The 72,089-nt window shown below is 40.6% G+C and overlaps 2 protein-coding genes across 3 annotated transcripts; both read left to right on the plus strand.

Annotated features, from left to right (window-relative positions):
- The first annotated feature begins 28,115 nt into the window (after nt 1-28,115).
- LOC145005759 (heavy metal-associated isoprenylated plant protein 12-like) lies at nt 28,116-31,083 on the plus strand. Of its 2 annotated transcripts, XM_078964868.1 has the most exons (5): nt 28,116-28,270; nt 28,358-28,436; nt 28,659-30,271; nt 30,362-30,440; nt 30,672-31,083. In XM_078964868.1, exons 1-3 carry the CDS (start codon nt 28,127-28,129, stop codon nt 28,898-28,900), a joined length of 465 nt encoding a protein of 154 aa, XP_078820994.1. In that variant the 5' UTR covers nt 28,116-28,126; the 3' UTR covers nt 28,901-30,271; nt 30,362-30,440; nt 30,672-31,083. The 2 variants fall into 2 exon arrangements, with proteins under 2 accessions (XP_078820994.1, XP_078820993.1); XM_078964867.1 differs by having other exon boundaries at nt 30,362-31,083.
- LOC145007402 (heavy metal-associated isoprenylated plant protein 46-like) lies at nt 30,263-30,898 on the plus strand. The gene is made up of 3 exons (XM_078966343.1): nt 30,263-30,271; nt 30,362-30,440; nt 30,672-30,898. Exons 1-3 carry the CDS (start codon nt 30,263-30,265, stop codon nt 30,896-30,898), a joined length of 315 nt encoding a protein of 104 aa, XP_078822469.1.
- Nucleotides 31,084-72,089: the final 41,006 nt, after the last annotated feature.

The following is a 72,089-nucleotide window of genomic DNA, read 5'->3' on the forward strand; positions in this document are numbered from 1 at the left end:
TGTTGCATGGCATGGACTCACCGAGTCCTAAGAACAGACTCGGCGAGTAGCATGAAGATTGCCCAGCACCACTCAGCGAGTGGTCTTGCCGAGTTAAGGGATTAACTCGGTGAGTCAGGGAGAGTCAGAGTGGGTTGACAGGTGGACTGAGTCAAGCTGGGACTCGCCGAGTTGTTCTTGAGACTCGACGAGTTGAGTAGTGGAGGCCCCACAACTCATGCTAGGTGGAACTCATCGAGTTAGGAGAATACTCGTCGTGTCAAGTGAGGATCCCAGGGAAATCAGTGTATGCGCATAGACTCGCCGAGTCCGGTCAAAGTTGACCATTGACGATTGACGAGTGTTGACCTATGTTGACTTGTTAAGGGATAGTCAACCTTAGTTGTGAAGTGTTTATTTAGAGATGTATTGTGTTATAGGAGGACTATAGATCAGGAGATCGAGCACGATTGATTTCAGGGACTTGCGAGTTACCGAGATACGCGAGGTGAGTCTTCTCACTATACATACCTTGAGTAGGTAACTAGAGTTATGTGATACAGTGCTTGTACGCTATATTTGTGTTATATGTTGCGCTGCATTATTCTTTGTGATTTATGTTGTGCATGTTTACAGAGTTAGAACCTGAGGGTTCACAGAGTTTGGGTGCACGGACCCACAGAGTTATAGCCTCGAGTGGCTAATATGTTTTATATGTGGTATTTTGAGGAACTCACTAAGCTTTGTGCTTACAGTGTTTGGTGTTATTGTTTCAGGTACTAGTGACGACCACGGGAAGGCGCCGACTTGATGAGTACACACGCATGGGATTTATGATTTTGAGATCTCTGGATTTTTGTATTACTTGGATTGAATTTCAAACATGGTTGTTTTATGAATATTAAGTGAATTAGGTTTTTATAAAATTCGAAAAAAAAAATTGTTTTGAAATTTACGGTGTTACAAATCACATGTTTGATCAGTGTAGTCAGTGACAAGTATGCTTTGAATTAAATTTGAAAATGACTTAGAAATCAAATGAAACTCACATGTAAATCATATTCATGAACAAATTTGTGTTGGATCCTGTTGTGTAACAAATATCGTGGGTTTCGATAATTTGATGAAGATCACTCATACGAAATGAATACGATTTGGAGTTTCGAATCTAGGTACAGAAACAAAAGTTTCGTTAAAAACTGAAACAAAGTTCCCCATCAATTCCTTAAAGTCTTGAGAATTGTGTTTCACTTTCATCACGGTCACATGATGTCAGATCATGAACACAGATTTTTGATATGTATAAGTCTCTATGGGTTTTATCAAAGACCTGTTAGACATATGTCTTTGTGTTTGATATGAAAGAAAGTTTAGATGAAAAGGATTGGTTTAAGAATTCATGTGTACCTCTATTATTATGGACATAACAGTAAACTCTTAACTCATGTGAGAAGAGTCGGGTAGCTCATGTGACTAATGTGAATATAAGCCTGTCTTGGGAAGAAATTTTCATATGAAATATTTCATTAAGGCTTTAGGTAAACACACATAGAGTGAGTCGAGGAATTGGTCAACATGCGTCTAGGGACATCTTAACTAGTACAAAAGTTTCGAAAGATTTACCTGACCCTAGAACTGCAAGCATTAACCATTGAGATTCATCTTTGTTACCTGAAACAAAATATGAAGACAAAAAAATACAAAACAAAATATTTTTGTGATTTTTTATTTTTCGAAAATAAAATAGAAAACAAATAAAATCTTTTTTTGCTTCTGTGTTTTTCGATAAGAAATGATAAAACAAACGAAAAATCTTTTTTTTGTTGTTTTTTTTTAATTTTTTTCGAAAATAAAATTCAAAAACAACAAAAATCTTTTTGTTGTTTTTGAATTTTTCTAAAAAAAATACTTAACAAAAATATTTGAAATGTACCGGACACACAAATTTTTCAAGTCCAATTTACGAAGATGAAGGGTACCGAAGCATTAACTATGAACAGTAACTTTTGAATCTGACAGTTGTCCAGTTATCGCTATTCTTTCGAAATAGAACTCCCTTCGACCATTCCAAGTCCACCTAAAATTCTCATAAATGATTTTTCATTTAAAGGTTTTGTGAAAATATCATCTAACTAATTGATAGTTTTCAAGAAATGCACTTCAATATTACCATCCTCTACATGATCTTTTATGAAATGGTAACAAAGAGCAATATGCTTAGTCTTCAAATGCTGCATAGGATTATGACAAATACGAATTGCACTTTGAGAATCAAAATATAAAGGAATCCTCTTCATGTTTATTACATAATCACGCAATTGACTTTGAATCCAAATTATTTGTGATGTGCAAGCAGCAGAAGCAACATATTCTGCTTCAGCAGTCGAAATTGAAACACATGTTTGCTTCATCGATTGCCAGCTCACCAATTTTCCATCAAGTAATTGACATCCTCCACTCGTGCTTCTTCGATCAAGATTACAACCTCCCAACTCAGCATCTCAGAAAGCTTGAATAAAGAACCCAGTTTTCGAAGGATACCACAATCCTAACGAAATTGAGCCTTTGAGATAAAGAAAAATATTCTTGACTGCAGTAAGATGTGGTTCTCGTGGATTTGACTAGTACTAGCACAATTACACACACAAAACATGATATCATGTCCACTTGTTGTAAGATAAAGCAATGAACCTATCATGATTCGATAAAGAGTTAAGTTAATTACTGGTTTATCTAACAAAGGTGTCAGCCTTGTTCCAGTTGGCATCGGTACTTGTAATTTTGTGCTATTTGTCAATCCAAAATTTTCAAGAAAATTCTTCGTATAATTTTCTTGGTTGATAAAAATTCCTTCTCTGCTGTGACGAATATTTAGACAAAGAAAATTATTAATTTTTCCCATCATGCTCATTTCAAATTTGTTTTTCATCAGATTTTCAAATTAATTAGATAAAACAAGGTCAGTAGAGCCAAAAATAATATCATTGACATAAATTTGAACAAGCATAAGATGATTCTCAACTTTCTTTCAAAATAATGTGGGGTCAACAGATCCTTGTTTTAAATTTCGATTGTTTTAAGAAAGAGGTAAAAGTTGCATACCAGGCTCTTGGTGCTTGTTTTAGCCCATCAACTTCCTTATCTAAAATATAACAATAATCAAGATGATCTTTATTGAAAAAACCTGGATGTTGTTCCACATATATTGTTTCCTCAAGTTCTCCATTTAAAAATGCACACTTCACATCCATTTGACAAACATTGAAATCTTTGTGAGCTGCATAAGCCAGAAATATACGAACAGCTTCGAGTCTTACGACAGCGGCGAAAGTTTCTTCATTGTCTATTCCCTATTGTTGTGAGTAACCTTTTACGACAAGTATGGCTTTGTTTCGAATAATGTTTCCATCTTTGTCGGTTTTATTTTTGAAAATCCATTTTTAACCGACAATCAAAATATTTTCCGGTTTACGAATTAATCTCCAAACCTTATATCGTTCAAACTCAGCCAATTCAGATTGCATGGCAACAACCCAATCATAGTTTTCCATTGCATCCTTAACTGTCTTTGGTTCGATTTTCGAAATGAAAACATTGAACATGCAAAATTCTTGATGAGTATTTAATACCTCATTCTTTGCACGAGCTTGAGCTCTCGTTAAAACTCCATCTTGTGGATTCCCAAGTACTTGTTCTTTCGGATGATCTTTTGTCCATTTTTTGAGTGGTGGATATGCTGGATCAAAATCTAAATGTGCATCTTCGTATAAATCTTCGTTTTCTGATCCTGCAACAAAAAGATTATCATTAATTTCGTTAAATTCATCATTTAAATCAAGACTTATTGTATCACTATTATTTTGATTCTGTTGCTCCCCCTCAACATCTTCATTCATTCTCCCATTCTCCCCCTCGAAAGAATGATCCTGCTCAATTTGATTATTCGTATCCAAGTGCTACTCCTCCACTGGATTATTTAGCATATTTTCGCTAATTCTTGGAAAATTCGATGTTGAAATATTGTCATCAGGAATTTTAGTTAGATTCGATCCCTCAATGTGCTTCGGATATTCTAAGTGATTATTATCATTCGCATGAACTTTAGCATCTACAGCACTATCAGGAAAACCAAAAATTAAATCATAATCAAAATCAGATTAAGTTATAATTTCAGTTTTATCATTTGATTCATTAATAATCAGCTTTTGTTCTAAGAGTATGTCAACTTGTTTAACATAATAGTCATCAAAAGTAAGATTGAATGTTTATTCGACTTTTTGTGTTTGTTTATTTAACACTCTATATGCAACCGAATTCAACGAATATCCCAAAAATACTCCTTCGTCAGCCTTAGCTTGAAACTTCGAAAGATTATCTTTGAGATTCATGATAAAGCACCTACAACCAAACACATGGAAAATTTTAACATTTGGTTTTCGATTATTGATTATTTCATATGGAGTGATATTGAAACGTCGGTGAATAAAAGAACGATTTTGAGTAAAACAAGTCGTGGATACTGCTTCAGTCCAAAAATATTGAGGAAGATTCGCATATGTCAACATTGTTCTGGCTGCTTCGCAAGGTGACCTATTCCTTCATTCAACAACACCATTTTTTCATGGTATGTATGGTGATGAAAAATTATGTGAAATCCCTTTTTCTAATTAAAAACAAATCTAGCACTTTGTTCTTAAACTCAGACCCATTATCACTTTTGATCTTTCGAACACTCTTCTTCAGACTTTTCTCAATTTGCTTGATAAATTCGATCATCATCTGAGCGACTTCAGATTTTAACCTGAGAAATTACACCCACGTAACTCGTAAAAAATCATCAACAATAACCAAAATGTATCATTTCTTGTTGAGAGTTTCAACAGTTGATGGTCCACAAAGGTCAATATGAAGAAGTTCCAATGGTTCCACGATTTTCGAATGTATCACAACTGGATGCCCTTTTGACGTTTTTCCCTTGTTCACAAGCTGCACATAAAGTATCATTATCAAATTTTAAAACTGGTAAGCCTCGAACAAGATCTTCAATTACCAACTTATTTAAATTTCGAAAATTCAAATGAGATAACCGACAATGCCATAACCAGCTAACATCAAATTTAGCTTTCGAAAGTAAACAAATTGAAGGTTTCCCAACAATCGGTTTGATATCAAGAGTAAATATATCGCCATGTCATTTTGATTTCAGCAACACTTCATTTGTTTCAATCTTTGAAATAATATTGCCTTCTTCGTTAAATACAACTTGATTTCTAGAGCCCACAACTAGTTGTGAAGCACTTATCAAATTATATTTAAGGACTTTGACATATGCAACTCGATTCATAGTAAATTAACCATTCGTTACTTTTCCATAGCCTTTGACTTGACGTTTATGATTGTTGCCAAACTTCAGAACTCCCGCATTATCCAGGCTTCGATAATCTCGTAAATTCTCCTTTCGTCCAGTCATGTGATGTGAGAAACCACTATCAATATACCATTTCTCATCATATTGCTCGTCACATAATACCTGCGATCATCGAAACAATTTAGGTAGCTAAGGTTGTTTGGGTCCTTGGAAATTAGTTTAAGAATAGAATGAAATGAAGTGCTCTTAACCCAATCACAAATTTTAGTTTTGAAACTATCGATTAAGTCCACATCAATAGGTAAAGGACTCAAAACATAAGTTTTCGATAGTTTGGGATTGTTACTGACATCAGCCCTCGTCCTCTTAGATTGTGATTCGACATTCATCGCTTTCACAACTACTCTCCACTTCTTTACTGAGACATTCGAATATTTTGACGATGAACTTCCAGCTGACAAAGTATTCACATACTTCTCATAAGCATCTTTGATTTGTTGTTGAGACTAATTCCTTGACTGATACACGCGACCTTTTCCTTCAAGCCAATGATCAATATTTCTCGCTTGAGATAACCCTTTTGTGTACGAAACTTTTGAAGGTTGTTTTACCGAAGGATTTGGAGAATTCGGTTTTTGTGGAACAAAATCAACATTTGAATTAGGACGAAATTTTTGAGCATATTTACCATCAACTTTGTTTGTAGAAATTGTTTTCGGAATATATCTCTGTTGAAAAGTTTTCTTTTTGTTTGAAAAACAACTTTCAACATTTTGATTTTGAAATTTCTTTGAAAGATGTTGAGCCTTCGAAGAAAATGATGTTTTCGGATCTTTTGAAACATTGTTATGAGCGGGATTTTTCTTTATTTCTAAATAAGATGAAAACTTTGTCTTATTTTTAACAAATTGAGCTTTTGGAATTTTAGATGTTTTCATTTTCAAATCATTTTGTGTCTTTCGTGACACAATGGTTTGCCAAAAAATCTTCTTTCGTTCTTTCCTTTTTAAGATTTTATTATCTTTCGAAAATTTGACAAATTTTTCTTTGACTTCTTTTGAATTTGTTAGGGTGCAAAGTCATGCTTGGATGTAATGTTTTAGGCTTTCCTCTTTGTATGTCTAATTGGGTTGAGTCTTTTCCTATAAATAGGAAGTGAGTGACTCCCATTATGTAAGAGTCCATTTGGAGTGTTAGACTAGAGAGAGAAATTGTATACAAACTCATTTGTATAATCTTTCTAGATCTATTAAGAGCTTACAAAGATTTATTTACTCCTTGTGTTCTTGAATTGGTATGATGAATCACTAGATCTTTCTAATTCCGCACATGCCATCATAATCAAATCTCATCAATTGGTATCAGAGCGGGTGTTCTTGAATCTCATCAAGAATTGATCCTTGATGGCTATTTTGATTTGGTGATTTTTCATGTTCTCATTGATCTTCGTATTTTGAGAGTGTTTTGTGTTCTAGAAATTGAATTTTTCCTTGATTTGATCCATAATTCGATTTTCTCTCTCTAGAATACTTGTTTGTTTCACTTTCTCTCTCTAGAGATCTCCTTGATTTACATTTTCTCTCTCTAGAAAACCCAAGTTCATATCATTTGATTCGAAAGAAAAGAAGCAATTATGGAGAAATGGATGATACATAGTAAAGATGTTCAAAGTGAATGCTCGTTTAAATATCTTCTTTATAGCTTAACTGTTGGATTGAAAAGTGAATGTGATATTGTTGTAAATGAAGAAAAGAATGAAGTTGGAGAATTAATTAGTTGTCAAATTTTTCGAACCAAACATTTGTTTGATCGTTTGGTTACAACCTATCAAAAGAGATGAAGAAATAGAAGAGATGGAGAAGTCATAAAAGGAATTTCTCGTGCTGAATGCAAATATGGAAGCAATAAACTTGAATATTATGCAAATTGTCGTGAAGCTCGGGATGGTGTTCTTGATGATGATGATGATGTTCAAGAAAAAGGAGTTCAAGTTGATTTTCAAGATGAAAAAGTTTTTTGCTCAATTGGAGTTCAAACCGATGATATTTTGTGTTCTTGTGAATCGTTTGAAGGAATGATTCCTTATCGGAAGCCGGTGGTTCAAGAAATTCACAAATATCAAACTCCAAAAGATTTGATTCAAACTCAAAATGTTCATGTTGTTGAAAGTGGGTTTGTTCATGAAGTCAAGTCTTCAAGATGTAAAAAGATGAAAAAGAAAAAGAAGAAGAAGATGAATCGGAAGAATATGCGGGTTTACTCACGAAAATCGTCATATGTTGTGAAGCCAAAATCCGTGAAGCAAATTTGGGTTCCAAAGCAACAATCTCCAAAGGTTGCATTGAATTTGAAGTCAAAACTGTAAAATCCCGGAATAGCAAGAGTATAGTTGAGGGCTAAAAGTGTAAATTTTAAAGGGCAACTCGGCGAGTCCATGGATAGACTCGGCGAGTAGGGTCGCGACTTTGGTCGCGAGTCCAAAGATGGACTCGGCGAGTAGGTGCTGAGTGGAGAAAACCCTAAATCTGGGGAATGAGCCCTATTTAAAGAACATTATATCCTCTCCCAGCCTCTTTAATCCTCCTTGAAGTCCAGAAAACCTAGAAAGCGTGATTGAAGAAGATTAGAGTGCATTTGGAGCTTGGGGAGGTGTTTGTTAAAGAAATCTTGAAGGAGAAGAGGCTTGGATCAAAGGGCTTTGCTTGGATTCGAGTTTCATTGCAGTTGGGGCATTGTTTTGAGGTAACATCTCGTTCTTGGGCTATCACTCATGTGGATTCATCATTTTGGGGTTTGTGGGGAGTTTATTTTGGTATGTTTTGGAGTTTGGAGGTTAGATTTGAGGTTGCTACCTCAGATCTAGAATATTGAAGGCCTAGAGTGCATTAAAGTTCTTGTGTTTGAGTCCTTAGTGAAGCCATCATGTCCCAAACCCTAGCTCTAAAGTGAATAAGGCCTAGATCTCTTTGGATTCACGTAAAGTTTGCCACTTTACATGATGAATGGATTGTAGGAGGCTAGATCTATGTTTTGGATCAATTGCATGGCCTGGAACGCTTCTGTATGGATTCAGACCGGTGGTACTCGGCGAGTCACATGGGTAGACTCGACGAGTTGCTTGAAGATGAACTGGAACTCGACGAGTTGGATGAACAACTCGGCGAGTACGTTGAAGATAGCCTTAGACTCGGCGAGTCTGTTCTTGGACTCGGTGAGTCTTGTCGAAGAGTCCCAATATTTTCTGGTTGAGTAGAGAATCGGTGAGTTAAGGGATGACTCGGTGAGTTGGATGCGAGTGGACTCAGAGTTGTTGGACTCGGCGAGTCTCGGGGTAACTCGGCGAGTTAGGTCGCGGATTGAGGGAAGTTCTGAGCATAGGGACTCAGCAAGTCATCGGGTTGACTCGGCGAGTAGAGTCAGTCAGGGGTTGACTTTGACTTTGTCCAAGGTTGACCAGTTGTCGTCCAGGGGTATTCTGGTAATTAAGGGTATTTATTGAGTTGAGTGTTTTCGTGTTCAGTGGAGGAGTTCGTGTCGGAGTTTGGAGCAGCGGGATGTTATCCTTTCAGCCGGCAGTTCGAGGTGAGTTGTCCTCACTATATCAACAGGGTCTAAGGCACCAAGGCTGGCCCTTTATTGGATTTTGGTTCGGATATGGTTGTTATGTTATTTCTTGACATGTCTGCATCCTGGTAGTTAGGATGATATATGCTAGAGACCTGATTAAGGTCAGTTTCCCGATATGTAGAGTGATGATGCTCGTGACCGGTTAGGTCGGTAACCTGGTTAGGGAAATGATATGTTATGTGATATGCTTGATCGGTTTGTTGACTATGACTGTTATATGATTGTATGTTATGTGCACATGGACTAGAGATGGGTTGAGGCGGGTCCTGCTTTATACTGTAGGCCAAGATACCCAGGGCGGACCGATTGTCCCGAAGGACCAGCGAGCGGTCCGGATAGGCTGTAGGCCCCATGAGGGCGGACCAGACGTGCCGAGGCTCGGAGAGTGGACCAGGCCGATTGAAGGCCCGATGTGGGCGGACCAGTCATATTGTAGACTTAGAGAGTGGACCAGGTGGCTTGAAGGCCCGGTGCGGGCGGACCAACCACACTGTAGACTCGAAGGACATGACTAGACTTGGAGGGTGGATCCGGTGGACTGAAGGCCCGATACGGCGGACCAGTCACACAATAAACCCGATTTGCATGGCTGTTCTATTAACTGTTATGTTATGTATGTTTTTTTATGCTATGCGCCGGAGGGCAATATGTTATGAGCCGGAAGGCAATATGTTTTGGACTGGAAGGTCGTAGCCTGGAAGGGCGTATATGTGGTTGGTATTTTGGGGGTATCTCACTAAGCTTTCAGGCTTACAGTTGTGGTTTAATGTTTTTCAGGTTCTTCAGGAGACTGTGGCAAGGCAAAGGCGTGATCGAACCGTTCCTCGCATTTATGTTTTATGAAATGGACCTGGGAATATTCTGATAAATAATGTATTGAAAATCTTTTGTAATAATTTAATGAAATCGGATTGTTTTTGAAAAATTGAAATTGGTTGGATTTTTCGGTCGTTACAAGTTGGTATCAGAGCCTTGCTTTGAGTGAATTGGAGGGACACTTGTGTGACTCCAGTCTCAAATCGAGGAGGGTTTTCAAAAGAGAATTTAAAATGGTTTTCAAAATAAGTAAAGGAGGATGCGGAGGTACGATCAGCCGGAGCCAGTAAGTAACCCCAAATTACCATTCATGACATTTGTTTATTTGAGCTTTAATAGAACAGTATGCTAGTGATAGGCTAGGGATCTTCAGGATTTCATGATAATGTTGCCTGTTATGTGATGCCTGCTAGCCTAGGGTTCCTCTATGAGAGTTCCAGTGTTCCTCTAGGAGTGAGGATCGAGCGCTTGCTATGTATATTTGTCACTAGCGTGTTGTGGTAGTACTTCATACAAATATGGGTAGGTGTGGAAGGTAGTATGGGCCCGTACTACTGAAAGCATAGGACACATACGCGTATCAGGGAAACCATGACCTCTAGGGTTGGGTTGAGAGTTGGTTCCCAGGATAGTGGGAGGTGTCTGAGATTTTGGTGTTTTATTTTCAGGATGGAGATTTCAGGGCATGCTGGGAGTGGATCCGGGTCAGGATCAGGAGCAAGAGATGGAGTTCCAGGTGGGTCCGTATTGCCCGAGGTTGTCGGTCAGATGAGTATGCGTGAGTTGGATGCGAGGATTCGTGAGATCCTGCACGATGAGGTTGTTGCATTGTTCCGGGCCGAGCTGTCGGAACTGTTTGGGTCGATCAAGACCGCCATGGTGGAGTATTTTGATGAGCGCTATGCGGCTCTCACGGAGACGGCTGCCGCGGCGGCTACAGCGACTGTAGCAGCGGCAGGGGGAGGAGCAGTATAGGTTTTCAGTATCGGGACTTCGATAATACGAAGCCTCCCACCTTCGATGGAGTTAAGGATCCGATCGTTGCTATGAGATGGTTATCAGATGTGGAGGGGTGTTTCTTCACATGTTCATGCCCTGCTGATCAGAGGGTGAGGTGTTCTCTGAACCTGTTAAGGCTCGAGGCAAAGGATTGGTGGAGATTGACCACGAGGTCATACTCGAATGCGCAGAGGGCTGCGATTTCATGGGATCAGTTCAGAGAGATGTTCAACACTCTCTATGTTCCACAGGTCGAGAGGGAGAGGTTGGCTCAGGAGTTCCTTGAGTTGAAGCAGGATACGGAGTCGGTGACAGAAATCAGCAGGATGTTTACTGAGAGGGAGATGTTTTGCCCTGAGTTCGCTTCGAAGCAGGCTCAGATGTCCCGATATCTGAGTATGCTAAAGAGGGACATCAGGCAATTTGTATCCGCACAGAGGTGTGAGACCTTGTTGGAGTTGCAGGAGGTCGCCAGACGGCGTGAGTTAGAGATTGAGTTGCAGATGCGTGAGCTGAGGCAAGCTCCGGTTCAGTCGCAGCCGGCGACGAAACGGTCTAAGACCGTTGATTCCAGGATGGGAGATCAGGGCAGCCACGTTTGTGGAAAGTGTGGGAGGGGTCACACCGGAGTTTGTCGGTCCGGTGGTACATGCCGCAAGTGCGGAAAGGAGGGACACTATGTGCGGGATTGTCGGCAGTCAGTGCCGGTTCAGGATTTGAGGATATGTTATCATTGTCATCAGGTTGGACACTTGAGGGTCAACTGTCCACAGCTTGCTGCAGGACCGGTGCAGGCTCCAGCACCGGCCACATTGAGGATCACAGGTGGAGGTCAGGGTGGAGCGGAGCCCCCAAGGGCTCAGCGTCGTGCTTTTCAGCTTGCAGCGGAGGAGGTTCGAGCAGTGCCGGATGCAGCTGTGGGTATGTTTCTTTCTTGTTATCTTGTTTTTTTCTATGATTATCGTGGAGTATCGTTTATCTGCTAGTCTCGTTGGGTGGTTTTTGTTTTGGTATCCGTTCTTCCTTGAGGGTTTGGCATGGGTATGGGTTAGTATTTCGGGTTTTCGCTGATTATCTTTTGTGAGGATCATTGGTGGACACGGCGTTGGTTTGAATGTCGGGTAGCATCTACAGACTAAGGAATGGATATTTGAAGATTGGGTTCCTTTCGAGCGGGATGATCGGTGTGGAAATGTGTTTTTGCGAAGGTTGCTGGTGCTAGTGGGAATCAGTCTGAGTGTAAATGTGGGTTTTGTGCAAGGTTATCTTAGGAGGTCGGTGATAGCGACCGGGGGTTGGTAGTCAGTGCCTTAAGTGGGGTAGAATTGGAGAGTTCTCCAAAGGATCGACAAGTATGAAAGTTTGTTTACCTACATGGAATTCAGTAGTGTCTCGGTCAGCCGAGGGAATTGGTTGGTTTGAGTAAATGGCAGGCGTGCGGGGCGGGATACAAACCAAGAGCTTGATTGTGCAGGGCCTGGGATCAGGTTGGGATCGAGTATGTATGATGGAGATAGAGTTCGGAACCCCTAGGGGGCTAGAACAGTATGCATGGGAGGTTTTCCCGGAGAGGTGACTCGGAATGTTGATTGCTAGTTGAGCGGTCCGGACAGACTGAAGGCCAATGGGCGTACCAGTCAGGCCGAAGGCTCGGTGAACGATCCAGCTAGACTGAAGGCCCTGGAGGGCGGTCCAGGTCTGCTGAAGGTTATGAGAGTGGTCCAGTTTGACTGAAGGCCTGGTAAGGCGGTCCAGTCATGCTGAAGACTCTGCATGTGTCGTTAGATCGGTGCGAGGTATTGGATTGAGTATGTCGCGATATGTTAGCGTTGCAAGGTCTGGCCCCGAAGATTGATCGCAATCAGTGAAGGTAGTGCATGGACTTGAGAGTCTTCTCGGGTGGATTCAGAGTATGTATGGTGTATGGGATAGCAGTTACGCTATAAAGAGGTGGTGTAGCGTTGGGTGAGCACCGTAAGACTTGTCGTGGTGACAAGGCGGTCGAGTGGTTTTCCTTGGTAGCGAAAGAGGGAGGAATGTAATTCCGAAGGGGAGTGCAAATTCACGGAAGTGAAAGCGGAAGTGTAGAGTTATGATCGGAGTGGTCCAACGGTGGTCATTGAGCAGCGTGTGCGGCGGTGGTTTGGGATGACATCATGAGGGGATGTTTGCTGGGGTTGCAGAAGGGATTTCCGAGGCTGTAAAGTCAAGAGGCTCGTAAGGGATGCAGATATTGAGTTTTGGGTTCCCAGCTTGATTTCGGGAAAGGATTTGTGTATCAGTGGTTCATACTGAGGGATGTTTTGAGGGTCGTCAGAGTGATGGGTTTCCTAACCCGAGGGTGCTAGAGCTAGTTCAGCATGTGCATGCAATTGCAAGAAGAGAACTCATGGGAGTCGCTCTGAAGAGTGTGTCTTTCTGTCAGCATGGAGTTGATAGAGTTGGACTCGGATCGGGAATCGGGTGGTGCATAGTTATTATTAGCTCATAAGGGTCGAGTAATGGTTGTGATTTGGAGCAGTGATGCATCATGGGTGGTACTCAGTTGTTGTGTGTGGTTATCAGAGGGTAAAGTCGGTGCCTGGTTTGAGACGGTGGTTAGGACACCGCAAGGAAGGAGAAAGTGAGTTCGAGTTTCGATTGGTATGCCTTGAGGGACCTGGTCCGGTTAAGGCCAGGTGGCGTGTTGTGGGAGTATTTTTGGAGATGAGTTGCCGTAGGCTTTGAGGACGAAGCCTAATTTAAGTGGGGGAGAATTGTAACATCCCGGAATAGCAAGAGTATAGTTGAGGGCTAAAAGTGTAAATTTTAAAGGGCAACTCGGCGAGTCCATGGATGGACTCGGCGAGTAGGGTCGCGACTTTGGTCGCGAGTCAAAAGGCCTACTCGGCGAGTCCAAAGATGGACTCGGAGAGTAGGTGCTGAGTGGAGAAAACCCTAAATCCGGGGAATGAGCCTTATTTAAAGAACATTATATCCTCTCCCCAGCCTCTTTGATCCCCCTTGAAGTCCAGAAACCCTAGAAAGCGTGATTGAAGAAGATTAGAGTGCATTTGGAGCTTGGGGAGGTGTTTGTTGAAGAAATCTTGAAGGAGAAGAGGCTTAGATCAAAGGGCTTTGCTTGGATTCGAGTTTCATTGCAGTTGGGGCATTGTTTTGAGGTAACATCTCGTTCTTGGGCTATCACTCATGGATTCATCATTTTGGGGTTTATGGGGAGTTTATTTTGGTATGTTTTGGAGTTTGGAGGTTAGACCTGAGGTTGCTACCTCAGATCTGGAATATTGAAGGCCTATAGTGCATTAAAGTTCCTGTGTTTGAGTCCTTCGTGAAGCCATCATGTCCCAAACCCTAGCTCTAAAGTGAATAAGGCCTAGATCTCTTTGGATTCACGTAAAGTTTGCCACTTTACGTGATGAATGGATTGTAGGAGGCTAGATCTATGTTTTGGATCAATTGCATGGCCTGGAATGCTTCTGTATGGATTCAGACCGGTGGTACTCGGCAAGTCACATGGGTGGACTCGACGAGTTGCTTGAAGATGAACTAGAACTTGACAAGTTGGATGAACAACTCGGCGAGTAGGTTGAAGATAGCCTTAGACTCGGCGAGTCTGTTCTTGGACTTGGCGAGTTTTGTCGAAGAGTCCCAATATTTTCTGGTTGAGTCGAGAATCGGTGAGTTAAGGGATGACTCGGTGAGTTGGATGCGAGTGGACTCAGAGTTGTTGGACTCGGCGAGTCTCGGGGTGACTCGGCGAGTTAGGTCGCGGATTGAGGGGAGTTCTGAGCCTAGGGACTCGGCGAGTCATCGGGTTGACTCGGCGAGTAGAGTCAGTCAGGGGTTGACTTTGACTTTGTCCAAGGTTGACCAGTTGTCGTCCAGGGGTATTTTGGTAATTAAGGGTATTTATTGAGTTGAGTGTTTTGGTGTTCAGTGGAGGAGTTCGTGTCGGAGTTTGGAGCAGCGGGATGTTATCCTTTCAGCCGGCAGTTCGAGGTGAGTTATCCTCACTATATCAACAGGGTCTAAGGCACCAAGGCCGGCCCTTTATTGGATTCTGGTTCGGATATGGTTGTTATGTTATTTCTTGACATGTCTACATCCTGCTAGTTAGGATGGTATATGCTAGAGACCTGATTAAGGTCAGTTTCCCGATATGTAGAGTGATGCTATGCTCGTGACCGGTTAGGTCGGTAACCTGGTTAGGGCAATGATATGTTATGTGATATGCTTGATCGGTTTATTGAATATGACTGTTATATGATTGTATGTTATGTGCACATGGACTAGAGATAGGTTGAGGCGGGTCCTGATTTGTGCTGTAGGCCAAGATACCCAGGGCAAACCGGTTGTCCCGAAGGCCCAGCGAGTGGTCCGGATAGGCTGTAGGCCCCATGAGGGCGGACCAGACGTGCCGAGGCTCGGAGAGTGGACCAGGCCGACTGAAGGCCCGTTGCGGGCGGACCAATCATACTGTAGACTCAGAGAGTGGACCAGGTGGGTTGAAGGCCCGGTGCGGGCGGACCAACCACACTGTAGACTCGAAGGACATGACTAGACTCGGAGGGTGGATCTGGTGGACTGAAGGCCCGATACGGCGGACCAGTCACACAATAAACCCGATATGCATGGTTGTTCTATGTTCTGTTATGTTATGTATGCTTTTTATGCTATGGGCCGGAGGGCAATATGTTATGGGCCGGAAGGCAATATGTTTTGGACCGGAAGGTTGTAGCCTAGAAGGGTGTATATGTGGTTGGTATTTTGGGGGTATCTCATTAACCTTTCGGGCTTACAGTTGTGGTTTAATGTTTTTCAGGTTCTTCAGGAGACTGTGGCAAGGCAAAGGCGTGATCGTACCATTCCTCACGTTTATGTTTTATGAAATGGACCTGGGAATATTCTGATAAATAATGTATTGAAAATCTTTTGTAATAATTTAATGAAATCGGATTGTTTTTGAAAAATTTAAATTGGTTGGATTTTTCGGTCGTTACAAAAACCCAAATGTGTAGGTGGTTCTTTTGAAGATGTTCGTGGATCATTGAAGAACACGAAGAACGAGTTGTACATCTCGCATGGTGGGTGGTACAATGTTCGATTTGGAGATTTTCTCATACCGACAAAAGAACCAAGATCTTCCAAATTTGATTCGTTCGTTAAAAACGGAACTCGATTCGTCAAAAAGGTATCACAAATTCTCAAATGGATTCCAAAACGTCCATGATTCGAATTCGTGTTTTACGTTTTTCATTTTTGATCAATTTGTCTCGTTGGATCGAATCCGTTTCAACCCCGTTAATTGATCCAATTATTTTTCTCTAGATCAAAATCAAATTAAACTCATTTTTGTTTAATTTCACTTTTCATAGAACTCAATTAAATCGAAATCTTTTGAACCCAAAATTGATATCACAACTGTTCATCAAGCACGATTTAGCCCAAAACCTTTTAAGTTTGTCACTGTTCATCCTTGGCCCAATCTTTTTCTCTAAACTGGTCACAAATCCGAGTTCTTATAATTTTTCTCGTTGATCGACTTCTAGACTCTTTGGTTCTTAATCAAGATAGTCGTTCATTAACTCTTAAATCGAAACTGAATCTTGATTGATGTCGTGAAGACGAACTTTGGAATGTTATCAATCTGGGATGCTCTTGTACTCAGGATCTTCAACAGATGAATTTGTTTCATCTGTTTTGATTTCAATTGAATGGGAAGAGATATCGGAATGAATGTTGAAATCAATTGATTCATGTTGATTTTGAGTAAGGTTCGATTGAAGATAATCAATTTTTGGTTCCTGTAATGAAATCGAAGGTTTTTGATAACAAAGAACGGTTGGAGAAAACGAAGAACGAAGGATCGACAATCGATTAGGGTCTAAGTCGATTTTGGATATTTGGAAATTGATTTGGGAGTCAAACCTTGAGGATAGATTCAATTTTGACAGCAGATGGGTTCGTTATTGATAGCTTAATTTGTATTTGGAGTCGATATATCAATGATCAAATGATTTTGATGTTAAAGTCGAAGAATTGAAGAACAAACTGGAAATGGGTTTTGTTGGAGTTCGAATACACCGACTAATTTTAATCAAGAAAACGAAGGAATTTTTTGTGGTTGTGGATCAGTCGAAGGATACAGTGATTTTGATTCGAAGAGCTGTTTTGATTTTTGATTTTCGAAGGGTTGGTGTTTGTCGATTTCGAAAGTTTGGATTATGGATTGAGTTTGAGGAAACGATCTCTTGATTTGTGTTGTTGACTGAAAAATGAAGATTTGGGAATCGATTTTCAGTGATGTTGATTTACGAAGACTGGGAAGTTTTGGAATAAAATTCGAAGGGTATATGGATGAATTGAAAAACGAAGAGTTCGGAGTCCAGATTCGAAGGGTACAAAGTTGTTTTGCATTTGAACGAAGGGTTACTGGTTTTTTTTCGAAGGGGAGAAAGAAAGAGACTTCGTACGAAGGGTTGAGAAAAAAAATCTTCGTAAGTTACTGGTTCAAGTCAGAAAAAGTCTTCGTACGTGTTCAAGTCTTCGTTTCCGTGTAATTGGGGAAGAAACAAAAATGTTACAAAATTGGACCCTGCAATTTCGAAAACATGGCAAAATTGGTCCAGATTCGAATTTGGAGCAAAACTTGATGAGAATACAAAATTTTCGAAGTGAGTCTCTACAGTTTCGAAAAGTTGGCAGAAAATACCCAACTTCGAATTTGCAGTAAAAAGCTGAGAAATTGTAGAATTTTACAGTTTTGATCCCTGCAGTTTGTGCGAATTTATATTTTCTACCCAGTTTCGCAAATGGGGGAGAATTTCGCATATTTGACTGCTTTTGGCGCAACGGGTCCCTGCAAGTTTCAGAAAGTGATTATATCTACCTGATTTTTGAAAAATCTTGCAACTTTCACCCAAAAAGTCAAAAAATTTCATAAATTGAAAATTTTTGTGGTTTTTTCGTGATTGTTTTTCTGTGCAAGATTTTTGGTGATTCATTTTTGTTACACATCAAGGGGGAGTATTGTGAAGACTATTCCTCGGGCGCTTCTCATCCTTAGTGGGTTTTATAATCATTTTTTAATTATAAAAAGGGGGAGATTGATGGGTATTCGAAGCTTCTCGGGTTTGTCGAATATTCATTTTGCGAATTTGAAGACCGGTGTTACTTCGAGGGGGAGTTTGGTCTTGATCGTGCTAGCTTGTTGGAGATTAAATTCGGACATCCAATCCTAACTTTGAGGGGGAGAATGTTAGGGTGCAAAGTCATGCTTGGATGTAATGTTTTAGGCTTTCCTCTTTGTATGTGTAAATGGGTTGAGTCTTTTCCTATAAATAGGAAGTTAGTGACTCCCATTATGTAAGAGTCCATTTGGAGTGTTAGACTAGAGAGAGAAATTGTATACAAACCCATTTGTATAATGTTTCTAGATCTAATAAGAGCTTACAAAGATTTATTTACTCCTTATGTTCTTGAATTGGTATGATGAATCGCTAGATCTTTCTAATTCCGCACATGCCATCATAATCAAATCTCATCAAAATTTAATTTGACAAAATTTTCATCTTCCACAACCTTTTGATTTAAAACCTCGTTCACAACTTTAGATTTCTTAACCCATTTTCGTTGAGGTTTTTGTCTTTGGAAAACATACGAGTTCTTTGTTAGATTATTTTCGATGGTGCTTTGGTTGGAAAAGAATCCTTCGTCAGTCGTTTTCTTGTTGTCTTCTTCAAATAATTTCTTGAACTCAGGTTTTATATTCTTAACGTTCTTAGTAGTAACGAACACTTGATTTGGAAATATTACATCATCGGTGCACTTAAAATTTAGATAAACCACGGTGTTGGTTTCCAAATAATGAGCACCTTTTTCAGACAACACTTTTTTGAATTTTTCAGTGTCTCCATACACTTGATCAACAGCTTTTTGTGGAATTTCATTTTCTTTTGAACTTTTGTTGAGGATAAATTCCTTTTGATTTTCTTCATCATTTTCATCATCACTGTCATCTATTTGACTATCTCGTACATCAACGAAATCAGGGTCACAAACTCTCGAAGTTGAAGGTTTGTCAGTGTCAATCTCAACTTTCGGATCCTTAAAAATTTCTTTTCCTTTAGATTTTGACGTGACATTAATGACAGATAACTTCCTCAAACTCACTGATTTCACTAATATTATCAGAATCATTTTCAATATCAGCAAAATTAGTTTGTAAGTCAGATGTCAAATTCTCAATCTTTTTCAAAATTCTTATTTGTTCAGTTTTGGTCAAGGTTTCATTAACTATATCAACTAATTCATTCGAATCAAGACATTCATCTATTTTTACGATGCCATATGTATATCTATCATCTGGAATTTCATCAAATTCAACAATTTTTTCTCACAACCATACGAAATGTTATTAACCTTCTCTCTCTCAAAAGTGAGAAAAGGTAATAACTTTCTATGTTCTTTTTTTCTAATGTCACTTGAATGATGTAAAGCTGTAAGTTTTCCATGGAGGCTTTCTGCAAAGTTATAGTAGATATTTCTTTGTGCTAATAAGAGTTTTACATCGCTCGAAAGAGAGTCTCTATCACATATGATGTTTGTGATTTGCATTTTTAACAATCTATCTTAGTTATTTTCAAATCAAGCTTCTTTTGTGTCTCTAACAATTGTAAGCTCAGTTTCTTAGATTGGTTACTAGCAGGCACAAAAATTGAATCGAAATAAGCAACAGTGTCATCAAAAGCAACAATTTCAGAGTTATATGCATTTAAAGGAATATTGAAATATTTGAGAATAGAACATACCTTCGTAGTCATCGGAGACTTGTCAGCTGATTTGGATACGAAGCATCTTCCTATGCCTCTTCGTCATAATCATCTTCGAATTTTGCATACAGAGCACCATGCGTCGGATTACGCATTTCATCATCATCTAATCCCGAAGACCAGATCTGATACGTACCATCTTCTTCCTGTTCACCTTGTGCCACCGAAGATATGCCTTTCGCCTTCACTCTTACTTCTTCCAGCATCTCCGTGTAGTACGCCTCATCCTTCACCTTTTTCTTCTTCTCAACTTTCTTACGAAGCATACAGTCATTCGCAAGATGATTAGCTCCATTGCAGTAGTGACAATCTACTCCTGAATCTCCTTTCAATTACTTCTCGCTTTTCTCCTCGGCAACTTTCACTTCTTTCTTTTCTATCTTCATCTTCTCCTCTCCACTAGCCTTGTTCAGAAGTTTTCCTCTTCCTTCACTCTGCCTCATCTTCGGGTTAAACGGTTTCTTAAAGAACTTTTTGACATTGTTGTTCGAGTAGAATGCAATTGCTTCATCATACGAATTCATTAAAAGTCCTTCTTCAGCATCCGAATCATCACTTTCAACTATTTCTTTTTCATTTACTTTCTAGAAAAGTGCCAAAGGACCACCTAGATTAAGCTTCGACTCTTCAGCCATCTCATTAACCTCACTTTCTTGAGTTTTGAGTTGATTATACAAATCATTCAAAGAAGATGTGTCAAAACTTTTCTGATTTTTAACCATCATACTCACGCTTCTCCAGTCTTTTCGGAGTACCATCACAAACGTAAGATTAAATTCCATTGCAGACCGAGTGATACCATATCGATTGCATCGATATATCAGCTCGTTGAAGAAATAATAGTAGACCTCGATTGTCTCATTCTCCTTTTGTTGGAATTCCTTTAGCTCCACCAAACCTTGCTTCACATAGTTAATTTTCGTCTTTTCACTTCCTTGATACTTATCCTTGATAGTATTCCATATCTCCTTCGCACTTTTAGAACCACGAACATAGTTGTAAACCACTGGTGGCGATGCACCTCTCAACTCCCTCAGACATTGTTTCTCATTTTTCTTCATTCTATCAGCTTGTTCATCAATAACAGCAGTTAAATTCGAAGATCCAATGTTTTGAACATTTGTTGGAAGTTGAGCATTTCCAGAGATGCAATTCCATAATTTTTCATCTAATCCATTTAGATAATCTTCCATTCAATCAGCCCATTGATCGTAATATTATGGAATTAGCATTGGAATTTTAGTAGAAAATCCTAGGAGATGTCAGAAAGAAGTCATCGTGTTCATGTTAAAATTTGCCATTGTTGTACAGAATTGAATTTTTCAGAAAAATTTGAAGAAATTTGTATTAGATTGAATGAATTGTATAGAAATTCAAGAACAAACACTTGATTAAGCAAATTTAATGCAGAATCAAATCAAAACTTATGATCCTTGATGATTTTTTGAATCTAGTTGTGCGGAAACTTTTGAATCAAATTTTACGATTCAAATACAACAGATTCAACAGAAAATCAGATCGCAGTTACGAATCCTGCTCTGATACGAATTGTAGAATCGTTAATCGAGTAATGAGAATCAAATCAGAGTAAAAACGATTTGAAAGAACACGAGATGTAGTTATATTATACTTTCACAGTTTTACAGAGAGTACAAAGACAAGTTCTGTAAGACTTCTTATGTACCTCTAAGTAAAGTTCCTATTTATAGGGAATAGGAAAGTATACAAAAAATACTGAGACATTGCATTTAAGTTTCGACATTTAGACGTCTTAGTAAATACATTACAAATTCCACGAAGGGTAAAGTATTCCACTCATTACAACATGTCTTCGACTCTTACATGTTCATATATGAATAACAAATTAACAGGAACAAAAATCTGATAAATGTTTTATTCATCTATGAATATAAAATATGACGACGGTTAATACACGTTTTATTCATATATAAATATAATATATGACGAAAGAGATGATGTAAAATATATATTTTAAGTAATAAAACTTTATTATGTGTTATATTCATATATGAACAATACTCAAAATATACAAAAAGTTAAGCATTCTTTTATTTATAAATGAATAACGAATGTACTGTAATAAAAATCTGAAGAATTTTTATTCATTTATGAACAACGAGAGTCGAAACTGTAAAAAAAATAAATGACATCCATATTGATATAGTTTTAAGATGGAATAAAATTTTTTTTTACTTTGAAATATTTAAATTAATTACTGATTTTCATATTTATGTATATTAAAGAATAATGTCATTTAGATTTTTTTTGCCGCAAAACACTTAAAACTATATCAATATGGATGTCTATTTTTTTGCGGCAAAAAAATCTAAATGACATTATTCTTCAATATACATAAATATGAAAATCAATAACCAATTTAAATATTTCAATTAGTACAAACTAAATATTGTGTGATACTAGCTATTGGATATTGAAGTAAAACTTCCTTTTCCCATTGCGGTAACGTCATCGTCTTCACGTAATTGCCTGTCGTCGTCTTCAAGTAATTACCTCTGAACTCCATGGACGACTATATATATATATATATATATATATATATATATATATATATATATATATATATATATATATATATATCCGACACTTCAATTACCTTCTATTCGTCTTGTCTTGTCTTTCAAAAGATAAAGTGGGAGCTAGAGAGGCGAAGAAAAACACATACACACTCCAAATCACCATCGAATTCACTGAACTGGCGAAGGTACAGATCTATTAATTCATTCAATTCGATTATGTTTTGCATGTATTTAAATTGATTGATAATACTTATAAATGGTTGTTTTGTAGCAAAAGATCGTTGTGAAGGTATCTATTTGCTATGAAAAGTAAACTCATAAGGCTCTGAAGATCGCCGTTGGTGTTTCCGGTAAGATCATCTGTCATAATTTCTCTCTCATGCTTTTCCTTTTCTACTTCTTCTAACATTTTTCAATCCGAGAGAAAAATATTGATGAATTTCACTTTCGTAAATTAAATGTTAGTTTCAGACGAATATCGATTCCTGATTCAAAATAGATAGAAACTGGACTACTCTATTTTGATTGGTTGAATTTAAACTGAATCATGGTCTGAAAATTGATAAACATGGGGAACGATTAGAATCCATTTGAGGGCTGATCCTATAAGAGTAGAACCAAAGCCTTTGCATAGGCAAGCTTCCTTCAAGCGCCCTAGGATGGAAATGATTTCCATCCTTTATTTGTATTGGGCTCTACTTTGGGATAGCTTTATGTTGGGCGTTTGGAAGCGTTTAGGAACTTTGGTATCGACTATCACAGGAGCAAATCTCGAGATCCTGTGGCTTGTTGGGGATGATTCTGGTATCGGTTGGACCACTCCAGGTACACTGGAAATCATTTGTCTTAGCTGTTGAAGTTCACTTTCCATGTTCAGGTTTATTCCTGTATTAACGTTAGTGTAGTTAGTATTAATAGTATTGATGTTTAAGAAGTTATTAGAGTCAAGGTTTCTAGAAGTGGTGAAAGGCTCAATGAGGTCATTGATCATGGACGCTCGGTTGTCTATTGTTGCCCCCCAAGGTGACGCTGAAGTGGCAAAAATTGTGTCCTTCTGGAGAATTTTTGAGGATCCTACATTATTGAAGTCCAAGATCCTTGGTTGCACAACTATGGGAGTAGTTCCTAGGAATTTATGAAATTTTGTTTTCATCCTCTGCACTTCTTTGTGTAGTGCTCTATTCTCCTCCTACTTTTGGGTCACCTGTTGCATCATTTTCCTCATCATAGCAAAAAGTTCTGCAGTAGTGATTAGGCAGTCGGATCCTAGAGCCTTGAGGATCCCAAACTTCCTAGATTAGCGATTGTTGGGATTCTTTTCTTGGAAGTGTCGGGCGTTTTCCTCTTAGTAAGGGGTCCACTAGAAGGAGGTGGTAGGCTTTTGGTTGGAATAGGAGGGGTAGAGGATGAATAGAATATCGGTTGTGTAGACATGATTTTTTCGAGGATTTTAAACACCATAGCCCCACGGTGGGCGTCATATTGTTTTGGTCAAAAATTACACAAGTACTAATCAACCAAATTGAATGAGAGGTTGTGATGTTTAGATTTTGTAATAGCAAGAAGTAAAATAAAATCTACACAATGGTTTACAAGGAAATCCCTTGATCCTTGCTAGGATCTCCGGCATAAAACCTTCGGAGGTGATAATGATCATCTGCCTTCATGATTTTATTGATATAAATCAAAGATTATAGTGAGTTCTTAATAAGAATGAATGTAGAAATTCACAGAGTAAGCTTAGACTAAGAATTTATGTGTTGTGTGCAGATTACAAGTGTTAATTTATAGTCTAATCTAGCCAACAAGATGTCTGATATTCCCGGGATCCTCTATGACTAGCTTTGTGAACGTTATTTGACCAAGTATTTCGAATCTTTAGCATTCTTGAGAATTGGTCTTACCTTGACTACTTTTGCACACGTGTTAGTTATAGAAAAATATGATTGTTATAAATATTAATAATAATAAAAAATAATAACGCTAATTAGACGGGATCCTGATGTTGTTGAGGATCCTGGATATTTGAGGATACTGGATATAGTAAGGATCCTGATCCTAACATGAATGTTGTATCCTCTTGGTCAGATGGTTTTATTTGGATTTGTTGGAACCATGTTGATGCATCCAAGAATGTTAGTAACTCATGACCAACTATGGCATCTATCATGGAATCTATGTGTTGTAAAGATAAGGATCCTTGGGAAAAGCCTTGTTGAGATCCGTATAATCCACATATTCTCTCCATTTTCCGTTCTTCTTTTTTACTACGACCACGTTGGCTATCCACCTTGGGAACTTCACTTCCTTGATCATTTTTGTTTTAAGAAGTTTTTCTACTTCCTCTTGTATGATATGGTTTCTCTCTGGTGCGAACTTCCTTCTTGTTTGGTGTACTTGTCTGAAAGAATGATCAGTATTAAGTTTATGGGTTATTATATTTTTTTTCTATACCTGTCATGTCCTCATGCTTCCAAGCAAATGTCTTGCTTCGATTTTCTGAAAGAACTTCCTTCTAATATAATAACCCATGCAAATGGGTTATTATATTAAGGCTAATCCTATGAGGGTCAAACCAAAACCCTTGCACATGCAAACTTCCTTGAGTATCGTCCTGTTTGTCTTCCTGATGTTGGGTCAATTGTCGTTCCAATCTCCTCATCATAGAAAATTGCTCATTGTTGGACATTGAAGCAGGAGGATCCTGGATCCTTGAGTAACAACTGAAGGAGTCCTTTTCTTCGGTGCATCGAAAGTCTTTGTAGGACCTACTGATGGAAGTGGTGGATATTTTTTAGAGGAAATGGTAGGAATGGAGGAGGAAGATATGGTTGGTTGTGTAGACATGATTTTATGAAAGGTTTTGAACACCACGGATCCACGGTAGATGCTAAATTGTTTTGGTCAAAATCAACTAAGTAGAATCTAACCAAATTGTATGAAAGGCCGTGATTTTCGTGGTGAATTAATTCTTGATAGGATCTCCGACATAAAAACTTGGGAGGTGATAATAATCACCTGCCTTGATGTTTTTATTGATATCAAAAAGTAGATTTACAGAGATGAATGTGTAAATGTAAGTACAACTATCATGGATAAGTTACGTGTATCCCTAATGTGCTATTTACATCTGTTATTTATAATCTAATGTTAATAACAAGAAGTCTGATAATTTCGGGATCCTCCAAAATCAGCATATGAACGTTATATGACTTGGTATTCGGGGCCTTTTACCTGGGTGAGATGACTCTCTGTTGAGAATGGGTCTTGTGTTGACTCGTTTTGCACATGTGAGAAAAATAAAGAAAATATAGATGTTACAAGTGTTAGAAGTATTAGTGGTAATAGTCAGGATCCTGAGATATGTTTAAGGACCCTAAGGCTTCATAAGTACTCGAGGATGTTGAATACGATTAAAAAATCCTTCCCCTAACAGTGCTTAACCAGATAATCATGAAGTGTTGCGAGATGGATTCATCCAAAAGAATCCATAGGGGTTATTTATAAACTTCATGAAGGTAGATAAGTGAAGAACTGTATTTTATTTCTCCAAGACAAGCACTATTACAATTTGAAAACACTTACTATAATGTTTACCAAAGTTGAGATTTGCAAGTCAAATTCAAAAGATAATCTTAAGTTCATCTCAAATATGCTTCGTTGGTGGATAATAGTTCGTATTGTGATTCTTGGATTGATACTTAAAGATTTTTATGAAGTGAAGTGAAGAAAGATTTTGCAAATCAACACAAAGGGGGAGATTGTTGGGATTTGTGGATTTGCTAGGTTGTGTTTGAGTTTAGATGCAAAATGAATTTCAGAGTTATTTATATTGTCTTCTTTTGTATATGTGAACAACTTAGTCTATGTTCGTATTTTTTTGTATACTTAGGATTCATAGTTTATGTTAGCTTAATTTGACAGATGTATGTACCTAGGTGGCCTAAACTCATTGGTCGGAGCCTAACGAACTCATTTGTACTCGTTATATAAGGGCAGTAAGTTAGTGGTAGAGCCTATGATTTGAAAGGTGACTTGCTTCATTCTAATCGTATACGTTTTACTCTATAAGTGAAAGTTCATATCTTATTACGTCTATGTGTCCATTTCATTATGCCATGTGTTTACTGATTTCATTCTTGTAGAAACTTTCAATCCTATCGTAATGATTTATGATGAATGTGGAATTGGAGATGGTCAAGGCAAATAAAAAAAAGGGAGAGAAAGCATAATCAAGTCTTTATTTTGAATAGGAATGTGGCTGACTTTCAGTTCAATTAGGGCTATGACAAGTAGCTTTGAAATGGAAAAGTATCTTATTAATGATCTGAATGTTGATAATAAGGATAAATTCAATGGGGTTAATTAGATTCTGATTAAACTAAACTGCTTTCCTTGGCATATGATGAAAATCATATTCATTTGTATACAAATCTCGTGAAGCGTGGGATAGTTGTTGATTCTACTTTGTGTCCTTTATGTTTGAGCTCCGATGAAAATATTCATCATATGTTTGAGTTGATATAAGAACATTGATTATTTTAAATTATATGATTAGGTACACCTCAATCAAAACAATATAATCCTAATCATCTCGATGGTACATGGGTTATTCATTGTTAAGATTAAATATGGATATGGTTTAATGTTATTTATAGTTGTTGCGATCAGTTATTTTGAAAAAAAAATTACTTAAAATTTTAATTTATATGATTGTAATTATGTAAAACGTCAAACATTATTTTTTCTTTTAAAGGTAACAATATTTTTTATATAATGTTACTTTTAAGTCTGTTGTAAGTTATTTTTCAACTATTTATTTGGAAACTCTTAATAATTATAAAAATATTTATCATTACAATTTAGGTATTGCATTTAACACAATAATTTATAACTTTTGTCTATTTACAAAATAACCTTTGGTTTTCCTTTTAAGTTTAGTTGAACTTTAGATTTAAGTTAATCCTTTAACGTTATACTTAAAGTAACAATTCAAACATTTTATACAAATGATTAAAATTTGTGACATTAAAATGTCAATGGTTTATATACAAAAGCATATTCAAACTAATAAGTTAAGTATAATGTATTAAAATTTAAATACATAAGATTATAAATAAAAGTAAAAGATGATATTTTAATATTGATGTTTATTTAATTTAAGATTACTGTTTTGGTTCTACGTTTATTTATAATATTAACCATGTTATAATCATTATCTGAAAATAATGAAAAATATAGGAGTTTTAAATGCATGCGGTGTAAGGAAATATACATATTTTTCAGTATAGATATAGATAGATAGATTACACACGATAATTTATAACATTTTATTATTTACAAAATAATTTTTGGATCCTCTTTTATATTTAATTAAAATTTTGATTTGATTTAACCATTTAACGTTATATTTAAATTAATAAGCATTTTATACAAATTATCAAAATTCATGATTTTAAAATGACAATGGTTTAGATAAAAAAAAACATACTCAAACTAATAATTTACATATAACATTTTAAAAGTTAAAGACATAAATTTATAAATAATAGTAAAATATAATATATTAATATTGAAGTTTAGTTAATTTAAAATAATAATTTAAGTTTTGTATTTATTTAACATTATTAACTAATTTAAAATCATTATTAAAAACTAATTTAAAATCATTATTAAAAAGGTATTGAAAAATTATCAAGTTTCAAATGTAACGAAAGAAAAAATATCTCTTGTATAAATATTGATAGATCATCTAACTGGCATGTCATACTTTACTATACATAAAAATGAAAATTAGTAATTAACTTAAATATTTTAATTACTATAATAAATATCGGGTCATAACAGGCATTGGATATTGAAGTAAAACTTCCTTTTCCCATTGCGCTGACGTCATCGTCTTCGCGTAATTACGTGTCATCATCTTCACGTAATTACCTCTGAACTCCATGGACGACTTTATATATATCCGACACTTCAATTACCTTCTATTCGTCGTGTCTTGTCTTTCAAAAGATAAAGTGGGAGCTAGAGAGGCGAAGAAAAACACATACACACTCCAAATCACCATCGAATTCACTGAAATGTCGAAGGTACAGATCTATTAATTCATTCAATTCGATTATGTGTTGCATGTATTTAAATTAATTAATAATACTTGTAAATGGTTGTTTTTGCAGAAAAAGATCGTTGTGAAGGTATCCATTTGCTGTGAAAAGCAAACTCGTAAGGCTCTCAAGATCGCCGTTGGTGTCTCCGGTAAGATCGTCTGTCATAATTTCTCTCTCATGATTTTCCTTTTCTACTTCTAACATTTTTCAATCCGAGAGGAAAACATTGACGAAATTCACTTTCGTAAATTAAATGTTAACATCGGACGAATATCGATTCCTGATTCAAAATCGATAGAAACTGGAATGGATTACTCTGTTTTGATTCGTTGAATTTAAACTGAATCATGGTCTGAAATTTGATAAACAGGGGTTGATTCAGCGTCCTTCATCGGTTCAGATAAAGACCAAATAGCGGTGATTGGAGAAGGTATTGACTCGGTCAAACTGACGACCTTGCTAAGGAAAGGAGTTGGACATACAGAACTAGTAAGTGTTGGTCCAGCGGAGGAGAAGAAAGAAGACAAAGAATCGAAGCCCAACGAGGTCACATTTCAGTTTCATCCTTACCAGTATTACTGTAATGGCTATTACATGCCATACTATATTTAAGAGAAGTAAGATTTCATGAACTGAAACCAATCTTTGCTCTCAAATTCATGTCTGTTGAATTAGCTTCATTTCATCTCTTTTCTCTTTCTTTTATTGAGGAATTCTGCATGTGATTATGGGATTCTTAATACTTCGTTTGTGACAGATTTGGCCATTTGGTGAGGATTTATATTACTTAAATTTATTCCTATTTCTTGTTTCATGTTTTGTTGTGTTAATAAATTTAGTTACAAGTTTATGCTTGATTTATTTGATGGTAGAGTGTCTAGGATAAAGAGGTACAATAGAATATAATAAAATATTGAGTAAAATAGTTTTTTCTGTGCTGGGTTTACATCTTGTTATGTCAAATCAAATTTTGTTATGTCAAATCAAATTTTTAGTTGAAACCAAAATGGTCAAATGGGCGAAAGTTGCACGAAATTTAATTTCAAGTATACAACAAATTTTTTGTTGTTAAATAATATGAAATATTGTTTATTTTTCTTAAAGAACAACAAAATATCATCTATGTTCATGACATAATTTCAACCATAGGTAAATCACTTCGATAAATATGGTTTGCGTGGCCCAGAATACTAATTGGTTAAGACGAAAAATGTTTTTAATTTATTCTTGTTCCGTATTAGTCTATTAGTTGTTATGTTTCTATCGATACTGAGTTGTCGTGTTTCTTATTAATTATTATTTCCGTTAATAAGTAATAATATAATAATGAAATTCACATGTAAAAAAAATCGCTATGTCTAACCTTTTTCTACTTTTATTCATTTGTATGTCACTCTTATTATACCGGGCTAATCACATAAAGTTCTTATTGTCTTTAATAATCAGAAAAAAGAAAAACTAAAATGGAATCTTTTTATTAAATTAATGGTTTTAATGAATCAAAAATACATAAAAATGTAAATTTTGAATTATTTTCACGAACTCTCAGTTTATTAAACCAAAAAAAAAAAAAAAAAACATTTATACGAAATTTAAAGGCTTTTATGTGATTATGATTGTTGTATTTGAATAATAATGGTGTAAGAAATAAAAAAGGGGTAATATGAAACCTTTATGTAAACAAAAGTTAGAAATTATGAGATATGCTCTACAACCTGACGTGTCTTCAGCCTATACAATCTCCGAAGTTAGTGACAGAGATCCTGAAATTTATCAAATTATTTATAAAATAAATAATGCGAAGCTTCCTTTCCCACGACGTTGACCTTGTCGTCTTCCTCCTCTGTGAATTCCACGAACACTATAAAACTGCTCACAGAAGTTTCACTCTCCACACATCTTCTGTAAAACCTCTTATTCTCCGATTTACTAGATCCAAAACAGATACACTCATTACAGGCAAAGTTCACAGAAATGGCAAAGGTAGATAGCTTTTTACTCATTTAATTCAATTCTGTTTTGCATACATTCGAATCAGTTAATCTCAATTTGTGTAAATGATTGTTTTCGCAGCAAAAGATTGTGGTGAAGGTGACAATGAACACCGAGAAGAAAATTCGTAAGGCTCTGAAAATCGCCGTTAGTCTCTCCGGTAAGATCATGTTTCATGATTGATTTTCATCTTCGCAACTTTCACTGGATTCTCGGTTCCAGACAAATCGCTTGATTTCAATTTCGTAACCTAAATGTTAACCTCAATTGGAATTGTGGGTTTTATACCTGATTATTGTTAACCTCAATTGGAACTGATTCAATTACTTGACTAAATCATGATCTGAAAATTGATGAACGGGTGTGGAATCGGCATCTTTCGTTGCATCAGATAAAACCCAAATCGCTGTAACAGGGGAAGATGTTGACTCAGTTGAACTGACGACCTTGCTACGGAAAGGTGTCGGATACACAGAGCTACTGAGTGTTGGTCCGGTGGAGGAGAAGAAACCAGCCGCCGCAAAAGAATCAAATCCCGCGGTGGCGTCACTAAATGTTAATCCGTACCAATACTACTACGGCAGCTACGGGATGCCCTACTATGTCTATGAGATTTGAGATGTCATCCTCAGAAACAGAGTCTAAAGAAATTAGTTTTATATTGATGCTTTATTAGTTTAATATCATCCCATTCAATTTTTTTAGAGGGGAATTTCGTGTTGAATAAAATGAGAGACCCTTCATGTACATATATCGTATTTGTGATATATGGAATTACGTAATATATGTTAGTTTATTAACCATCTTATTATTCTTCCTTCGAAATGGAGTTTTGTAAATATTTTTTCTTCATATATCTTGTTTGCGCACAAATTCAATATTACAAATTGATGCACTTTTATACAACTTGTCATTTTTAATTTATTGTGGATCATATGGATGGATTTATGTGAGTACGACTTAGGTCTTAATCATTCGTATTCTTTACAGATTTTCATAATCAATGGTCAAGTGAGAGTGGTCATGGTATGATTATAGAAAAAAAAAATCATTGTTTAGTTGTCACATCTAAGTGCATCCACATTGGCGAATTTATTAATGGTGGAGTTAAAAGAGATGATAAGTCTAATTGTTATTCTATAGATGAAACTCGAATATTGTGAGGTGATGCATTGTTAATAGATTTGGAGTTTTATTACCATTAAACTCTTTGATGGGAAATATGAAAATTTTCTATTTTTTAAATTAATACTACAAATTAGCTTTTATAATATTCTATTTAATTTTGTAGAGTTCATTGCGTTGAAGAAAAAAAATTGATAGAATTGTTAGGAATGTAGAAAGATGATGTGTAAGAACATAATCATCCCTTTAATTGTTAATGTATATTTGTTAGATTGTAGTTTGTCAGGCTCATATTCTTTGCAATCAGGTCATGCCTTTGTAATATGTTTTGTTATATATAGTGATTTAATGAGAAGATTATTTTCATGGGAAATAACAAAGTTTACATGATATCAGAGCACTCCTGATTTTCCTCACCCTAGACGCCGCTTCTTCCTTTCTGGCTCAAAACCCTTCTCATCTTCTAAGTGTTGTTGATCTCCCTTCTCTTCTTCCCTCTTCTCGTTTGTTGAACCATGGTGCAATCATCAACACCCAATCCCAATGTCACTTCAGAGAAACCTTATGGCATATCTAATATCAAAGCCTCAATACCCATTGTTCTTGATCTAGAAAAACTTAACTATGATGCATGGAGAAAATTTTTTCAGACTCACTGCATCGGTTTTGGACTGGTTGATAATCTAAATGCTCCAACTGTTGTCATAGAGGAAAGGGGGATGATTGATTCTATCATACAAATGTGGATGTTTTGGACTATATCTAAACTATTACTTCAGACGATCCTCAAGACCAAGGTTTTGAAAACCAGACCGGAGACCGAACTGACCATCCAACTGGTTTAATAGTTCAACTGGTCCAACTAGTCTCAAATAACCAGAAAAATCTGATGATTTTTTAGTCAAATTGTTATTAATTTTAATTATATAAAATACAAAAAGTAGTTTATGTTAGTAAAAGATAACAAGTATGTGATAAATAAAACAATAACAAAGGTTGGGAAACCAGTTATGTATATATGATCATATATAATGAAAACTATAATAAGGGTTTGTTAAACAAACCACCCATCACTTTCTCCTCATCATATTTCTATTTTATTTCTCTCAACTTTTCTTCTTCTTTGTGTCCACATACATCTTTCTTCTTCATACTCATAAATAGATACATAGAAATAACTAAAGAATGTGAATCTGGTGCAACACATGGTGATGTTTGTTCCGTTTCTTTTGATGGATACTATTTTGTAACAATTGGACCGGGTGTAGTTGGTCGGAAAATCAAGATTTCGGCGAATCGGAAACTTGGTCTCTGGTTGAATTGGATGGTCTCTGGTTGAATTGGACGGTCCAGTCCGGTTTTCAAAACAGTGTTGATGAAACAATGCTCTACTCATGACATGTGGCAAGACCTTGAAGACCTCAAGCATTTAGTTAAACAATAATAACAATGTTGTCAAGAAATAAATAGTTAATAATACCTCTATGAAGGCATTGGTAATCATCCCTGCAGCAGAAAATGGATCTAACTGAATCATATATTTGGCCTTGGGTTGCCACCTTTCATACTGGAAACTCAATGTTTTCCGATTGTTTCAAGAGCTTTTTGTGGGGCCATAGAAAATGGATCTGAAATCAAATACATTTAAATATAAACATCTGAAGCACTATATAACTAAAACAAAACTGACAGCCTTGAAGAAGAAATAGATGTGTTAATAGTGAGAAAGAGAATGTGAATGTCATAAACTCATAACTATACCTATCCAAAACTCCATTTTGGCACAAGGTGAAATCTTTATTTCATCGGGTGGGTCCATGCTGATATTCAAACATAGAAAAAGAGCAACACATCCAGATTTCATCTGCAGTTATTAAAAAACATCATTTCAGAGCTAACTATAAAGAAATACACTAGCAATAACCACCCAACACTAACATATCATTTGTTTTCAAATGCATAGTTGTATTAGCAATGAATTATCACTGCTACAAGAACAACATGATAAGATTTGTATATCATAGCAACAACAATATGCTGTTGGGTTTGGCATATAGCAACAACAGCCTCCAGCAAATCTCTAAAGCGAACTACTTTGATAACCATGTGAAATCTAACTAATAAAACTAAATCACCCACTACAAGCTTTTTGATTAATAACTGTTGGTGCAAGACACTCAGGCATGGCAAAATACAGCTTCATGTCGCAAGCATACATGATAACAGGTCACCCTACTCATCTAATCAGTATTAGTGGGAAACTAATAGGTAAGACAGATGCAAGAATACATCTTGTCTGATAGTAGATTATCTCATAAGCATATAAAATGCAAAAGGAAATCGAAATTGATAAATGAGTAAATGTAGGAAACAATAGATTACCCGGTCCTTAGGCCGCCATTTGGAGACCAACCCACTTAACCCTCAATTAGTTAGGTATGCTAAATTACTTAATTAGTTGGGTATGCTAAATAACTTAATGAGATTAACATTAATGAGATTAACTTAATGAAATTACATATGAAACTAACTAACTTAATGAAAGATAATGTTTTACATAAACAAAAATAGATTACCAGTAATGAAAACAAACATTTAACCCTGAATTAGTTGGGTATGTTAAATAACTTAATGAAATTACATATGAAACTAGGTTACATGCTCTATAGGTTTTTTCTTTTTTCTCTCACGATCATAAATTATAAAAGTAACATCTCATATGCATTTATTCAAACAGGTTACCTGCTCTCATGGTTCACGAGTGAACAGATAAAAAATTTCCAAATTCACCTTTTTTGTGCTCAAATCATTTGTCTATGGAGAGTGATTTCAATCAGGTGAATCAAGTAATTCTCATGAACATTAATAATAAACTTTTCTAATTTCTTCAGATACAACACAAAGGGATGAACTCACATGGAGTCGTGAGCTTTGGCGAATCGGATCTGATTAGGGAACCATGGGAAGGCAAGAAATAGGCGATGTAGAGAACATTGGTCAGCAGAGTAAGTCAACGACTGAGAATGAGTTGTAGTGGTGTTGTTGAGGTGTGTCAAGATCATGATAAACATACCTTAATCAACCCTAGGGCTTGGAAACTTGAGCAGTCGTTCTAGTCTCCGGTGAGGTGAGGTGAGCCTAACATCTCCGGTGGAAAGAGGTGAGCTAAGGTCGCTTGCAGGTGAGGAAAGCCAAGGTAGAGAACGTTTCAGAGAGCACTCCATGAAAAAAGCCCTAGATAATGGTCCTATTGGTTTTTTTATAAGATAAATAGTCTGTTCAATGAAGACGAGGGTTAGAAGACAACGTTGAATGAATTTTTCAATAGTGAGGGCAAGAAAGTTTATCGAACAAACCATACCGTTTCATCCTCCTCATGTGAGCTTTGCATTTGAATATTCTTCGTGGATCTTTGTCCTCAAGAGTTAGAAGCATTATCGCAGCATTATAGATTTTGTTGAGTCGTTCCTTTTCAACTATGCATCGTAGATTGTATTCTCCGTTCAATTTCAACTTTGTGTCTAGTCTTTCCTTTTCATTTGAGCGTCGATAATTAGGGCAAGAGGAAAGGAGTAAAAAGGATGGCGGGGTTTTTTAATTTTTTAGGATTTCATTCCATTAAAAATTATAAAGCGACATCCATAGACGACGCATATTTTATTATAGGTGTCGTCCGTTTTTTTTTTTTTTTTTTTTTTTTTGGATTAGACTCTAATTTAAGCGCACTCAATAATGCGCGACCTAAATTCTTAAATTATTTGAAGAGTTGACACTTTTTTAATGTCGCTCTCTAATGCGTAACATAAATCAAAGAGCATCGTGTTTTGCGCGTCGTAAAAGGGTCTTTTTCTTGTAGCTAGCTCTCTCTCTCTCTATATATATATATATATATATATATATATATATATATATATATATATATATATATATATATATATATATACACTAATTGTTTCAAAATAATCTACAGGTGAATTATGAAGACTTTTGTGAAATTGCTTCTCTATGTATAGAAAAGCCCATGGTGACATTTTATGATATAAATTTATACAAATCTCCAGTATACGTATAACTTTTAATAAAAAAACATATTATTTACAATGTATAGGTTTCTTATATGTTTGACACGTAATTTTCCATCCCTGATATCATTGAACATGAATGAATAAATACTCAATACAGTGGGCCGTAGGCCAATATACAAGATCATTACAAACGGGCTAGTTTTCTTTCCAAATATAAAGCATTACACAAGAATATATATATATATATATATATATATATATATATATATATATATATCCACACACACACACTATTACCCCCCCCCCCCCCCCCCCCCCCGTAGTTTGATTGATAGTTAATGTCCAAACACTCAAACTGTTCCTGAAATCCATGAAGAGAGAATAAGGCAGTCCTTTAGTGAAGATGTCGGCATATTGAAGACTCGAAGGGATGTGCAGGACACGGATTTCACCAGTGGCAACTTTGTCTCTAACAAAGTGAATGTCTATCTCGATGTGTTTCATCCTTTGATGTTGTACTGGATTCATAGAAAGGTACATGGCACTGATGTTATCACATTACACAATGGTTGCCTTTGGAATGGAGGTATGAAGCTCACGAAGAAGATTTTGAAGCCATCAAGATTCGACAACCGCATTAGCAACAACACGATATTCAGATTCGACACTTGATTTAGAGACCGTTGGTTGACGTTTTGAAGAGCATGAGATCGAGTTATCTCTTAAGAAAACAAAATAACCACTAGTAGATCTGCAAGAAGAAGGACAACCGCCCTAGTCAACATCTGAGTAGGAAATCAAACTAGTGGTAAAGGATCGATGGAGCTGGAGACTGAAATCCAATGTCCCAAAAATGTAACGCAAGATGCGTTTAAGAGAAGGAAAGTGAGGTTCGTGCAGTTCGTGCATATATAAACATATTTGTTGCACAACAAATGAAATGTCAGGTCGAGTAAAGGTCAAGTATTGTAAGCCTCCAGCTAAGTTGCGGTAAAGAGTCGGGTTTGAGACTGGGTCGCTTGAGTCGTCGAGTTTCGATTAGGTGTTGGGTGGAGTTCGACGCGGGTTACAATTTAACATCTTAGCTCGCTCAAGTATTTCAATGGCATATTTGCGTTGAGAAAGAAATAGTCTTGCATTATTAGATGTTGCCGAGACGCCCAGAAAGTATGATATAGGACCTAGATCGGTCATAGAAAATTCCGAAATGAGAAGTTTGATGATTTGGTCTAACAGAGATGTCGTAGAAGCTGTCAAAATAATATCATCAACGTATAGCAACAAGTAAGTAGTGGCGTCGCCGCACTTAAATATAAATAAGGATAAATCGATTTTGTTGTGGATGAATCCAACACGGGTGATAAAGGTAGCAAACTGATTGAACCACGCTCTCGAGGCCTGTTTGAGACCGTAAATAGACTTCTGGAGATTACACACATGATCTAGGAATTTCGATTCATGAAAACCCGGAGGTTGAAACATGTTGACGGTTTCATTGAGGTGACCATGTAAGAATGCGTTTTTCACATCATGCCGGTGTATAGGCCATTTCCGAGAAGTGGCGAGACTGAGAACGGTGCGGATGGTGGCCATGTTAACATGTTGTCGCATGCGTATTAAGCAAATAAATTATCACTGCTGATTGCACTACAAATATAGCACAGGGAAGTAGGGTCGAATCCTCAGGGACACAGCCTAATGGTCAACGCCTTTTTGCATCAGGCACAATCTAGTCAAGACAGAAATTTTTAAAAGGGGGATTTGAATTAAACTAAAAAATAAAATTGCAGTGATATTAAACTAAACGAAAATCAATATAAAAAATGATTTCAGTTCTGCTGTGACTTTCGTAATCATGTAACTAATCCAGATCTGATTATTAGAGATGTGTTTTATCTAAGTTGGTACTGAGAAAAACTAACAAGCTCTAGTAATTTCTCTTTTACCTAAATTAGTTAATCAAAACAAGCTCTTCAATTAATTCTAACTTTTTACTGACTAATCAAACAAGCTCTTAATTAAATCAGAAAAGTTGCATTATAATCTATGTAAAATTCCTAGCAATATCCAATACTTCTCACAAGCTCGGAAGCGTAAAGATATGATTTTTACAGTGTATACCAAAGTTAAATCCCAAAACAGAACCAATCTGATACTTGTTACTTTTACCAGTTTACAAGAACAATTACGGATTCTATTAACAGATTAACTGGAATGATAAAAACCCTAGCTAGGTGATCAAACTAACAAGAATCAAAATCAAACATTCATTAAAAACAAAACTGAAGAATCTAGGTAGAAACACAAATCAAAAACCGGATCTAATGATCAATCACAAGAAAAGTACTTATCTTATGCAGAACTGAAAACTAGGGTTTAGCCAGACATGACCAAAATCTGATAAAAATAGATGAAAAGACGCATCAAACAACTAATCTTACTAATCTACTTGAAGGAGATGATCCACAATCTTCAGATCTTCAGAAATTGATGAAATTAGAGAAGAAACACCTCCAAAATCGTATTTTTGTCGTCTGGTACCTCTGGAATCGCCAACTTAGGTTACTGGAAGGCTATCAGGGTCTTTTTATACGTCCAACAACAAAAACGACGTACCTGTGCTAGCAAAGGGACAACCTGCGATTGCAGGTTTTGAAATAAATGCATATGAGGCCATTTTAATGAAGTAGGATGCTATTTTGACACTTTTTGGCCAACATGCGATCGCAGGTTTTGAGTTTTCACTTCCAGATGAATTTTGGGCACAAAAGAACCTCGAAGGCAACCTGCGACCAAGCTTACGATCGCAAAAAGGTCACCTGCGATTGCAAGGAGACAACCTGCGATCGCAGGTTGTGCCTATGACGTCCGAAAATTTTTCTACTTTGCATATCATTTTGAATCACATCAATCGGAGTTCCGTTTCTCTAGATATAGTCAAAATACTGACAGGGGGTCAAAGCTGCCAGCAACATCTTTCAAGTTTAGATTGTATATTCTATCTTCGTGTGATCAATTCAATCGAATGTTTCTTGACCAAGGCGTCTTCCAAACATTTCTCATAATCCTTCATAAGTCCCAAGCTCCATTTTAAGCTCCAAATGCGCATCCAACTGCTCCCAAAGCACTGCTCCACTTAAACTATCTGAAATCAACATAAAACATGAGCAGTACGGGAATTCGAACGAAATACATGAGTTGAACATTATTTATCTAAATGACATGAAAATGAAGAAAATATGATGCTAAAATTATAATGAAAACTACCCTATACGATGCATAAAATGGCATCTAACAATATTTTTTTAATGATTAGAATGGCTCTATTTCTGCTTATAAAAATGGTGTTTTTTTTTTATCTTGAAGCGTTACCTTGTAATGATGTATATGAACCTGTGATGATTGTAGACAATTTAGATAATGGACTTTTTCAAATTGTTTCTTCTAATGGTATAAAAAAATCATGCTTGTGGCATTGTCGTCTTTGACATGTTAACGAGAAATGTGTCGCCCAACTCCAAAAAGATATAGTGTTGGAATCATTTGACTTAATTTCAGATGATACATGCGAGTCTTTTTACTAGGAAAGATGACAAAATTAGCATTCACTAGTTCTTGTGAAAGTGGTGAAGGATTGTTGGATCTTATACACACAGATGTGTGTAGGACCTTCAGATCCACCACAAGGGATGAAAATCGATTCTATATGACTTCTACTGTTGATTATAGTAGATATGGCTAAATCTACTGAATAAAACATAAGTAAGAAACCTTTGAAATGTTCAAATAGTTTAAACATGAAATCGAGAATCAATTGAGCAAGAAGCTAAATATGCTTACATTCCATAGAGGCGATGAGTATCTTAGTATCGAGTTCCATGACTACCTCAAGGAATGTGGAATAGTTTCAGAATTGACATCTCCTAGGACACCACACCTTAATGGTGTGGTTGAGAGGTGTAATCGGACCTTGGTGGAGATGGTTCATTCCATGTTGAGTCGAGCTTCTCTTCCCATCTCATTCTAGGGGTATGCATTAGAGACTACCACCCACGTTCTTAATCTTATTCCAATGATGAAGGTTTCCAAAACACCTCTTGAAATGTGGACAGGGAAGGTTCCTTTGTTAGAACATATCAAGGTTTGGGGTTTTGAAGCTTTCGTTAGACGAGAGACTCACGACGTGCTTGAACCTCGAAGTGAGAGATGTATTTTCATCAGCTACCTACAAATTTCCTTTGGATATTTGATCTATAGGCCTAGTAAGAACATACTCTTCATAGCATGAAAGGGAGTCTTTTGCGTGAGAGAGCTCATATGCAAGTGGTGTAAGAACGTGAATTTTCAAAACAGTTATTCATTTTCGCAAACATCAAAAACCAACATTTAATATTCTGAAATCATGTGTAACAAATGTCATTGTAACAAAATACATCCCATGATCAAAAAACAGTTCCTTCGTCAGTGTGTACAATCACGCCGGCGCCTTCCCACGGTCCTCGCTAGTACCTGAAACACATAACACAACAACTGTAAGGATAAATGCATAGTGAGTTCCCCAAAATACTACTTACGCACATACGCCTTTCCAGGACCTGACCTTCCGGTCTATGTGTCTCAGGGGACTTCTGTCCCGACTCGGTAAACCTTCTGGTCCTACCTGCATCAACCTTACGGTCCACATCACAACGCCTTCTGGCCCATAACATATACGCCTTCCGGCCCATAACATAATGCCTTCTGGCCCATATCAAGCATATCATACATAGCACATATAAACGATTAACTTATCATATACAATGCATATAACTCATAACATATCCAACCTTCCGGTCACACAATAAAAACCCTTCCGGGTACAGTATAGTGAGAAAACTCACCTCGTGGAAAGTCTAGAATCTCGTGCACTCGCTATCTGCAAATCCCAATGAAGACTCAAACTCGCTTAATCATAACGAATATTATTTTAATTAATATAGATTTCCACAACTAGACTTTACCCCTTATCATCATTCCTTAGAGGGTAAAAGACCATTTTACCCTTCCTTGACTCAAAGTCCACATGTTGACCAAAACCCTAAAAGTCAACAAAAGTAAACATTCCAGTACGCGGGGCGTACTGCTTGATGTACGCGGGGCGTACATCGCCAACCCAGAAATCAGGGTCTCCATCCAGTACGCTGCGCGTATTGGGCGTTACGCCCAGCGTAACCTTCAGTTCTAAACACTCTTTTGTTTTTGGTCTTAATTGGTTAGGCCATTACTTCAACTTCTAGATCTGGCTTTATTTAAGCATCTTTACCCATAAAGTGGAAACCTTTATGCCTTGGCATCTTTCTATTCCAACTCAAAGATCTAGATCTCATGCATGGTTAAACATTCACGTCCAAGATTAGATTTTTATGAGTCTACAACTCAAATAGATCAGAAATATGATGGATCTAAGCTAATGGAGACCATTTGCTCATAAAGTCTCCACTTTTGGGACCAAAACCCTAGAAAATGGTCCATAAAGCATACCACAAGAACTACAAGTCAAGATCCGAACTTTTTACCTTAGAATGAAGCTCCAACCTTTGCAAAGCTCGGATCCACACTTGAACACCAACTTCTAGCCTTCCCAATGAACTCTTCTTCTCCTTTGCTACCTTAAAATGGCACTACCAAGCTTAGCACACTCACAAATGGGCTAAGAACGAATAAACACTCTCTTTAGGGTTTCTTTCTAAGTGATGGTGGCTGGGGAATCAAGCCATCACATTCCTTTTATAGCCAACCACCACAATTAGGGTTTATGTGTCTGGACCGGTTACGCCCAGCATACCCAAGGGTGAACGCGTTTAAATGAAGCGCGTGAGTACGCGCGACGTACTCCTTGTACGCCCAGCGTACTCGCCCAACATGCAAAACCCTAAATGGCAACAATTTAAAGATGAAGGGCTAAATAGAAGGGTACCTGGATTTCGGGCTGTTACAATTCTCCCCCACTAGAACCAGACTTCATCCCCAAAGTCTTACACTGAAAAAAATTCCAGATACTGCTCCCGCATCTTAGACTCGGACTCCCATGTCAGCTCGGACCCCTTCCGATGTTGCCATTGCCTTGCACCAAGGGTACTTCCTTGTTCCTCAGAACCTTAACCTTTCGATCCCTAATTGCCACTGGTCTCTCATCATAGTTTAGGCCAGCATTCACCTGTATATCGCCTAATGGCACCACTGCCGACTCGTCGACAATACATTTCCTCAACTACGATACATGAAAGGTGTCGTGGATCTGGCCCAACTCAGCAGGTAGATCCAACCGGTAGGCTACCCTGCCTACCCTAGCGATTACCCTAAAAGGTCCAATATATCGAGGTCCCAACTTGCTGCTCTTCCTGAATCGTATCACTCCTTTCCAAGGAGAGACCTTTAGGAGCACAAGGTCTCCAACCTGAAACTCGAGCTCGGACCGATGCCTGTCCGTGTAACTCTTCTGGCAACTCTGAGCGTTCAACAATCTCTGCCTGACCTGTTGTATCTGTTCGGTCGTCTGAAGTACAATCTCCGTGCTACCCATTACCCGCTGCCCCACCTCTCCCCAACAGATGGGGGTGTGACACCTCCTCCCATACAACAGCTCAAAGGGTGGCATACCAATGCTCAAATGATGGTTGTTGCTGTACGAAAACTCTTCTAAGGGTAAATAGGTGTCCTAACTTCCTCCAAAATCCAAAACACATGCTCGGAGCATATCCTCAAGCATCTAAATCGTTGGCTCGCTCTGTCCGTCCGTCTACGAGTGGTATACAGTACTGAAATGCAGCCTCGTACCCAACTCCTCATGAAATTTCTTCCAAAACCTGGAAGTAAATCGTACATCTCGATCTAAAACGATCGACAACAAAACTGCATGCATCGATACCACCTCCCTCACATATAACTCTGCCAACTTCTCCGCATAAGAGCTCTCACTGATAGCTAGAAAATGAGCGCGCTTCGTCAATCTATCCACAATCACCCAAATTGCATCGACCCCCCTCGCAGTCCTTGGCAATTTGGTGATAAAATCCATGGTAATCTGTTCCCACTTCCATTCGGGAATCTCCAGCAGCTGCAATTTACCTTGCGGACGCTGGTGCTTGGCCTTAACCTGACGATAAGTCAGGCACCTCTCGACGAACCATGCAACATCCCTCTTCATACAAGGCCACCAATACTCCTTCTCTAGGTCCAAATACATCTTAGTAGCCCCGGGATCAAGAATTTCGATCGATGTACTTCTTCCATCAAAATAGTACGCGTACCTCCCACAAACGGTACCCAAATCCGACCCTAAAATCTCATAAGTCCCTGACCATCCGTAACGAATTCCGATACCTGACCGACAACCCGCTCCCTCTTCTGGTTTTATGGTCTCGCACCCTCAGCCTGGGCCCCTCGGATGGTGTCCAAAATCGGAGTCATCACTGTCAACCTCATACAAACGTCTCAGATTGGGGCGCTTTCTGCCCTACGGCTCAACGCATCGGCCACGACATTAGCCTTACCCGGGTGGTATAGGATCTCACAATCATAATCCTTCACCACATCCAACCATCTCCTCTGACGCATATTCAGATTTGGCTGATCCATCAAGTACTTCAGACTCTTGTGGTCCGTGTATATTGTACACCGAACCCCATAAAGATAGTGCCGCCAGATGTTGAGGTCAAACACCACAGCCCCCAATTCCAGGTCGTGGGTGGGATATCTTGACTCATGAGGCTTCATCTGCTTCGAAGCATACGCTATAACGTGTCCCCTCTGCATAAGCACTGCCCCTAATCCAGATATAGATGCATCACGGTATACCACAAAATCCTCCATCCGTTCCGGGAGTGCAAACACCAGGGCCTCGCACAATTTCTGACGAAGGGTCTCAAATGAGGACTGCTGCTCCGGACCCCCATGAAAATGCAACACCCTTCCGGGTCATCTTAGTAAGTGGCACGGTGATCTTGGAGAAATCCGTGATAAACCTTCAATAATAGCCGGCCAATCCTAGAAAGCTCCTAATCTCAGTGGGCAATCTCGGCACTTCCCATCTCATCACCGCCTCGATCTTGGCCGTATCGAACGATATCCCCTTCTGGTTAACAAGTTATCCTAGGAACTGGACCTCTCGTAACCAGAAATCACACTTGGAGAATTTGGCGTACAGCTTCTCCGATCTCAATACTCCAAGAATCTCCCTCAAATGATCCTCATGCTTCTCCCTAGACCTCGAATATACCAAAATATCATCAATGAATATGATCACCAACCGATCCAGCATCGGCCTGCACACCCTGTTCATAAGATCCATGAATGCAGCCGGGGAATTGGTGAGCCCAAAAGGCATCACCACAAACTCGTAATGCCCGTAACAAGTTCTAAATGAAGTCTTCTGGATATCTTCATCCCGAACCCTCATCTGATGATAACCCGACCTCAAGTTTATCTTATAGAACCAAGATGCCCCCGGCAACTGATCGAATAGATCATCGATCCTAGGTAACAGATACAGGTTTTTAACCGTCAACTTGTTCAAGTCCTGGTAATCGATACACATCCGGTGTGAACTATCCTTTTTCTTGACAAATAGAATCGGTGCTCCCCAAGGTGAGCTACTCGGTCGAATAAAACCCTTTCCCAATAGCTCCTGAAGTTGCGAGGATAACTCCAGCATTTCTGGTGGAGTGAGGCGATAAGGCGCCTTGGCAATGGGCACCGCTCCCGGAACTAGATCGATACGGAACTCCACTTTCCTTTCCGGAGGCACACCTAGTAGTTCTTCGGGGAACACATCCGAAAACTCGCACACTACTGGAACCTCATCAACCGAATTTGGCCTCCTCGTGGCCACTCGAGTGTCCATCACATAGGCTACGAATCCACTGCAGCCCTGCTGCAAACTCTGTCTCGCCCTGGCAGCTGCACAAAACGCTGACCCACATCGGGTCCCCTCGCCATACACAGTAAGCACTCCCCTACTACGGTCTCGTATAGTCACCAGCTGTCTCTCGCAGTCAATGATTGCCCCAAACTTACTCAACCAGTCCATGCCCACGATGACACAGACATCTCCCATCGCTATAGGAACCAAGTCTATAGGGAAATTGACACCAAAAATCTTAAGCACACATCCTCGAATCACATCAGTAGCGTATACTACTTTCTCATCAGCTATGGAAACCCGCATGGGTCGACTCATCACCTCCCGACCAATACCGATGTGCTGGCTAAAAGCCAAAGATACAAAAGACTGACTCGCACCCGAGTCAAATAATACCACGGCAGGTACAGAATTCACAAGAAAAGTACCTACGCATATCATAATATAAGGACAATATCTCAGCATAAAAGTAAATACACGAAAGAATACATACCAGCCACGACATCGGGCGCCACGCGGACCTCCTCCACAGTCAACTGAAAAGCTCTCCCACGAGCCTTGGCTTTCACCGGCCGAGTCTCGGTAACCCTAGCAGTTGGTGCAGATCCCTGGTGAAGCTGAGGACACTCGGCCTTCCGATGGCCGGTCTGGTTGCAATGAAAGCAAACCATAAATCCCTTGGGGCAATCCCTAGCGATGTGCCCCTCCTTGCCACACTTGTAGCAAGCACCTGATCGACATGCTCCCTCGTGACCCTTGCTGCACTTTCCACAAGCATGGCCCTTCTGACCTCCCATCCTCAAATCGGCGGACTTCGTCAGCTTGGCTGCCGGCTGGGACTGAGCCGGTCGTTGATCCACCCGCTGAGACTCGGCCTCCTCCCTGGCCTGAGTCTCCAACTCAATCTCTCTCTTCCTGGCATTTTCCTGGAGCTCAGCAAAGGTCTGGTATGACGAGTTTGATACGAAATCCCGAATATCCCTCCTCAGTACACCCAAATGTCGGCTCATCCGAGCCTGCTTAGTGGACACCTGCTTTGGGCAGAACATCGCCCTCTCATGAAACTTCCGAGTGATCACAGTAACCGAATCACTACCCTGCTTGAGGGTCAAGAACTCCTGAACCAACCGTTCCCTCTCCACCGGGGGAACATACTCGTCTCTGAACATAGAAGTAAATCTCTTCAAAGTCACGGATGAAATCTCCGCAAGAGTGAAGTTAGCCGTCACGAACTTCCACCAATCCTTTGCTCCTAGGCGGAGCTGGTTCAAAGCGAACCGTACCCTCAGATGCTCCGGACATGAACATGTGTAAAAGCATCCCTCAATATCAGCAATCCATCTAATCGTAGCGATCGGATCCTGCATCCCATCAAACTCGGGTGGCTTCGTGTTGCTCAACTCCCGGAATAGCAACGAGTCACTTCCCAGTGGTCTGGCAGGGGCCACAGCTGCAGTAGCTACGTCCTCAGTCACCGCGGCGTACCGCTCATCAAAAGTCTCCATCAGTGTGGTCTTGATAGACCCAAACATCTCCGGAATCTCGACCCGGATCGCCGCAACCACCTCCTCGTGAATCATCTGACGAAGCTCCTTGTCACTCACACCGCTCGTACCAGGTCTGTGGCATGGCCCAACCATAATGTCTCTGAAATACAACATAAAAATATCATAGACTCCATCGAGCATAATTGCACTCGATAACACAACCCTACTCGGCCTTCGATACCCAAAGGATTCTTACTTGGGTTACCCACTGACCAGGTGTCTTCAGTAGTACGGGCCCAATACTACCGACTACACCGCATCAGCATACACCCCAAGTCCTCCTCCCCGGACCCCGAATCTTGAGTACTATATTCTTGCTATGCACTGGCTACCTACTCGCTCTCAAAGCACCTCATAGCAGCAGGTTCCCCTAGACTAAGGCATCACAAATCAGGCCACTCTAGTCCTAATATGAATACCTACTCTACTAGCATGCGTATCATATCATAAAATATCTCATAACACATATTGTAAGGGTATTTTGGGGATTTTACTGTCCGGGCGCTGGCTGACCGTACACACTGCTTCTCCTTTCGTTATTACGAAATCTCTTATAAACTTTTTATGCTTTTATTAATTAAAATTTTTCCTCAAATCCCCGGTTTGAGTTTAGTTACGCCCGAAGGTGCATCCGAATCCCTCAAACCAAGGCTCTAATACCAACTTTTAACAACGTGAATTTCAAAACAATTTTTCATTTTTGCAAACATCAAATATCGACATTTAATATACTGAAATCATATGTGTAACAAATGTCATTGTAACAAAATACATCCCATGATCATAAAACAGTTCCTTCGTCAGTGTGTACATTCACGCCGGCGCCTTCCCACGGTCCTCGCTAGTACCTGAAACACATAACACAACAACTGTAAGCATAAATGCTTAGCAAGTTCCCCAAAATACTACTTATGCACATACTCCTTTCCAGGCCCTGACCTTCCGGTCCATGTGTCTCAGGGGACTTCCGTCCCGACTCGGTAAACCTTCCGGTCCTACCTGCATCAACCTTACGGTCCACATGACAACGCCTTCCGGCCCATAACATATACGCCTTCCGGCCCATGACATAATGCCTTCCGGCCCATATCAAGCATATCATACATAGCACATCTAAACGATTAAATTATCATATACAACGCATATAACTCATAACATATCCGACCTTCCGGTCATACAATAAAAACCCTTCTGGGTACAGTATAGTGAGAAAACTCACCTCGTGGAAAGTCTAGAATCTCGTGCACTCGCTATCTCCAAATCCCAACGAAGACTCAACCTCGCCTAATCATAACGAATATTATTTTAATTAATATAGACTTCCACAACTAGACTTTACCCCTTATCATCATTCCTTAGAGAGTAAAAGACCATTTTACCCTTCCTTGACTCAAAGTCCACATGTTGACCAAAACCCTAAAAGTTAACAAAAGTTAACATTCTAGTACGCGGGGCGTACATCGCCAACCCAGAAATCGGGGTCTCCATCTAGTACGCTGCGCGTACTGGGAGTTACGCCCAGCGTAACCTTCAGTTCTAAACACTCTTTATTTTTGGTCTTAATTGGTTAGGCCATTACTTCAACTTCTAGATCCAGCTTTATTTAAGCATCTTTACCCATAAAGTCAAAACCTTTAAGCCTTGGCATGGCTGTAAAGGCTCCTACACTCGTTAACATCTTTCTATTCCAACTCAAGGATCTAGATCTCATGCATGGTTAAACATTCACGTCCAAGATTACATTTTTATGAGTCTACAACTCAAATAGACCAGAAATATGATGGATCTAAGCTAATGGAGACCATTTGCTCATAAAGTCTCCACCTTTGGGACCAAAACCCTAGAAAATGGTCCATAAAGCATACCACAAGAACTACAAGTCAAGATCCAAACTTTTTACCTTAGAATGAAGCTCCAACCTTTGCAAAGCTCGCATCCACACTTGAACACCAACTTCTAGCCTTCCCAATGAACTCTTCTTCTCCTTTGCTACCTTGAAATGGCACCACCAAGCTTAGCACACTCACAAATGGGCTAAGAACGAATAAACACTCTCTTTAGGGTTTCTTTCTGAGTGATGGTGGCTGGGGAATCAAGCCATCACATTCCTTTTATAGACAACCACCACAACTAGGGTTTTTGTGTCTGGACCGGTTACGCCCAGCGTACCCGAGGGTGAACGCGTTTAAATGAAGCACGCTAGTACGCGCGGCATACTCCATGTACGCCCAGCGTACTCGCCAAACATGCAAAACCCTAAATGGCAACAATTTAAAGATGAAGGGCTAAATAGAAGGGTACCTAGATTTCGGGCTGTTACAAATGGGACAGTGGGAGTACAATTGATCTTGAAGAAATTCAAGAGTTAAACAATGAAGGAACCTCTGAAAATGCTACAGCTCAACCTTAGGAAGAAATTCGAATTGAACCAATTAAAGAATCATTACCTCTTCGGCGTTTTGCTAGAATTAGAATACAACATGAGTTATATGGTTTCCATATTACCACAGATGGTGATACATTTATCAGCGATAGTACACTGGTAAATTTGGATGAACCAGAAAACTACAAGGAAGCAATGGCAAACCCTGAGTCAACCAAGTGGAAACATGCAACGGACATCGAGATCAAGTCCATGTATAATAATAAAGTTTGGAATTTGTTTAACAGTATACCATGTTGTAAGATAGTTGGGTGCAAATGGATCTTTAAGAAATGACCAACATGGGTGAAAGGGTACACACATTTAAAGCTCGAATGGTTGCGAAGGGATTTACTCAAACCCCAACAGCTGACTATGATGAGACCTTCTTATCAGTAGCTAAGATTAAATATATTAGGGTAATGTTGGCCATGGTTGCATTTCATGACCATGAAATTTGGCAGATAAATGTAAAAACCTCTTTTCTTAATGGATGAGGATGTTTACATGATTTAGCTAGAGGGTTTTGTAGATGCGAAGTTGTAACATCCCGGAATAGCAAGAGTAGAGTAGAAAGACTAAAAATGTAAATTTTGAAGGGCAACTCGGCGAGTCCATGGATGGACTCGGCGAGTAGGGTCGCGACTTGGTCGCGAGTCAAGTGGCCTACTCAGCGAGTCCAAAGATGGACTCGGCGAGTAGGTGCTGAGTGGAGAAAACCCTAAATCCGGGGAATGAGCCCTATTTAAAGAACATTATGTCCCCTCCCCAGCCTCTTTGATCCCCCTTGAAGTCCAAAAACCCTAGAAATCGTGTTTGTGAAAGATTGGAGTGCATTTGGAGCTTGGGGAGGTGTTTGTTGAAGAAATCTTGAAGGAGAAGAGGCTTTGATCATAGGGCTTTGCTTGGATTTGAGTTTTATTGTAGTTGAGGCATTCTTTTTAGGTAATATCTCGTTCTTGGGCTATGTTCTCATAGATTCTTCATTGTTGGGTTGTGTGGGAAGCTTAGATTTGTGGCATCTTGAGTTTGAAGGATAGATTTGAGGTTGCTAACTCAGATCTGGAGTGGAGAAGGTCTTAAGAGAATTAAAGTCCCTGTTCTTGTGTTGTTGATGGAGCTATCTTGTCCCAAACCCCAAACCCTAGAGTAAAAAGGCCTAGATCTCTTTGGATTCACGTAAAGTTTGCCACTTTACGTGATGGATGGGTTGTAGGAGGCTAGATCTATGTTTTGGATCAATTGCATGGCTTGGAATACTTCTGTTTGGATTCAGACCGGTTGTACTCGGCGAGTCACAAGGGTGGACTCGACGTGTTGCTTGAAGATGAGATGGAACTCGACGAGTTGGATGAACAACTCGGCGAGTAGGTTGATGATAGCCTTAGACTCGGCGAGTCTGTTCTTGGACTCGGCGAGTCTTGTCGAAGAGTCCCAATATTTTTTGGTTGAGTCGAGAATCAGTGAGTCAACGGATGACTCGGTGAGTTGGGTGCGAGTGGACTCAGAGTTGTTGGACTCGGAGAGTCTCGGGGTGACTCGGCGAGTTAGTTCGCGGGTTGAGGGAAGTTCTGAGCTTGGGGACTTGGCGAGTCATCGGGTTGACTCGGTGAGTAGAGTCAGTCAGGGGTTGACTTTGACTTTGTCCAAGGTTGACCAGTTGTCTTATGGGGTATTTTGGTAATTAAGGGTATATATTGAGTTGAGTGTTTTGGTGTTTAGTGGAGGAGTTCGTGTTGGAGTTCGGAGCAGCGGGATCTTATCCTTTCAGCCGGCAGTTTCGAGGTGAGTTATCCTTACTATATCGACAAGGTCTAAGGCACCAAGGCCGGCCCTTTATTGGATTGTGACTCGGATATGGTTGTTATGTTATTTCTTGACATGTCTACATCCTGGTAGCTAGGATGGTATATGCTAGAGACCTGATTAAGGCCAGTTTCCCGATATCTAGAGTAATGCTATGCTAGTGACCGGTTAGGTCGGTAACCTGGTTAGGGTAATGATATGTTATGTGATATGCTTGATCGGTTTGTTAACTATGATTGTTATATGATTGTATGTTATGTGCACATGGACTAGAGAAGGGTTGAGGCGGGTCCTACTTTGTGCTGTAGGCCAAGATACCCAGGGCGGACCGGTTGTTCCGAAGGCCCAGCGAGCGTTCCGGATAGGCTGTAGCCCACGAGGGCGGACCAGACGTGCTGCGGCTTGGAGAGTAGACCAGGTCGACTGAAGGCCCGATGCAGGCGAACCAGTCATATTGTAGACTCAGAGAGTGGACCAGGTGGCTTGAAGGCCCGGTGCGGGCGGACCAACCACACTGTAGACTCGAAGGACATGACTAGACTCGGAGGGTGGATCCGATGGACTGAAGGCCCGATACGGCAGACCAGTCACACAGTAAACCTAATATGCATGGTTGTTCTATGTTCTGTTATGTTATGTGTGCTTTTTATGCTATGGGCCGGAAGGCAATATGTTTTGGACCGGAAGGTCGTAGCCTGGAAGGGCGTATATGTGGTTGGTATTTTGGGGGTATCTCACTAAGCTTTCGGGCTTACAGTTGTGGTTTAATGTTTTTTAGGTTCTTCAGGAGACTATGGCAAGGCAAAGGCGTGATCGTATCGTTCCTCGCGTTTATGTTTTATGAAATGGACCTAGGAATATTTTGATAAATAATGTATTGAAAACCTTTTTGTAATAATGTTATTAAAATGAGTTGTTTTGAAAAGTTTAAATTATGTTGATTTTTTTGGTCGTTACAAGTTGTTATCAGAGCCTTGGTTTGAGTGAATTGGAGGAACACTCGTCTGACTCCAGTCTCAAATCGAGGAGGGTTTAAAAAAAATAAAAAAATTAAAATGGTTTTCAAATTAAGTAAATGGAGGACGCGGAGGTACGATCAGCCGGAGCCAGTAAGTAACCTCAAATTACCATTCATGATATTTGTTTTATTGAGCTTGATAGAACAGCATGCTGGTGATAGGCTAGGGATCTTTAGGATTTCATGATAATGTTGCCTGTTTTGTGATGCCTGCTAGCCTAGGGTTTTCCTCTGTTGAGATTTCCAGTGTTTCTCTAGGAGTGAGGATCGAGCACTTGCTATGTATATTTGTCGCTAGGGTGTTGTGGTGGTACTTCATACAAATATGGGTAGGTGTGGAAGGTAGTATGGGCCCGTACTACTGAAAGCACAGGACCCATACGCGTATCAGGGAAACCATTACCTCTAGGGTTGGGTTGAGAGTTGGTTCCCGGGATAGTGCGAAGTGTCTGAGGTTTTGTGGTTTATTTTCAGTATGAAGATTTTGAGGCATGCTGTGAGTGGATTCGGGTCAGGATCGGGTGCAGGAGAAGGAGTTGCAGACGGGTCAGTACCGTCCGAGGTTATCTATCAGATGAGTACGCACGAGTTGGATGCGAGGATTCGGGACATCCTGCATGATGAGGTTGCTACATTGTTTCGGGCCGAGCTGCCGGAACTGTTTGGGTCGATCAAGACCGCCATGGTGGAGTATTTTGATGAGCGCTATGCAGCTCTCACGGAGATGGCTGTCGCGGCGGCTACATCAACTGTAGCAGCGGCAGGGGGAGGAGATAGTAGAGGTTTTCAGTATCGGGACTTCGATAATACGAAGCCTCCCACCTTCGATGGAGTTCAGGATCCGATCGTTGCTATGAGATGGTTATCAGACGTGGAGGGGTGTTTCTTCACGTGTTCATGCCCTGCTGATTAGAGGGTGAGGTGTGCTCTGAACCTGTTAAGGCTCGGGGCAAAGGATTGGTGGAGATTGACCACGGGGTCATACTCGGATGTACAGAGGGCTACGATTTCATGGGATCAGTTTAAAGAGATGTTCAGCACTCGCTATGTTCCGCAGGTCGAGAGGGAGAGGTTGGATCAGGAGTTCCTTGAGCTGAACCAGGATACGGAGTCGGTGACGGAAATCACCAGGATGGTTACTGAGAGGGCGATGTTTTGCCCTAAGTTCGCTTCGAAGCAGGATCAGATATCCCGATATCTGAGTATGCTAAAGAGGGACATCAGGCAGTTTGTGTCCGCGTAGAGGTGCGAGACCTTGTTGGAATTGCAGGAGGCCGCCACGCGGCGTGAGTTAGAGATTGAGTTGCAGATGCGTGAGCTGAGGCAAGCTCCGATTCAGTCGCAGTCGGTGACAAAACGGTCTAAGACCGTTGATTCCAGGATGGGAGATCAGGGCAGTCATGTTTTTGGAAAGTGTGGGAGGGGTCACGCCGGAGTTTGTCGGTCCGGTGGTACATGCCGCAAGTGCGGAAGGGAGGGACACTATGCGAGGGATTGTCGGCAGTCAGTGCCGGCTCGAGATTTGAGGATATGTTATCATTGTCATCAGGTTGGACACTTGAGGGTCAACTGTCCACAGCTTGCTGCAGGACCGGTGCAGGCTCCAACACCGGCCACGTTGAGGATCACAGGTGGAGGACATGGTGGAGCGGAGCCCCCAAGGGCTTAGGATCATGCTTTTCAGCTTGTAGCGGAGGAGGTTCGAGTAGTGTCGGATGTAGTTGCGGGTACGTTTCTTTCTTGTTGTCTTGTTATTATGATTGTTGTGGAGTATCGTTTATCTGCTGGTCTCGTTGGATGGTTTTTGTTTTGGTATCTGTTGTTCCTTGAGGGTTTGCCATGGGTATGGGTTAGTATTTCGGGTTTTCGCTGGTTATCTTGTGTGAGGGCTATTAGTGGATGCGGTGTTGGTTTGAATGTCGGGTAGCATCTGCAGTCTGAGGAATTGGATATTTGAAGATTGGGTTCCTTTCAAGCGGGATGATCGGTGTGGAAATGTGTTTTTGTGAAGGTTGCTAGTGCTAGTGGGAATCAGTTTGAGTGTATATGTGGGTTTTGTGCAAGGTTATCTTGGGAGGTCGGTGATAGCGACCGGGGGTTGGTAGTCAGTGCCTTAAGTGGGGTAGAATTGGAGAGTTCTCCGTAGGATCGACGAGTATGAAAGGTTGTTTACCTGCTTGGAATTCAGTGTCTCGGTCAGCCAAGGGCATTGGTTGGTATGAGTAAATGGCAGGCGTGCGGGGCGGGATACAGATCAAGAGCTTGATTGTACAAGGCCTGGGATCAGGCCGGGTTCGAGTATGTATGATGGAGATAGAGTTTGGAACCCCTGGGGGGGGGGGGTAGGGGCTAGAACAGTTTGCATGGGAGGATTTCCCGGAGAGGTAACTCGGAATGTTGATTGCTAGTTGAGCGGTCCGGATAGACTGAAGGCCAATAGGTGTACCAGTCAGGCCGAATGCTCGGTGAACGGTCCAGCTAGACTGAAGACCTTAGAGGGCGATCCAGGTCGGCTGAAGGTTATGAGAGTGGTCTAGTTGGCTAAAGGCCTGGTAAGGTAGTCCAGTCATGCTGAAGACTCTGTGGGTGTCGTTAGATCGGTGCGAGGTAATGAATTGAGTATGCTGCGATGTGTTGGCATCAGAAGGTCTGGCCCCAGGTATTGACCTTGATTAGTGGAGATGGTGCATGGACTCGAGAGTCCTTGTGCACAGATTCAGGGCATGTGTGTTGCATGGATAGCGGTTATGCTATAAAGAGGTGGTGTAGCGTTGGGTGAGCACCGTGGCTCTTGTCATGGTGACGATGCGGTCAAGTGGTTTTCCTTGGTAAGGAAATAAGGGGGAATGTAATTCCGAAGGGGAGTGAAAATTTATGGAAGTGAAAGCGGCAGTGTAGAGTTATGATCGGAGTGGTCTGACGGTGGTCACTGAGCAGCATGGTTGTGGTGGTGGTATGGAATGACATCATGATGGAGTGTATGCTGAGGACGTGGAAGGGATTCTGCGGGTGTAGAGCCAAGAGGCTCGTAGAGGATGCAAATATGGAGTTTCGGTTCCCAGTTTGATTTTGGTAAAGGATTTGTGTATCAGTGGTTCATCCTGAGGGATGTTTTGAGGGTCGTCAGAGTGATGGGTTTCCTAACCCGAGGGTGCTAGATCTAGTTCAGCATGTGCATTCGATTGCAAGAAGAGAACTCATGGGAGTTGCTCTGAAGAGTGTGTCTTTCCTTCAGCATGGAATGGATAGAGTTGGACTCGGATCGGGAATCGGGTGGTGCATAGTTATTTATAGCTTATATGGGTCGAGTAATGGTTGTGATTTGGAGCTGTGACACATCATGGGTGGTACTCAGTTGTTGTGTGGTTATCAGAGGGTAAAGCCGGTGCCCAGTTTGAGATGGTGGTCAGGACACCGCAAGGAAGGAGAAAGTGAGTTTGAGTTTTGATGGGTATGCCTTCAGGGACCTGGTCCGGTTAAGGCCAGGTGGCGTGTTGTGGGAGTATTTTTGGAGATGAGTTGTCGTAGGCTTCGAGGACGAAGCCTAATTTAAGTGGGGGAGAATTGTAACATCCCGGAATAGCAAGAGTAGAGTTGAAGGACTAAAAATGTAAATTTTGAAGGGCAACTCGGCGAGTCCATGGATGGACTCACCGAGTAGGGTCGTGACTTGGTCGCGAGTCAAGTGGCCTACTCGGCGAGTCCAAAGATGGACTCGGCGAGTAGGTGTTGACTGGAGAAAACTCTAAATCCGGGGAGTGAGCCCTATTTAAAGAACATTATGTCCCCTCCCCAGCCTCTTTGATCCCCCTTGAAGTCCAGAAACCCTAGAAATTGTGTTTGTGAAAGATTGGTGTGCATTTGGAGCTTGGGGAGGTGTTTGTTGAAGAAATCTTGAAGGAGAAGAGGCTTGGATCATAGGGATTTGCTTGGATTCGTGTTTTATTGCAGTTGGGGCATTCTTTTGAGGTAATATCTCGTTCTTGGGCTGTATTCTTCTAAATTCTTCATTGTTGGGTTGTGTGGGAAGCTTAGATTTTTGGCATCTTGAGTTCGAAGGATAGATCTGAGGTTGCTACCTCAGATCTGGAGTGGAGAAGGTCTTAAGAGCATTAAAGTCCCTGTTCTTGTGTTGTTGATGGAGCTATCTTGTCCCAAACCCCAAACCCTAGAGTAAAAAGGCCTGCATCTCTTTGGATTCACGTAAAGTTTGCCACTTTACGTGATGGATGGGTTGTAGGAGGCTAGATCTATGTTTTGGATCAATTGCATGGCCTGGAATACTTCTGTTTGGATTCAGACTGGTTGTACTCAGCGAGTCACAAGGGTGGACTCGACGAGTTGCTTGAAGATGAGCTGGAACTCGACGAGTTGGATGAACAACTCGGCGAGTAGGTTGATGATAGCCTTAGACTCGACGAGTCTTGTCGAAGAGTCCCAATATTTTCTGGTTGAGTCGAGAATCGGTGATTCAAGGGATGACTCGGTGAGTTGGGTGCGAGTGGACTCAGAGTTGTTGGACTCGGCAAGTCTCGGGATGACTCGGCGAGTTAGGTCGTGAGTTGAGGGAAGTTCTGAGCTTGGGGACTCGGCGAGGCATCGGGTTGACTCAGCGAGTAAAGTCAGTCAGGGGTTGACTTTGACTTTGTCCAAGGTTGACCAGTTGTCTTCTGGGGGTATTTTGGTAATTAAGGGTATATATTGAGTTGAGTGTTTTGGTGTTCAGTGGAGGAGTTCGTGTTGGAGTTCGGAGCAGCGGGATCTTATCCTTTCAGCCGACAGTTTCGAGGTAAGTTATCCTCACTATATCGACAGGGTCTAAGGCACCAAGGCCGACCCTTTATTAGATTGTGACTCGGATATGGTTGTTATGTTGTTTCTTGACATGTCTGCATCCTGGTAGCTAGGATGGTATATGCTAGAGACCTGATTAAGGTTAGTTTCCCGATAAGTAGAGTAATGCTATGCTAGTGACCGGTTAGGTTGGTAACCTAGTTAGGGTAATGATATGTTATGTGATATGCTTGATCGGTTTGTTGACTATGACTATTATATGATTGTATGTTATGTGCACATGGACTAGAGATGGGTTGAGGCGGCTCCTGCTTTGTGTTGTAGGCCAAGATACCCAGGGCGGACCGGTTGTTCCGAAGGCCCAGCGAGCGGTCTGGATAAGCTGTAGGCCCCACGAGGGCGGACCAGACGTGCCGAGGCTCGGAGAGTGGACCAGGCCGACTGAAGGTCCGATGTGGGCGGACCAGTCATACTGTAGACTCAGAGAGTGGACCAGGTGGGCTGAAGGCCCGGTGTGGGCGGACCAACCACATTGTAGACTCGAAGGACATGACTAGACTCGGAGGGTGGATCCAGTGGATTGAAGGCCCGATACGGCGGACCTGTCACACAGTAAACCCAATATGCATGGCTGTTCTATGTTCTGTTGTGTTATGTATGCTTTTTATGTTATGGGCCGGAAGGCAATATGTTTTGGACCGGAAGGTCGTAGCCTGGAAGGGCGTATATGTGGTTGGTATTTTGGGGGTATCTCACTAAGCTTTCGGGCTTACAGTTGTGGTTTAATGTTTTTCAGGTTCTTCAAGAGACTGTGGCAAGGCAAAGGCGTGATCGTACCGTTCCTCGGGTTTATGTTTTATGAAATGGACCTGGGAATATTCTGATAAATAATGTATTGAAAACCTTTTTGTAATAATGTTATTAAAATGAGTTGTTTTGAAAAGTTTAAATTATGTTGAAATTTTTGGTCGTTACAGAAGTACCCTGGTAGAGTGTGTAAGCTTGAGAAATCAATTTATGGATTGAAAAAAGCTTCTCAGAGTATATAGCAGCAAGTGAAGTATTGAAGGAGGCTATATGGTTGAATAACATCATCGAAGACCTTGGGGTTTTGCCAGACATAAAGAACATATTGGATATTTTATGTGATAATGAAGGAGCGGCTGGCTTGATAAAGGAACCAATAGGTCATGGCAGATGAATACATATCGACAAAAAATATGATTTCATCAGACATAGAATAGAAGAAGGTTACCTCGTCATGAATAGGGTATCATCATAAGAGAATCATGCACGACCCCTCACAAAGGGTCTGAGTAGGGTTAAGCACGTTCAATATGCTAGGAGCATTAGTTTGAAGGATGGTGTTAGTTTTAGTAGTTAGATAGTTATTTTGAAACTTGTAACAAAGTAAATGTAATCAACTTTTGTTGTTTAATTAATGGAGAATTACTTATGAGTACTGTTTATTATCTCTTTTCAATTGTTTATTATTGTGTTTCATTTTGGATGCCTTACTTTTTGAATAATTCGATTATTCAAATATCCACAGTCGATCGTGCTTTTGGAAGTAAGTAGTGAACTAAGACCGTCATGAATCGAATTGTAGTTTGTCTAAAGAGTTTTAGACATAGTGATAGTTTTGCTACAATATTCATGATTACTTTGAAATGGAGAATTTAAGTATTAAAATAACCCATGCTCATAGAATTACTTCATGGAATTTATCATGGGTAATTTTGAGATGATGATATCTGGTAATCTTTAAACGCAGATATATGAGTTGTAGTTTACAAATCAACTGTGCATTCATAATATGTAAACACATCAGTAACTGGATGTTATAAAATGTATTTTTGTGCTTAATTTGGTGAGTAAATAGTGCAAACATATAAGTCAAAGTTTATCTCTTCTTTTTTTTCCTTTAGGGGGGAAAGGCGATATCTTTGGGTCCCTCGATGATTTGGTGTTGACTTATAGTATCGCGCCCGGCCAGGACTAAATTGATGTATTCGATTAGTAATTATTTGTCATTACAAGTCATAAATTGGGAAATAAAGTTTTGGAAAATGTGATTGATTTTGTTCCATGTCATTTTTCCACCTTATATGTTGCCAAACCGAGGATTATAAAATCATTTATCTTAGGACATGTGACTGACTAGTTCAGAGTACGTCTGTAGCTTTTGAGAGCTACAATTTGCTGAGTAGGTGTCTATGCCCATAACTATAGTTGGTATAAAATTGAATTGATAGTAGCACAGTCCTTTTGGGTTGCCCTCAAACCTAGCAATTAGACATGGTGACTTTTAAAGAGAGAAGATTAATTTATTATTTGACTAATAAATTGGAATATTTTATTTATTAATGTGTTATGAAAATAATATATTAATTAGATATAAAATTATTTAATTAGTAATTAATAAGAAATTAATTTGAATTAATTGAGATTAATTGAATTAATTAAAAGTGTAGGGGTTGTTTGGCAATTTATTGATAGTTCAGGAAAGAGGCTCTAGAACCTCCCTTGAAGAGGTTGGACGAAAACTTCTAGGAAAGGCCTAGAATTTTCGTCTAATGGCTCTTGGATTGAGGCTCATGGGTTGCTTGGTCCTTAAGCTAAGGGATTAGGGTTTCCTCCTTAAACCCTAGCTTTAGCTCTAAGCTATCTCACCTATATAAAGGCCTTAACTATTAATAATTTTTTCCATCGCATTCCTAAGATAACTCTCCAATTCCATGCTCCTCTCTCCTTTATCATCCTCCTGCTAGTGTTGGGTTTGAATCACTAAAGGCACAAATTTTGTTGTAACGACCCGTTCCCGGTATATTAATTCATTGGTAATTGTTGTAAGTTTTTCAAGAGGGACTCGGCGAGTTCATAGCCTGACTCGCCGAGTAGGGTCGCGACTTCGAACACGCGTGAGCCGGGGACTCGGCGAGTCCATATCCCTGACTCGGCGAGTCCATCCGTCTAGGTGAAACCCTAAATCCCCGGGTTGCCCACTATTTAAGTCACCTTATAGCCCCATTCTCGCCTCCCTCACCCTGAGAACACTGTGAGAAAGAACCCTAATCCTCCCTTGAGAGCTTATAAGTGTTTTTGTGCCATTTTGTGAAGGTGTGAAGAAGGAGAAGAAGAAAGGAGCAAGGAGAAGAGTTGTAGTGCAAAGATCCAAGGGCAAATCTGAGTTATTTGAGGTATTCTCGGATTTCCCCTCTTGTTATATGCTTTAAACCTCCATTAGAGCTCTTCTAAGATCTAGTTGATGCTTGTTCCAAGCCTTATGTTTGCATGAATGCCCTAATAAGTCGAGATATCTTTAGATCTGAATGATTGGGTGTTGTAGAGCCCAGATCTACTACCTTTTTGGAGTTACTTTGCATATTAACCATAGATCTACCCATTTTGTGCATCTTTTAGCCTTATTTCCCTTATTCATGAGGTTGTACACGTAAAGTTGGAAACTTTACGTGGTAAATCAGCTTATTGGACTCAGATCTATCAATTGTATGTGTTGGATTCAAACAAAATCAAGTAAAAATCAGTTGCATGGCAGCAACTCGGCGAGTCGGGAAGAACGACTCGGCGAGTTGGGTCGCAAGTTCCCGATTCCTTCATTTTTACCAGTGTTGAGTGGATCCAGTGAGTTAGAGAGTGGATTCAGCGAGTTGAGGGTAGACTCAGTGATGGAGGGACTCGGCGAGTTGTTCATACAACTCGGCGAGTCCAAGGCAATCTTCTTAAGATCAAGAACAACTCGTCGAGTTTGTTCATCCGGCTCGGCGAGTCGGATGAAGATTATCTGAGTTCTTGGATCAAGAGGGTACTCGTCGAGTCGATGCCACACTCGACGAGTAGCAGCGAGTAGAACTGAGAAGTGAGAGTGGGACTCGGCGAGTTGGGCGGCCCAACTCGGCGAGTCAGCCCAAAAGAGAGTTGACTTTGACCAAGGGTAAAAGAGTCATTTTACCTCAAGCGCAGTGTTTAGTATTTGATTGAGTGTGTTTATGGACTTGTAGCCGAGGAGATTCAGGAGCAGCAGCCGTTAGCTTCCCGAGCCACACACTCAGCGGCCAGCTTACGAGGTGAGTTTCCTTCCAGTAGGAACGGGTCTAAGGCCACAATGCCGGCCCGTTCAGTTAGCAGTAGTTTCCGGATTTAGGTCCGATGCAGTAGCTAGAATGTTTGATGCCTTCGTGGCTCGAACAGGATTTGTGTGCTATGTTTTATGCGTTAAGTGTTATGTGTTCCGGGCTACGGCCCGATGTAGTATGCCGTATATGTGTTCATGTTAGTTGATGTGTTATGCTATGCCATGTTCAGCCAGTCGGTTCCGGACTTCGATCCGATGCAGTTAGTTCCGGACTTCGGTTCGATGCAGGGGACAAGGTCCCAGTCAGTTCCGGACTTCGGTCCGATGCAGTTAGTTCCGGACTTCGGACTGATGTAGGGGACAAGGTCCCAGTTAGTTCCGGACTTCGTTCCGATGCAGTTTCCGGGCTTCGGCCCGATGCAGTGGGCGAGGCCCAATATGTGTTTATATGTTATTGTATGGTATGTGGTAGTTTGGGGGAGCTCACTAAGCTTCGTGCTTACAGTTTCAGTTTTGGTTTCAGGTACTTCCGCAAGCAAAGGGAAGAGCTCGGGGTGATAGCATCGCACACACCACAGCTTAGCTTTTATCCTGGGGATGGTTTTAGTTGTTTGGATTTGATATAGTATGATACCGTTTCCGCACAGTATTTTATTATGATTTGGGATACATCGCGTATGTTTTTTTTATGTTATGATACTCATATTATGGTTTTGATTATATTGAAAAACGAAATTTTTGGGTCGTTTCAAGTTGGTATCAAAGCCCTGGTTTGAGGGATTCGGATACACTTCCGGGTGTATCTGAACTCAAACTAAGGGAAATAAAAGATTTTAGTAAAATAAAAATGTTTTACAAAAAGAATTTTGAAAGCACTTAGAAAGAAAGAATTGTTTTTAACAAGATAGAGGTGTGTGCATGCGGTCATCCGAGCTCAAGTAAGTACTCCCAAATTACCCATACAAGTTATTTGTTCAATTTCAGTTTCAGTAGAACAACATGCTAGTATAGGGCTAAGGATATAGGAGAATGCCTTATGTGCCTGCTTATGTGTTATAGCTTATTGAGTATTGCATGCTAGAATTGAGTAGACAGCAGTAGGATAGCCTGTTTAGGTTATGCCTGATAGTATGAGCTTAGCATCCTATGCTAGTGCAGTTTCTTGTTATGAGAATAGCTTTTGTCTGAGTCTGTTTCCCTTATCCGAATGCTGCTTGCTTCGTGCTTGGTGGGGTTCTGAGTACTGGGAGTTAGCCATTAGGTGAAGACGTCACACCACATGTAATCAGGTTTGAATAATCCCAGAGTGCTGGAACTGGCCCTATTGCGCAGCTCTTGTTTGAGTCCAACCGTTGTAGGGACGGATCTTTTACTTGAAGGATTATCTGATCCTCATCACATGTGATGGTGTTTAGGTGGTGGCTAGCTGGCATTATGAGGAGACCTACAGCAGCTGAGGACCAGTCGTGTTGAGCTTGAGGTTTCGCTAGGGCAAGCCTAGGATGAGAGTAGCAGAGAATGGCAGTAGTAGAAGTGACTTGGTGGAGTCAAGGCAGTTCTTGAGGAAAGTACGGATAGATGTGGAAGGTAGTATGGGCCCGTACTACTGAAAGCAGAGGATCCGTACTCGAATCAAGGAAGGCCAAGACAAGACCAGGAAGCTAGTAGTAGTATCATGATCCCTTGAGATATTTCAGTGTTCTGATGTTGTTATGATATGTTTCAGAATGGTAGTCTTGCGTCCGAGACTAGCAGTCGGCAACTCAGATGCCGGAGGGGGATCAGGATCGGGATCAGGCCCGGAGGTCGGGCAGATGGATGAGCAGACCAGAGAGTTCCTCTCTTCTGAGGTTACCCGCATCATACTGGAGCAGACTCCTGTGATCTTTGGTTCGATCAAGGAGGGTATTTTAGAGCTGATGGATGAGAGCTTGAGTACTTTCCGTGCTGAGATGGCGGCCGTGATGGGGTCGAGCACACTTACGTTCAGGGAGTTCAGGGCATGCGGAGCTCTAGACTATCATGGGGCGCGGGACCCCATAGCGAGTACCAGATGGTTGGCGGATGTGGCCAACGCTTTCCGCACTAGCAGGTGTCCCGAGGGGGACAAGGTCAGATTGGCGTCCTGTCTTCTGAAGGACAGGGCACGGGATTGGTGGGAGGAGGTCGGACATGCCATCGGGGATGATGCGGCATTGGATGCCATGACCTGGGCTGATTTCTCTACCAGGTTCAGGGCGGAGTTTGCACCAGTCATTAAGGTGCAGCAGTTAGCTAGGGAGTTTCAGGACCTTACCCAGACTACAGAGACAGTGGTGGAGATCACCGCCAAGTTCAGGGAGAGGGCTCTTCTTGTTCCACAGTATGCAGCCGATGAGGAGATGAAGAAGGCCCGTTATCATGAGATGTTGTGGAGTGACATCCGCATGTTTGTGAGCTGGTCCAGTTGTAAAACGCTGGATGACATGATTGCCAGAGCTAGAGAGAGGGAGATTGATCTCGAGATGGAGAAGAAGAGGAAACCGGAGGCGGTTTCGGGTTCAGGCAGTGTGGGCAAAAAGCCCAAGTTTCAGATCACAGGTCTAGGAGTCAGCAGAGCCACGGTCGGTGTGGCAAGTGTGGGAGATTGCACGAGGGGGCGTGCAAGGCAGGGAGTTCCGGCTGCTACAAGTGCGGTCGGATTGGGCATTTGAGCAGGGATTGTACGGCCCCTGCTACTACGGTTACAACATCAGATCTGATTTGCTTTCAGTGCAATCAGAGGGGACATAAAAAGTCCCAGTGTCCCAGTCTAGCTGCAGCAGGGAAGGTGGTTGCACCTGCCCCTGCCACCTTGAGGATTACGGATGGCCGGCAGGGCCGATCTGATGCGCCAGTGGCGAAGAGCAGGGCGTTTCAGATGACAGCAGAGGAGGCGTGAGCGACTCCTGATGTGGTGACGAGTATGTATCTTCCCTTCACCTTTTAATTATCATTATCGTTTGAATATTACTTGATGATATGTTTTATTTAGGGTCGTTCTCGGTGAACGGCATCTCTGCTTTGGTATTGTTCGATTCGGGGGCTACCCGATCATTTGTATCGCTTGCGCTTAGAAAGAGATTTAGCAAAGCTCCAGGGGAGCTGGATTGTCCATTAGAGGTTGAGATAGCAGATGATAGGACCGTGAGGGTCGGCAGAGTACATAGAGAGTGTTCCCTTCAGATATTTGATGAGCAGTTTTCAGTGGACCTGGTTCCTATTCCCCTGCGAGGGAATAAAGTTATTGTGGGTATGGATTGGCTAAGCCCCAATAGGGCGGTGATTGATTGTGAGCTTCAGCTAGTGAGGGTTCGCACTCCCAGTGGGGGAGAAATAGTGATTCAGGTCGAGAGGCCCCAGCGAGGACCGACCTTTTGTTCCACCGCAAGGGCGAGGCGCTATGTTCAGCAGGGTTGCGCCGGTTTTGTAGCTTACGTCTTGGATGCCCGGGAGAAGGGAAAGACGACGATTGATGATGTTCCTATTGTTCGTGACTACCCGGATGTGTTTCTCGAGGATTTGCCGGGGATACCTCCAGGGAGGCAGGTTGAGTTCAGGATCGACCTGGTTCCTGGTGCGGCTCCGATAGCCAAAGCACCGTATCGACTTGCTCCCCCTGAGATGCAGGAGTTGTCTACACAGCTTCAGGAGCTGTTAGACAAGGGTTTCATTCAGCCGAGCAGTTCGCCTTGGGGAGCGCCGATCTTATTTGTGAGGAAGAAGGATTGGTCGCATCGTATGTGCATTGATTATCGGGAGTTGAACAAAGTAACGGTGAAGAACCATTACCCACTTCCGAGGATAGATGACTTGTTTGATCAGCTTCAGGGAGCGTCTTGGTTCTCCAAGATCGATCTACGCTCCGGTTATCATCAGATGAGGGTTAGAGATGAGGATGTACAGAAGACTGCTTTCAGGACCCAGTATGGTCATTATGAGTTCGTGGTGATGCCATTTGGGCTCACCAATGCCCCAGCCGCTTTCATGGATCTCATGAACCGCGTGTGCAGACCGATGCTGGATCGGTCGGTGATAGTGTTCATAGATGACATCTTGGTATATTCCAAGACACAGGGGCAGCACGAGGAGCACCTGCGGGAGGTGTTGGAGACTTTGAGGAGGGAGAGACTTTTCGCAAAGTTCTCCAAGTGTGAGTTCTGGTTACGCGAGGTGCAGTTTCTTGGTCATCTCGTCAACCAGAAGGGTATTTTGGTAGATCCGGCCAAGATTGAGGCCGTGATGCAGTGGGAGGTCCCGAGGTCTCCATCTGAGATTCGGAGCTTCCTGGGGTTGGCAGGGTATTATCGGAGATTTATTCAGGACTTCTCCAAGATAGCAGTGCCGCTCACCCGACTAACCAAGAAGTCGGTGGTTTTTTGTTGGGGGCCTGAGCAGCAGGCGGCGTTCGAGACTCTCAAGCAGAGATTGTGCGAGGCTCCGATCCTTACCTTGCCAGAGGGAGTAGAGGATTTCGTAGTCTATTGTGATGCTTCGATCACAGGTATGGGAGCAGTATTGATGCAGCGAGGCCATGTGGTAGCTTATGCCTCGAGACAGTTGAAGCCTCACGAGGCTAATTATCCTACCCACGACTTGGAGCTGGGGGCAGTTGTCTTTGCCCTCAAGATTTGGAGACATTACCTTTATGGGGTCCGCTGTACTATATACACGGATCACAAGAGTTTGCGATATCTTATGGATCAGCCGAGTTTGAACATGAGGCAGAGGAGATGGTTGGACGTGCTGAAGGACTATGACTGTGAGATCCTTTATCATCCAGGGAAGGCCAATGTGGTGGCCGACGCCCTGAGCCGCAAGGTGTCAACGGCCCCTATCAGAGATCTGTGCATGAGGATGACAGTGATCACTCCGTTGTTGGAGCGGATCAAGGAGGCTCAGATGAAGGGCCTCAAGGAGGAGAGGCAGAAGTGTAAGAGGATAGTGGGCCGAGTAGCTTCATTTGATTACGACAGTAGGGTTTGTTGACGCTTCATGGTAGGGTGTGGGTACCGTATTGGGGTGGGGTATGGCAAGTATTGATGGACGAGGCTCATAAGTCTCGATTTTCTATCCACCCAGGAGCGACGAAGATGTATCGAGATCTTCGACCTGATTATTGGTGGCCCTGCATGAAGCGGGACGTCGCTTGGTATGTTGAGAGATGTTTGACCTGCCGGAAGGTCAAGGCGGAGCACCAGAGACATCACGGCAAGATGCAGCCGTTAGACATTCCCGTGTGGAAATGGGAGGATATCACCATGGATTTTGTCACCAAACTCCCCAGGACCGCACGTGGAGTGGACTCGATATGGGTAGTAATGGATCGGTTGACGAAGAGTGCTCATTTTATTCCGATTCAGGAGAGTATATCGGCGGAAAAGTTAGCCGATATTTATGTGTAGGAGATTGTGGCACGTCATGGAGTGCCGGTATCGGTGGTGTCGGACCGAGATGTTCGTTTCACGTCCAGATTCTGGAAGCGGTTCCACGACGAGATGGGTACTCGTCTCCATTTCAGCACCACTTTCCACCCTCAGACTGACGGGCAGAGTGAGAGGACGATTCAGACTCTTGAGGATATGCTTAGGGCATGTGTTCTAGATTTTGGGGGCAGCTGGGATACGTATCTTCCGTTAGCGGAATTCTCGTATAACAACAGTTATCATGCGAGCATTGATCGACCTCCTTTTGAGATGTTATATGGCAGGAAGTGCAGGACCCCGATTTGTTGGGGCGAGGTCGGTCAGCGAGTCATAGGGAGCACCGAAGTGGTGCTCAAGACGACTGAGTTGATCTAGCAGGTCCGTAGTAGGCTGCAGACTACGCAGAGTCGGCAGAAGAGCTACGCCGATAGGAGGCGTTCGGACTTGGAGTTCCAGGTGGGAGATATGGTTCTTCTGAAAGTCTCACCTTGGAAAGGTGTCATCAGGTTCCGGAAGAGGGGCAAATTGGGCCCCAGATTTATTGGTCCTTTCAGGGTTTTGGCCCGGGTGGGTCGGGTTGCTTATCGGTTAGATCTTCCTGAGGAGCTTAGTCAGATACACAGCACCTTCCACGTGTCGCAGTTAAGGAAGTGTTTGGTGGATGAGACGGCAGTCGTTCCCTTAGAGGACATTCAGGTTGATAGCGGCCTGAATTATATTGAGAGGCCGGTCGCGATTCTGGAATGCAAGATCAAGACCTTGAGGAACAAGGTAATTCAGCTAGTGAAGGTGCAGTGGCAGCACCGGAAGGGGTCTGAATGGACGTGGGAGGCTGAGGAGGAGATGAGAGCGCACTACCTGGAGATTTTTGCAGATCCAGCCGTAGCAGACTTCGAGGATGAAGTCTGAGACAAGTAGGGGAGAATTGTAACGACCCGTTTCCGGTATGTTAATTCATTGGTAATTGTTGTAAGTTTTTCAAGAGGGACTCGGCGAGTTCATAGCCTGACTCGCCGAGTAGGGTCGCGACCTCGAGCACGCGTGAGCCGGGGACTCGGCGAGGTCATTTTACCCCAAGCGTAGTGTTTAGTATTTGATTGAGTGTGTTTATGGACTTGTAGCCGAGGAGATTCAGGAGCAGCAGCTGTTAGCTTCCCGAGCCACACACTCAGCAGCCAGCTTACGAGGTGAGTTTCCTTCCAGTAGGAACGGGTCTAAGGCCACAATGCCGACCCGTTCAGTTAGCAGTAGTTTCCGGATTTAGGTCCGATGCAGTAGCTAGAATGTTTGATGCCTTCGTGGGTCGAACAGGATTTGTGTGCTATGTTTTATGCGTTAAGTGTTATGTGTTCCGGGCTACGGCCCGATGTAGTATGCCGTATATGTGTTCATGTTAGTTGATGTGTTATGCTATGCCATGTTCAGCCAGTCGGTTCCGGACTTCGGTCCGATGCAGTTAGTTCCGGACTTTGGTCCGACGCAGTTAGTTCCGGACTTCGGTCCGATGCAGTTAGTTCCGGACTTCGGTCCGATGCAGGGGACAAGGTCCCAGTCAGTTCCGGACTTCGGTCCGATGCAGTTAGTTCCGGACTTCGGTCCGATGCAGGGGACAAGGTCCCAGTCAGTTCTGGACTTCGGTCCGATGCAGTTTCCGGGCTTCGGCCCGATGCAGTGGGCGAGGCCCAATATGTGTTTATATGTTATTGTATGGTATGTGGTAGTTTGGGGGAGCTCACTAAGCTTCGTGCTTACAATTTCAGTTTTGGTTTCAGGTACTTCCGCAAGCAAAGGGAAGAGCTCGGGGTGATAGCATCGCACACACCACAGCTTAGCTTTTATCCTGGGGATGGTTTTAGTTGTTTGGATTTGATATAGTATGATACCGTTTCCGCACAGTATTTTATTATGATTTGGGATACATCGCGTATGTTTTTTTTATGTTATGATACTCATATTATGGTTTTGATTATATTGAAAAACGAAATTTTTGGGTCGTATTTTTGGGTCGTTTCATTTGTGGTGCTTGCTCTCAAGGCTTCAACAACACAAGGATTCTTTGTTATTTGTCAATAACAATAAAGGTATGTTTCTCTTAACCCTACTTATATTTTCGAAAATATGATAGGTATATTAGGGTTTCCTTTTGATGTTGAAGTAGTATGCTCAGTTATAGAAAACATAGATAAAGAATTAAGGTTGCAAGTACACAAATGAGTTTTTATTTTCTACGCTAAAAACCCATCATATAGATCATCTTGGCCCTCGATTGAAGTGAAAATTTTGACTTATGAGCTTCCTTCATAAGTGTCTACCTAACCCCATCAGCAACTGGGACACAAACCCTGCCACACTAAGTCAGTAACTCATGGCTATCCCTTAAAAATAAGGGAATCTGACCTGTGATTCGCTCCGTCTTCCAATTTTATTTCTTCTACCTTTCCACCTAAGCCTTTTTTTTATCAAATCTAATATGGGTGAGACAGTAACCCTCCACAAACACAAATCCCTAATGGTCATACCCATATGCTTGTGACTCAATGCATCAACCAAAACATTGGCCTTTCCCGGATGATATAGGATCTCACAATCATAACCATTCACTATATCCAACCACCTCTAGTACCTGATATTCAGATCCGGATGATCCATTTGATACCTTAGAATCATGTGGTCGGTGTGAATAGTACACCTAACCCCATACAGATAGTGTTGCTGAATCTTGAAGCCGAAAACTATAGCCCCCAACTCCATACTGTGCATAGGGTAATTCACCTTATGAGGCTTTAGCTACCTCAAAGTGTAAGAAATCAGGTGACCCCTCTACATGAGTACAACCCCTAATTCATAGATAAACGCATCACAATAAACTACAAAATCATATATACCCTCGGGAAGAATGAGAATCGGGGCGTCACATGATCTCTGCCTCAATGTCTCAAAAGTTGTATGCTGATCAAACCCCCATCAAAATGTAATATTCTTTTTCGTCAAGCGGGTCAATGTTACAACAATCTTGGACAATCCTAGATAAATCTTCAATAATAACCCGCAAGGCCTAAAAAGCATTGAATCTATGATAGTGTCCTCAGAATATCCCACCGCATCACGGCCTCAATCTTCGCCTGATCAACCAATATACCCTTTTGGTTGACGATATACCCCAAAAACCGCATCTCGTGCAACCAAAACTCACTGTTAGAGAATTTCGCATACAACCTCTCTCTCCGTAGGGTCTCCAACACCTCCTACAAGTGTTCCTCGTGTTGCTCATTGGTCTTAGAGTAGACCATAATACAATCAATGAACACAATCACAAACTAATCCATCATCGGTCTGCATACGCTATTCCTGAGACCTATGAATGGTGTTAGTGTCTTGGTGAGTCCAAATGGAATCACTACAAACTCGTAATGACCATAACGAGTCTTGAAGGTCATCTTTTGCACATCCTCCTCTCTAACCCTCATCTAATGATAATTGTACCACAAGTCAATTGTCACACCCCCCGAACCATCAGAACAAATGGCAGAAACGTTCGGGGGTGGGTGACATCATGTGTAGTATCACAACAATTGCATCATAGTAATCAAGTAAACACATCCATTATATTGCATATGAATATTTACATATGTTTGATAAAACATAATTTGTATAAATCAAAATGAGACAAAAGTAAAAGACGTGACTCCATAATGCTCTGTCCTCTCCAAAAGCTGGCAAAGGTACATGTCTATTGTTGTACTAAGAATACCATCGATTTTGAAAACATATCAGCATAAAGCTGGTGAGTTCATAAGCATGTTTTTAAATTGAAAACTAGTCACTGAATTTGTACAAATGATTTATTTTCATTATAAGTAAAATATCGTTTGTATCGAAACCCAAGCGACCACCAGTAGGTAAAGTATGTTATGTTAGAAAATCCTGGCTACCACCAGTAAGTAAGTTCTTGTTTGAAAAACCCTGGCTACCATCAATAAGTAAAGTAGTCTTATTACTTAAAATAAAACCAAATGTTGTATCCCAGGAATACCCTCCAGTGTAGTATGTTGGTAGTCTTATTAATTAAAATAAAACTATTAAAGAATGAAAATCCCATAAACAAAGGTTAGTTTATACTATTATGAGTTCGTATAACCATGCTAATATGACTGGTGACCTCCATGATGTTTCTTTAGTCGCCGTACGTTACAAAAATTGTCACCCTAGGCATGCCTGCCGAACTGTAGCTAATACTTCAGGTGTAGGATTGTTGGTCCCAAATAGATGTATTCACAAATTTCACGCTCTCCCTCCAGGAGACTCTGGTTATACTAAGGGTTGAGGATTTACCATTACCCCAAAGGGTACAATAAAGAGAGGTCTCACAATCCTATATTAACTAGTATACGTGTTGTTCAGAATTTTTCATGTTTGAAATCATTTGTATACTATATAGAGTATAAATAATTATATGAAAAAATAATTATCTAGTATGATACTCTTGTTATCTGTATGTAATAATGGATAAACTAAATTTTTCATAGTTTATGTGTTCAACCTTTTCCGTAGTTTAAATCTGTAAAACTGGTAATGAGTTCCCCAAACTATACCTATTATCGTTTGACTGGTATGTTATGTTCATGTACTGTTCTGAGAACAATGCAATTATGTTTTAGAAACCGTCACTTATTCTCCGCATATTACAAAAGGGATAAAGTATCTAAATGTTTGATGTAAAACCGTTGATATTGCATCAGTTATTAACTTGTGAAAACCTTTATGTTTGGCTCGTATCCCCCCTGAAAACATTTTAAAAACTATAAAAGCGCAAGGGTATGAATTCGCTGGTTGTTGGGTCCAAAGGATTGAACTGGAATATCCTCGAGTTGATGCACGTGGCACTTAAAGGAATCCTAATATCAATAAATACATATACATATCGAAACACTTGTTTTCGGTTATGGAATGTTACCATCACTTGCGTCCATAGAGGGCTTCAAACGGTGCAACTTGGATGCTGGTATGATAATTGTTGTTGTATGAGAACTCGACCATGGGAAAATGGGTGCCCCATGACTTACCAAAGTTGATGACACATGCTTGCAACATGTCTTCCAAGGTATGGATGGTTCTCTCACTCTACCCATATGTCTAAGGATGGTAAGTTGTGCTTGTATCTAGCTTAGTTCCAAGAGCTTTCTGCAGTGACTGCTAAAATCTTGAGGTAAATCTGCTATCTCAATCAGAGATAATTGATACTGGCAGGCCATGCAGTTACGCTATCTCTTGGATGTAGATTGGCGTGAGTCTCTCTATTTTGAACGTTTCCTTGATCGGTAGGAATTGAGCAGATTTTGTCAATCGGTCCACTATTACCTAGATGGTGTCGTACCGATAATTTGGTAATAAAATCTATGGTAATCCTCTCCCACTTCTATTCAGGTATCTCCGGCTGCTGAAGCAAACCTAAGGGCTTCTGATATTCGACCTTCACCTTGGCACAAGTCAGACACTTGCCCACGAACCTAGCGATTTCCGCTTTCGTGTTTGGCCACCAATATAGTTTCTTGAGATCAAGGTACATCTTGTCCGAACCTAGGTAAACGGAGTATCTAGTCTTGTGAGCTTCGTTCATGACAACCTCTTGGTAACCACTAAACTTTGGGGTCCAGATCCGGTTCAGGAAATAATAGACTCCATCTCCCTTGATCTCTAAGTTCTTCTCCATTCCCCTCAATACTTCATACGACACATTTTCTGGATTTAAGGCTTCCAACTGAGCCTCCCTGATTTGTTCGGATAAGTGGGAATGGATGGTCATTGTCAGTGCCTTCACTCAATGACCTGAGCAATCTTTCCGGCTAAGGGCATCCGTGTCACACCCCGAAAACCGAAGGCGGAAAACATTACCGGGGTTGACTACCACGTTGAGTATCAAATCCAATGCACATAGTAAGTAAAGTAAAACAACCACTACATTACATAATAAAAGTTTTACAGTTGTTTCAAAAGTAAAGTTTGTACAGTTGTGATACATAGTATATATAAACAAAATGAAACGGATCTTCATGTACTCCATCTTCTGATCAAAAAGGAATCTTCGGGTACCTGTTCTAACGCTGACCTGAGAACACAAGCGGTTTGAAAATCAGCATAAAGCTGGTGAGTTCATAAGCGGTTTTGTTTTATGAAAATGTATCGATTTCCTTTCTGTTTCTGAAATGTTATGTACACCAAGAAAATCCCGTATTTTCTTAAAAGTTGGTTATTGTTTCATAAATGTAAAGTATAGTAAGTTTGTACACTGAAAACATGTCTACTCATGTGAAAATGTATAGTTGATTATCTGACTGGTTAAACTGTTCTGTTTACTTATCATGTGTTACCAGGAAAGTCCCATACTTTCCTTATTGTATGTTACAAATTGTAAAAGATGTAATGTTATCCAGTTTGTTACTCTTTCTAGTTATGTATGTGTTACCCAGGAAAGCCCCATGCTTTCCTGCATATAGGTTTCTAATGTAAACGATGTTAAAGATGTAAAAGATGTAATCGTGATTAGGTTCCATGTTTTCCCCAGGAAAGTCCCGTACTTTCCTGAATGTTAGTTACAGTAAGTGAAAGATGTAAAAGATGTAAACGATGTATAAA

This window comes from Lactuca saligna, chromosome 7 (genome assembly GCF_052625555.1).
Source record: "Lactuca saligna cultivar CGN05327 chromosome 7, ASM5262555v1, whole genome shotgun sequence".
Taxonomy (NCBI): domain Eukaryota; kingdom Viridiplantae; phylum Streptophyta; class Magnoliopsida; order Asterales; family Asteraceae; genus Lactuca; species Lactuca saligna.

Coding starts and splice junctions, on each gene's coding strand:
- LOC145007402 (XM_078966343.1), top strand. Junction 30,441..30,671: donor AATCGCCGTTAGTCTCTCCG/GTAAGATCATGT, acceptor TCGTTGCATCAG/ATAAAACCCAAATCGCTGTA.
- LOC145005759 (XM_078964867.1), top strand. CDS start 28,127: ATGGACGACTTTATATATATCCGACACTTCAATTACCTTCTATTCGTC. Junction 28,271..28,357: donor AATTCACTGAAATGTCGAAG/GTACAGATCTAT, acceptor TTGTTTTTGCAG/AAAAAGATCGTTGTGAAGGT. Junction 28,437..28,658: donor GATCGCCGTTGGTGTCTCCG/GTAAGATCGTCT, acceptor TTTGATAAACAG/GGGTTGATTCAGCGTCCTTC.